Source organism: Diceros bicornis, chromosome 13, assembly GCF_020826845.1.
Source record: "Diceros bicornis minor isolate mBicDic1 chromosome 13, mDicBic1.mat.cur, whole genome shotgun sequence".
Lineage (NCBI taxonomy): Eukaryota > Metazoa > Chordata > Mammalia > Perissodactyla > Rhinocerotidae > Diceros > Diceros bicornis.
In genome coordinates this window covers 16,889,993-16,952,218 of record NC_080752.1, presented here as the reverse complement: position 1 = coordinate 16,952,218, position 62,226 = coordinate 16,889,993, and the positions used below count along the sequence as shown (strand labels likewise).

Here is a 62,226-nt window from a genome sequence, read left to right as displayed (position 1 = left end):
CCCTTACCCATTTGGCTTCTGGAGGGGGCATAAGAAAAAAAAAAAAGAGAGAAACCTCCTCTAGCTTGCATGCAAAGCCTGTGAATTCTGGCGTTGGCTCTCACAGGGGGCCCGTGTGCTTCCCGCTCACTGCTAAACTGATGATCCTACTTGTGTAGAGAAATGGTTAACCGAGCAGAGCAACCTGACAGAGAAGGCTCCGTCATTTCGCCAGTGGGGCCTCCATCCCTCAGCCCCTGGGAGTGTGGCCAGATGCTGGCAGCCTCTGTCATCCTTAGTTCTACAGACCAAAATCTGGCCCTTCACACACCTTACCCGGGACCTAGGGCTTGGAAGCGAAGGTCTTGGCATGGCACGAGCCTCAGGTTCATGTTCTGCTCTAGTGACATCTTGCCTGGAAAGGGGCAGTCTTCCGAGCATGGTGGGCCAAGTCACCAGCCTTTTCTTGTTGCCAGTCCCATCACTGTCCATCTATGTGGAGGTCTGGGTGGAGTTATACTTGACACTAGAGGGGTGCGGGGGCTGTGTGTGTGGAAAGTCAAAGAATAGGCCTCTCCCCTCCAGAGCCCCATTTCTTGGCCTTGTGAAGGTTTTCTGTAAACTCAGGATTGTAGCCAGTTTCTTTGGCTGGAAGGATGTATAATTTAATGGGATCTTACTGAAAGGGGGGGCGGAGGGGGTGGGGATGGGTGTGGCCATGTATGATGTGTGATTTTTATATTTTTTCTCGATCATGGGGACCAAGGAGAAAGGCATGAGTGTCCCCTAGCAGGGTCTTCCAGCTGCAGGCATGCCTACCGTCCAGAGCACTTTGTGTCCCTGCGGCTGTGTGGCCGCTGCTTCTGAAAATAAAAGTGTGACCTGGAAACTAGCCTTTGTCAGTTCTTGCTCTGGGGACCACGATGTGGTGTCAGACCTGGCTCTAGTGCAGTCTGTGCCGCTCACAGGCTCAGTTTCCCTCTGCGAACCTGCCCAGGGGACAGGCTGAGACAACATGCGGGAAGTGACGTATTTATTAGGGCAGTGGGGTTGTGGGTGATCCTCTTCCCCGTTTTCGGATTTGTCATTGTTACAAGGCGATGTGGTGTAGGTGTTAACAGGACCCCCCTATCTACAAGGTGGAGAACAGACTGCAGGGGAAGGTGGAAGCCAGGAGACCAGGGAGAAGAGTCCAGGCCAGAGGCGATGGTGGCTCAGATCAGGGTGGGGGCTGCCCTTTTTATGGCACCAGACCTGGTTGTCAGGGGCTGTGGGCTGCAGTCCCGGCTTCCTCACTTGGTTGTGACCTAACTAATACTGGCAAGTTAATTAATCCTGTTGAGACTATTTCTTCATCTACAAACTGGTGGAGACCACTAGCTGCCCACTAAAACCCATTCCTCCCCACTGCCGACCCCAGCACACTGCTGGACTACGTTTCCCAGCCTCCCTTGCAGTCAGGTGGGAGTTCTCCCGCAGGATGTGAACAGAAGTGATAAAACCCTCCCATGTGAGGTTCTCCTGGCTCTCCCCTTCTATTAGCTGGATGCGAATGACAACCAGGTCATAGGCTGTGGCAGAGTCACAAGTCGGAAGGAGCCTGGATCCCTGACTCGCTGGAGTGGGGCTGCCCAACCTGAACCCCGGCCTGGCTGTAAGGGAGCAGGAAATAAAACTTTTACTGAAGTCGAGTCACTACATATTTGAGACTATTCGTTAGAGCAGTTTAGCTCATCCTGGTTGTTACAGGGTTGCCAGGCTTAAATGGGCAGAGACGTAAGAGGCGTTTAGTGCAATCAGGTTTTATGTACATGCGTAGATATACATGGTGGACATTTTCCTATTGTGTGTGATGTGGGAGTCCCATCTTAGTTATCCGAGAGAAACCTTTTAGGAAATTCCTTTTCCTATTGCTCAGTTTCACAGATCTTGATTTCATGAATTCTTAAAGGAGGAGAAATCCTTAATGTTCCTCAAAACAGATTTTGTAGTTTAAGCATTAAAAATCACCTTACGTTTGAATAGCACATGACGTACAATATCTTATTTAATCCTCACAGTCCTGTAACAAAAGCAGGTTAGTTTTTATCCTCATTTTACAGAGGAGGAAAGTGAAGCTCAAGAAAGGTTAAGTGACTTTCCTGAAGGCACAGTGAGGCGATTCCTGTGTTAAGCAGGATGCAGACTCATCACCTAGTCTACAGCACTAACGTGCTTAAAGAACCTGGCCAGAGCCAGCAGAGACGTAGCTCCAGATCCAGAAAGAGTGAAACGAGCCCTGGTGGCTGAGTCCCACGTCGTGGGTTCCCTGCATGATCTCTGCTGAGAAGGGAGGCACTCGTGGTCAGCAGGAAGTTTCTGCTTTGACCCAGAGCAGCTCTTTTCTCTAGGAGCGCCTGTTGCCCAGCCAGACCCCCAGCCCACACCAGCAGTGTCCAGACACTAACATTCATGCCAGAGTTGCAACAATTGGTTTTCCAAACTTGGCTTATGTAAGAAAAATCAGACACACATACACACAGTACACAAGTTAAATGTAGATGTATTTCAAAAATACGCTTTCTGGGCCGGCCCCGTGACTTGCCGGTTAGGTGCGCGCGCTCCGCTGCTGGCGGCCCGCTGCTGGCGGCCCGGGTTCGGGTGTGCACCGACACACCACTTCTCCGGCCATGCTGAGGCCACGTCCCACATGCAGCAACTAGAAGGATGTGCAGCTATGACATACAACTATCTACTGGGGCTTTGGGGGGAAAAATATAAATAAAATTTTAAAAAAATATATGCTTTCTAGTCCTGGTGTTAAGATGACCTACAGGTTTCATCCTGCAGGACCACTCCAATCTAGGAGGTGGTGTTTTGATGATGCTACGGACTGAATTGAATATCTGTGTCCCCTCAAAATTCATATGTTGAAACCTAATCCCTAATGTGACGGCATTGGGAGGTGGGGCCTTTGGGAGATAATTAGGTCTTGAGGGTGGAGGCCCCATGATGGGATTAGTGTCCCTATAAGAGGAGACGCAAGAGAGCTGGCCCTCTCTCTCCACCATGTGAGGATATGAGAAGACTGCCATCTGCAAACGAGGAAGAGGGCTCTCATTAGACACCGTCTCTGCAGGCACCGTGATCTGGGACTTCTGAGCCTCCAGAACTGTGAGAAGTAAATTGTTTAAGCCACCCAGTCGATGGTAATTTATTATAGCAGCCTGAACTCTGAAGACAGATGGTGCAAAGATTGTTGAGCCAAGGGACCCAGAAATAGCTGAATCCTGTTCTGTCCATCACCCTTGCTCCCCATGGGGTTCTCCAGGGAGCAAATCCAAGGAATGATTTTTAAAAAAGGGGTGCTGTGAGATGATAGAAAATATATACATTGGTCTCTGTCCCCAGAGGACTGTCCCCAGGGGACTCTGTCTGCTGTCTCTTCCTGACACAGAGCTCCTAACACCTTCGTAATTCCTAAAAGATAAGAACACTAGGAGCACCTTTTGTTCCATTATTTGGTCTTTGACCCTGGTTCCTGAAATTCCTGACTGAGCTCCTAAATTCCTTGGAATTTCCTGAGTGATAGGAGTGTCTTTTGTTCTAATGAGGTGACTCTGGGTGGGCTCCTGGATGGCTCCTGGATGGGGCTGCTCACCATGATCATAAGCTTGGAATTTTCAGCCCTCCCCCTACCTCCTCTAGAGAGGGCAGAGGAGCTGGAAATGGAGTTAATGATTGATTGTGCTCATGTGAGGAGCCTCCATAAAAATCCAATTGTATGGGATTTGGAGACCTTCCAGGTAGGTGAACATGTCCATATACCAGGAGGGTGATGCACCCCAACTCCACGGCGACAGAAGCTCCTGCGCTCGGGACCCTCCCAAATCTCATCTCATTTATCTCTTCATCTGGCTGTTCATCTGTCTCCTTCGTCATATCCTCTAATAAACTGGGAAACAGAAGTAAGTGTTTCCCTGAGTTCCGTGAGCTGCTCCAGCTCACAATCGAATCCAAGGAGGGGAGGTCATGGGAACCTCCAATTTGTAGCCAAGACAGGAGCTGTGGGGAACCTGGCGACCTACTATTTTCAATTGGCAACTGCAGTGGGGGGGGGGCAGCCTTGTGAGGTCGAGCCCTTAACCTGTGGGTCTGACAGAATCTCCAGGACATCCAGCGGGTGTCACAGAGAATTGCTTGGTGGGGGAAGCCCGCCACACACAGCTGGTATCAGACGTGTTCTGAGTGTTCTGTGTGATAGTAAAGGAGACATACAGGAGGGAAGATTGGATTTTTCCAAACTGGACACTTACTGTCTGGGCTGGTGCCTGTGAGCTCTCACTAAGTTGGGGCTTGGGTTCTAGAACTGCGCAATCTACACTGCTGCTCCCTCCTCCAATTCCAAATCTGAATCTTAGAAGTAGCTGGCTCCTGAGCCCGAAGCCATGGGCCTGGCATGGAGACCTCAGAGAGAAAGCAAGAGAAAGCGCAGGGGGCCACCCATGGGGCCCTGGGTTGCCACACCAATGTGGTCATGCAGCAGGAGGGTGGAGAAAGGGTGCGAGAGAAGGTGAAACTGCCTCCAGGGCTAAGGGACTAGGGCCGGGCTTGCTCAGGCCCAGGGCAGGCAGCGAGGAGCCCACGATGACCAGGACCCAGGACTTGAGCTCCGAACAAGAGGGGTCTCCTAGAGCTCTCACTCACCCCTCCTGGCTGCTGTGCCTGGGGTCATTGTGGACTCATGATAGAAGGCGCCCTATAGGATTCATGATGGTCAAAACCATCACCCTCAGGTATTTATAAGAACCTAACACAGCCGAGAAAAGTCTCATTCTATTAACTATGTTAACTAAAGCAAAAATCCTGTGCAACCTAGGTAAATTTGTTCCTTCTCTGGGCCTCAGTTTCCTCTTATAAGATGAGCAGCTCTGCAGCAGTGCTCGATCCTGCCAAGGCGTTACAGGTGACCAACTACCCATGCCTGCCAGCTGGTCATCGAACCCGGTTGCCATAGGCCTGCCTACATGTGGCACCCACTCGCTGTTAGGTCGCCTGTGCTCCACGTTGCAAGGTGGCGCTGGAGGCATAGTTCTGGCGGCATGGCTTGCGAAAAGCAGTTTTTGCCCTCCTCAGGGCTTCCCACCACCTGGCAGGACCTCACATTGGACGAGAAGAAACTGCTACCCTCTTAAGCAAGCACAGAAATGCTAGAACCTGAGGTTACTTTTACAAGATTTATGTGCTGGAGTGCTCAACCCAGTCTTCTGCTGACTCCTGCAAGAGACTGAACTAGAATTGGTGGTGGTGAACTGCCCCCCGACCCCCGGAACTCTTTTTTTCCAAACAAAAGCTTCTAGGGAAAAGCCCAACATATAACAAACATGGAGTTATTGTGGTTCTAGCTGGGTGGGACCAGGAGCCCAGCCCTCACGGCCAGACCTCCTGACCTCCTTCCGCAAGGGTTGCCAGAGGCCTCAGCAGAGGCAAGTTAACAAAGCTCCATCTCCACGTCCTCTCATGGCCCTGCCCAGGCAAAAAGGCAAAGGTCACAACGAGCCGGATTTCAGCTCAACATCCAACGCACACTTTTACATTTCTGGCTGCCCTGTGCTGGAAGGGGCCGTCTTGGGGGTGTGCAAGGAGAGGCTGGACAGACAGATGGAGTTATTGTCGTGGAGTAGGACAGCGGTCTTCAAAGTGAGACGCCCAAACCAGCAGTACGGCAAGGGGATCCACGAGGATGCTGAAAAATCTATCAGCGCTTGTTTTGATTTGGGTTTCCCCAGAAGCAGACCCCGAGACCAGGATTTGAGGGCAAGTAGTTTATTTGGGAGGTGAAGAAAACACCACTGGGGGATGGAGGAGGGGTGACAGCCAATAAAGGGTGCGTTATCAACAGGTTACCACTCTGGGAAACTGGATCTAAGTGCACCAGGAAACTCTGAAAGCGGGTGCAGAAAACATACCTCAAAGTTATATCCCGCAAGGGGAGAGGGAGCGGGGTGTTTATACTCCGACTTCCCTCAGTCAAAGCCTGAGGGCAGCTCCTGAGGGGTGTTAATTCCGTGGCCCTTCCAACCTTCCATGAAGGAAGCCTTCCATGGCGGCCAGAGAACCCGTCACTCCATGGTAGCTGGATGTCCCTTCTTAGCACAAATGACTTTTGTAACACACAGAAGTTCATTGGTATCTCGCGGCAAAGTACTTAAAAGAATTGCCTCATTTAAAGTTGTTACATGGGTTTGTCTTACAAAAACGCCAGCATTCCAAATTTGCTCACCTTCTCTATGGTGACAGTGACTGTCAGAAATACCACAGCTAACAGATACACTGGAAAAAACGTACTTATTCTACAAGGTAAAGTAATCTTTTTTAAAAAGTTTTATTGCATGTATTTTTTAACTTTTTATTTTGAATTAATTTTAGACTTACAGAAAAGTTGCAATAATAGTACAGAGGGTTCCCTTATCCCCCCACCCAGCCTCCTCTACCATTAACATCTTCTATATAACCACAGTAAAATGATCAAAACCAAGAAATTAACATTGGCATAATATTATTAACTAAACTACAGGCTCTATTTGAATTTCACCAATTTTAACACTAACATACCTTTTCTTTCCAGAATCCTATCTAGGACCCTACACTGCATTTCGTTGTTATTCTTAGTGTCTTCCAAACTGTAACAGTTTACTGAGGTGCAATTAACATATAATAAACTACACATATTTAAAGTGTACAGTTTGGTTAGTCTCGACATTTATATGCATACGTCACAGTTGTTGATGTATTCACTTGGTGCTGGACATTTGGGTTGTTCCCAGTTTGGGGCTGTCACAGATAAAGGGGTGGGAACATTTGTGTGCAGTGTTTGTATGGACATATCCTTTTCTTTCTCTTGGGTAGACAGCTGGGAGTGGAATGGCCAGATCATACGGTAGATGTACAGTTAACTTTTTAATTTGCCTAACTGTTTTCCAAAGTGGTTGCACCACTTTACATTTCCACCAGCAGTGTAAGAGAGTTCCAGTTGCTTCACATGGTCACCAACATCGGGTATGGTCAGTCTTTCTAATTTTAGCCATCGGGTATGGTCAGTCTTTCTAATTTTAGCCATCCTAATAGGTGGGTAGTGGTATCTCATTGTAGTGTCAGTTGGAATTTCCTTAATAACTAATATATATATTCTGGATATAAGTCCTTTATCAGATAAATGATTTGCAAATATTTTCTCCCAGGCTGTGGCTTGTCTTTCCATTCTCTCTCTTTTTTTTTTTTTTAATTTTTATTTATTTATTTTTTTCCCCCCAAAGCCCCAGTAGATAGTTGTATGTCATAGCTGCACAGCCTTCTAGTTGCTGTATGTGGGACGTGGCCTCAGCATGGCCGGAGAAGTGGTGCGTCGGTGCGCGCCCGGGATCCGAACCCGGGCCGCCAGCAGTGGAGCACGCGCACTTAACCGCTAAGCCACGGGGCCGGCCCCTCCATTCCCTTAACAGTGTTTTTGAAAGAATAAAAATTTCTAATTTTAATTAAGTCCAATTTAATATTTGTTCATACCATACCAAAGAATGATCTATTAAAGAACAAATAGTTAAATTTATATCTAAGAAATTTTTGCCTAACCCAAAGTCCAAAGATTTTCTGTTTTCTTCTAGAAGTTTATAGTTTAGGTTTTATATTTAAGTCTATGATTCATTTTGAGTTAATTTTTGTATATGATATGAGTCATTGACCACAGTTCATTTTTTCTGCAAATTGATATTCAATAGTTCCAGCACCATCTGTTGGTTTTCCACTGAATTGTGCTTGCACCTTTATTGAAAACCAGTTTTCCATATATGTGTGGGTGTGTTTCTAGATTCTCTATTCTGTTCCTTTAATCTATCTTGACATCATTTCCACACGGTGGGATAATGTACTGTTAGTACTCCAGCTTTGTTCCTCTTTTTCAAAGTTCTTTGGGCTATTTTATATCTTTTGTATTTCCACCTAAGTTTTAGGACCAGCTTGTCAACTTAAAAAAAAATTACTGGGCCGGACCCGTGGCTTAGCGGTTAAGTGCACGCGCTCTGCTACTGGCGGCCCGGGTTCGGATCCTGGATGCGCACCGACGCACTGCTTCTCTGGCCACGCTGAGGCCGTGTCCCGCATACAGCAACTAGAAGGATGTGCAACTATGACATACAACTGTCTACTGGGGCTTTGGGGAAAAAAATGAGGAGGACTGGCAACAGATGTTAGCTCAGAGCTGGTCTTCCTCAGCAAAAAAAGAGGAGGATTAGCATGGATGTTAGCTCAGGGCTGATCTTCCTCACAAAAATAAAAAAAAATTACTGGGATTCTGATTGGTATTGCTTTGAATCCATAAGTCAATATGGGGGAAAGTGACATCTTAACAACATTGTGTCTTTTGATCCATGAACATGGTATATCTTTCCCTTTATTTAGGTCTTCTTTAATTTCTTTCAGCAATATTTTATAGTTTTCAGTGTATAGATCTCGTACATCTTTTGTCAAATTTATACCTAAGTGTTTCATAGTTTTGATGTATTATAAAAGGCATTTAAAATTTCCAATTTTTGATTGTTTATGGCTAGTTTATAGAAAGAATTGATTTTGGAACATTGATCTTATTTCCTAAAACCTTGCTTAAATCTAGTTTGCACCTACTTTGAGTCATCAGCTTTTCTGAGGATTCAGTAAGATTTCTTTTTTTACATAGACAACGTCTGTGAATAAAGACAGTTTTACTTATTCTGAAACAGTCACTTCAACTTGAGTGAGAAAGCAACTGCTTTCCGTAAGGCGCTCACACTCTGAAGAGTGTCTGAAGTGTTTTTATCATTATATGAGTTTTGTGACCGAGGCTGTGGTGTCCCAGTCTCCTTTTCTCCAGGGACAACACACTCCTGCCATCCCACCCAATCTCTCACTGACAAAAAAGAGTGAGAGAAGAAACTCAGGACATTGTGACCGCCCCCGTTTGGCCTAGACCATGTGCCCATGAGGCTGACTCAGGGGTGGAGCTGATTTTCTCAGGTGGAGCAGCCTCCTCACAGCATGAGGCCCTGCTGAGCTTCCAGAAGCATCTGAGATGGAGACAGAGTATTCCTGAAGGGGGCCTGCAGCTGCCTTATGACATACACTACACTCTCCCGCCCCTCTGTGGATTTTAATGAACAGGGAGTCAAGCACTTTGGCCTTAGAATAGAAGGGTTCCAAGAGTGTCGACCACAGTCCACCCGTTTAGTGCATGTGCTGTCTGGCCCCCGTGTTCACGTCACTGGCAGATTTGAATTCTCAAGATAACTGATCTCTCACCTGTCCCAGCCGACATGATGACCTCCAGGGAGATGGCTCCAGCAAAAGTGACTCCACACATCTATCCCCTCTCCCAGGCATTCCCATGTGTCCTTTCTCTCCAAGACCCCCCATTCCCAGTCCTACCCTCCCATCCCCAGATTTGTCTTCAGGCCTTTGGGCTCCCCGGTCACTGCATGCTGTCCTTCATATGCGGCTTTAAGGAGTAGGATCTGAATTGTGATCCACGACGGGTGGGCACTTCCCCTTAGTAAACGGTGTGATCCTTTCCCTTTAAAAAGACAGAGAGAAAGAGAAAATGGAACTGGTCCCTTGGAAGGGAGTGAGCCCCCCTCCCTGGAGGGGCGCCCACAAGGGATGAACAGGTACCTGTTGGTTGTGATTCCCAGGGGATCCTCCACTGGGTGAGGCCAAAATTGATGACCTCCAGAGCTTTTACAACAAAACAGACTGGTTCTAAGGAGGAGATTCCTCTACTTTGCACCCAGTTTGGCTCATCAGAGCCCCCAAGTTGGTTTGTAAGAACTTTACGTACAAAATCCCAGCACCTGAAAGATCGTGTAGCCCAATGCTGAGAGGGAGAATGAGGGCCAGAGGGAGGAGGGAACTTGTCCGAGGGCACCCTGGTGGCCAGAGTGAGGGCCAGAATTCCAGCCCAGAGCCCCTGACCTCAGTCTAGTGTCTCGCCATTGTTCTGATTCTTTCCTCAGAGTGGACCCCCTGAAGACTCTGGTTGCCATCCGGGAGCCATTGGAAGATGGCATTTCACTAAGAAGCCTTTGCTTTGTGTGTCAAACAGCATCTACCAGCCCTTATGTTACACACACTTATGTGTCTGTTGATTGTCTGTCTGCCCCACCGAGATGGAAACTCCATGAAGGCAGGACTTTGATTTCATTACCGCTATTTCCCTTCTGCCTCGACCATCACCTGGTGCTCGGTAGGTGCTCCATGAACATCTGTCCAAGGAAGGGAGGTGGGACGGAGGGAGGGCTCGCCAGGGTGAAAGAGGCCTTACTGCCAGCCGGCGGGTCTCCATGCCTCTGGCTCTTCACCCCTCGCCATCCACCGCCCCTGGCCTGACTCAGAGCCTCAGCTCTCATCCGACCATTGAGACGGCCTCCTTGTCTCCCTCCCCAGCCCACTCCCCACTCCACCATGCCACAGAGCACGTCTCTAAAACTCAAGAGTTCCTTCTCATTAAACCCTGCTGAATGTCTGGGAGAAAATATTTGCAAAACACGTATCTGATAAAGGATGTATGCCTAGAACATATTAAAAAACTCTCAAAACTGAATAGAATAAAATAAGCTACCATTTTTTTTAAAAGTGCAAAAAAAGAAGGTATATGGAGGAAGCACACGAAAAGATGCTCAACATCTTGTCACTGGAGAAATGCAAATTCAAGCCACAAGGAAATACACCTATTGGGATGGCTAAAATTAGAGAAAAAAAAACCGACAATACCAAATACTGACAAGGATATGTAGCAATTAGACCCTACATATATTGCTGGTGGGAATACAAAATACTACAGCCATTTCAGAAAATAGTTTGGCAGTTTCCTATAAAGTTATACTTACACTTGCCAAGTGACCCAGAAATTCTACTCTAGATATTTACCAAAGAGAAATGAAAACTTTTGTCTATACAAAGAGTCATACGTGACTATTTATAGCAGCTTTATTCAAAATTGCCCAAACTAGAAACAACTCAAATGTCCCTCACCTTGGAAATGGATAAACAAACAGTGGTACATCCATTCAATGGAATACAATTCAGCACTAAAAAGCAACAAACTACTGATACACATAATAACATGAATCTTGAGAGTGTTATGTAAAATGAAAGAAAAGACAAAATTCTACACACGGTATGATTTCATTTACATGACATTCTGGAAAAGGCAAAGCTATAGGGACAGTAATCATATCAGCAGTTGCCAGGGGCTGGGGGAGGAGAGGAGACTGACTTCAATGGCAGGAGGGAACTTCTGGGGGTGATGGCAGTATTCTGTATCTTGCTTATTTTGGTGATTACACGACCATATGCATTTGTCAAAACTCATAGAATTGTATTCCTAAAAAGGGTGAATTTTACTGTACGTAGTTACACTCTTATAAATCTGAGTTTGAAAAACATCCCTCTGTGGCATCTCACAGGCAGGATAAAGTCCAAGCAGCTCAGCTGTCATTCAAAGTCTGCAGGGACTGACCCAGCCAACCCTGCCTGCCTTACTCTCTGCTATTTATACACCCACATCATCCAAAATGAACCGTCTAGTGTTGTCCAGACATGTCCTGAGCTTTTTTCTCCCTTTCCTTTGCTCATGCTCTTCCCTCTGTCCTAAATTTTTTTCTCCTCCCTGGACGAAGTGAACCCTTGTGGACAGAACACAGCTTGGAGCCGCTGGACCAGATATGCAGTCCTGCTCTGCTGCTGCAGTAGACAAAGGGCAGAAATGGCCCGAGTCTCCACTTCTCCTGGTGTCTCTACCCTTTGCAATGTGACTCTGCAGCTTCTCCCACCAACAGGCAGAGGCTATGTCCCCTCCCCTTGAATCTGGGCTGGACTTGTAACTTGCTCTGGCCCACAGAACGTGGTAGAAATACTGATGCACCATGCTGAGCCTCAGCTGCAGAAGGCCTTGCACACTTCCTCTCTCAAACCCCTCCCTCTTCCACGAGAACAAGCCTGTGCTGGACTGCAGCAGGGTGAGAGGCCATGTGGAGGAGAGCCTGGTTGCCCCGCCCAAGACCATCCCAGACCAACCAGTGCCCAGACAACACACAAACTCATGAAGAATAAGAAACAGATACTGTTTCAAGCCACTGAGTTTGGGGGTGGTTTGTTACACTGCAATAGCTAACTGACACAGTCACTGTGGTCCTGAGCAAGTTACTCAGTGCCCTCATCTATATAATAAAGGTAATAGCAGAGACCTCACAGGGCTTCGTGAGGCCCATAGCAGATGACGCTTATATAGAGTTGAGGACAGAGCCTGGTACACGTCAACCTTTGATTATGGTTGTTATTGCCTTTTCAAGCCCAACTCTTATCCAACTTTTGAGAGCCAGCCCAAATGTCACTACTTCCAAGCAGCCCTCCCTTACTCTCCAAATGAAATATAATCTTTGCCTCCTCTGAACTTCCACAAGACTCTCTCTATCCTCCTCCGATGCACTATATCCTTCAACTGTAATGCTCTAGAAACACAGCCATGACCTTGAACATAGCTGTCCATCCAGTACTGATGTAGACTCAGAGTCAGAAAAAGATGAAATGATCTGTATAGACCTGGGACAAGAAATCTGTTTTCCTGTCTCCCAGGCCACCAGTACACACAACCTCCTTCTAGGGTAATCCCAGCATCCTTCCTCACACGTAGTTGGCACTCAATAAATGTATCCTACATTGAACTAGCAACAATGAAAATGTGCAGGAGAGTTTGGGGGCTGTCACAAAGACTGCAGGGCCACTACTGGCAACCAGTGGGCAGGTACAAGGGATGGATGTGACATATCTCACCATGGGCAGGAGAGTCTGGCTCTCTGAAGAAGTGCCCTCCCAAATGCCGACGGCATCCTGCTGAGAAATGCTGGGCTACGGAAAAGGAGAAGGTGAAAAGTCCTTCTTCTAAGCAGACCCCGTCCTTTGAGACAGACTCATTATCCCCATTCTACAGCTGAGAAAAGAAAGAGGCTTGCTTCGTAGCCCAGGGTCACCAGGTAGGAGATGGCAGAGCAGTTTAACCTGCATCTTATCCCGAAGCCCACAGACTTGTCAGAGGCTCAAACAGGTCACATCAGGTTGGGAAGCCAGGCTTCCCTGAATGAGGCCACTGTGCAGACCACACTGTATAGAGCAGAGTCTAGGCCACGCGCTGGGACGGGGCTGTCAAGGCTGAGGTCAACGGGGGAACGCACTGTGACTTGTCAAGGCACACAGCTCATAGGCACAGAACCCCAGTCACCTCCCCCGATCCAGGGCTCACTTTTTAGGGTCTCCTGTAAAGTCTTATAACCCGCTAAGGGTTTCCTGCCTGAACAACTGGTAATTCAGACACGAGGAGGCAAAGCCGAGTCCCACCCCGATGTTACGTCTTCCGCGCGGCCCTTTCCAAAGATCAGCTGCACGTTGAGGAAAGCTTGTTGGCTACTAGATTTGCAGGTATTTGTATGCAAAAAGGCCGAACTCCTAGATCAAGACTCTACGATCCGGCCCCGCCTGACGGTCTTGCTGCAACACTTGCCACGTCCTTTCCTGTGCCCCGTCCCCCCAGCCACTCAGCCACCCCCAAACAGCCAGGCTCGTTCACCCCTCAGTGCCCATGCTGGTAGCTCAGATACCCTCCACCTCTCTGTGCCACGGTCCCAGGTAGACCTGGGCACTTCCCTCTGCACTCCATGCTCCACAGCATTTTGCTGAGCCCTCTGTCGGATACCTGATTCTAAATCAATGCCTCCCTCTGCCCCACTTGCCCGTGACATTTTGAGCGAGGACCCCTGGCCCCTAGCAAACGTTAGCTCAGTTTAATTGAATCATCAACCTTTTTGTGTCCCCCACCCCCTGCCCTCATCCAAGGTCAATCTTTTTCTGTGCTGGATTGACCATCCCTCCAGCCCATGGAAGGAGCTGGCTCCACCAGCTCATAACTGAATCACTTGCTTCTTCCTTGCCCATCAGCCCGGAAATATGCTCAAGTCTCTATCCCCACCCACTCCCACCAGAAATAAAGGAAAGAAGACAGAAGAAAAGAAGGAAGGGAAGAGGGAAGGAAAGTAGGAAGGGAAAGCAAAAATACGGCCCTTCTCTCCACTCTGCTTCCCTTGGAGCTAAGGCCCCATCTTTCCCTGGCGCCATGTTGTCTCTAGGCAATCACCAGGCTTCTATGTTGCATAGTAAATGGGTGGGGGGGGGGGGTTAGAGGGGGAGGGGGGCAGGACTTCCTAAAAGTTCCCCTTTCTTGTCCAAACTTCCAAATCTCCCACCACAGCAGCATGCACAAAGGCCAGGAGGCAAGAGGAAAGTGGACAGGTGGGGGCAGGTGGGGTGAGGCCAGGGAGCCGGCCATGGCGAAGCTGTCTCTGCCTGAGCCTTTCTGGGTTCAGAGAGCGTCCCTCCTGGTCTCATTCTCCAGAAAGCTGTGCAGGAAGAGTGCAGAAAGCATTCTGGATGTAGAGAGAGAAGTACTGGGTCCCACCTGCCCTCATCCTTCTTCTCACGCTGTCCTCTAACTATAGAAAGGGGGTGAGTGCTTTCCCCATGAAGCCGGGAGCCCTCTGGGACAGAACTGCTGTCTGGTTCTCTGTGACAATGTCCCAGTAGCCAGGATGTGCTGGGCACGTCGCAAGTGCTCGCTCAGTGTTTGAAGCCTGCATACACAGACGCCACCGACCCGCAGCGACTTTAGGAAATCACTTTCTCTCTCTGAATTTCAACTATCTCAACTGAAAAACACTGAGAGTAATATTTACCTTTTAAACTTACTGTATACAGTAAATATATACAAAATCACTTTGTACATTATAAATATACTCCAAGAATATAAGAATTAATTATTATTACAAAGAATGAATATTTATGATTTCAATTTCAGATTTCTGGACAAGGAATTTAGATTAAATTCCTTTAGCTTTAGATTAAAATGCTAAAAAGGTAGTGTGCATGAAGTATTTAGGAGAAGTATATCGATGTCTGCCATTTACTTTGAAATGTATCAAATTATAAGATGAGTAATAGATGGATAGAAGGATGGATAGGTAGAAAGAAAGATATGTCACAAAGTAAGAAGAGTAGAACATTAATGATATCTAAGTGGTGGGTATACAGGTGTACACTTTCAATTTTTCTGTATGTTTGAAAATTTTCATAATAAAATGTCAGGCGAAAAACCTTAAAAGGAAAAATACACTTCTGCAAAATCAGACTGAAAGTTCCCCAGGTGTTCCTTCCATGGAATTATCCAGACCCTCAATTAATGCTCTGACTAGTCCTTTAGCAAATATTTACTGAGCTCTGTCTATGCATGCCAGCCACACACTGGAGCGAGAGAATAGAGGAGTTCTGTTTAGTAGGGACCAAAGGCATATGAATAAATAATCACAATATAATGGGAAAAGGGCTTCAACCTGGGAATGCACAAGAGACTGAGAATAAAGAGACACTGTCTGGAAAAATCAGGGAAGCCTTCATGTTTAAGCAGAGTTGTGGAGGCTGAATAGGAGTTTCCCAGACACAAACTAGGAGAAGGATGTTCCAAGAACAGATCACATGTGGCCAAAGGCACAATGGCCTGAAGAGCACGAGATTGGTGCAAAGTGTCGCCTGGCTGGAGCACAGAGTGCTCATGTCCACACGGTCACAAGGTGGGCCAGATGGAGTAAAAAGACCTGGCTGTAACAGCGAGAAAGGCAGCCAGATGGAAAACCTCGTCCATTGGTCAGTCAACCATATTTATGAAGCACCTACTGTATACACAGCTCCAAAGAATGAAAAAAAGGCTACCTTTCCTACACAGGAGGTAAGTCCCAGGCTGCCTGGCTGGAGGCCCAGAACCCTGCGGTTTGGCAGGAAGAAGCAAGTGAGGCTTGGGGGTGAAGGGTGAGAAAGATTAGCTGTAATTCCTGGAGGAGATTTCGCAACTCTCCCACACACGCCCTACCTCTCCTGGACCGAAGACAGCAACCTGTTCCAGGACATGCTGTGTTCTGCCACCCATGGCCTCCTCCAAGCCTGGCCAAGGAGGAGAGCCTGGAGCGCCGAGTCAGAGCTACGAGTCCTGGTCCCTGCCCTGCCTCTGTTCGGCTGTAGGACTCTGGGCCATTTGCATCACCCCAACTTCTCCAAGCCTCACTTGCTCACGCGCAAGAGGGGGAGGATAGCTTCCTACAGCAGCTCCGCAGTCTGGGCTTCCGGCACGCTCACGTCCCCAGGCACACTGGATTGTCACCACCACCCTGGAGCTGACGGCCGGGAGTGACAATAGCACGTCCACACTGAGGAGCTGTGACCATCCACTGAGCACACGTCCATCTTTCCAGCCTCCATTCATTTCTATGAATTCTTTACTCCTCCTTTTATTTTTATGTGTTTTGATTTTTTTAAACTTCTAAAGTCGAATGATTGCTTCTTTTGGTTTCAATCTTTCTTGTTCAATATTAAAAGTAATTAAAGCTATGAATTATGCTCCAACAGGCTTTGACAATATTACATACGTTTTGATAGAGTGTTTTTACCGTAATTAATTTCTAAACAATCTGTAATTTCAAATCTGATTTTCTCCTAGACCCAAGAGCTATTTAGAAGGGTGCTTTCCAACTTCCAAGTACCTGGTTTGGGGGGTTATCCTTTTATCGTTAACATCTTGTTTCATTGTACCATGTTTAGAAAAAGTGACCTAAAATTTTCTATGTAGGGATTTTTTAATTGAGACATTTTTAATGAGATTTTCTTAGAGGATCAACTTTTAGAAATGCTCCATGAGCATCTGAAAATGATGTGGAGTAAAATATACCTATTCAAATCCTCCAGATAATTGTCTATATATCCTTATCTGTCAAATTCTCAGATGGGTCTATTAAGAATTCCTATTATGATTCTGGGAGTTTGTCACCGCTATTTTCGGTGTTTAAAGGTTCACGGTTATATATAACTTCTTCGAGGATTTTAATGTTTATCATGATTAAATACTCATCTTTGTCCTGTTGAATATTTTTGCCTTGAATTCTCCTTTGCTTGGCATCTGTAAACCACTTTTTCTTTTTGTTGTTGGTTACGTTTATCTGGTATCTCATAGCCAGATATATTCTTACATATTATGTCTTCCCCCTTTCTTGAGCTCTCCATGCTAATTCATTTTTCATTTGATTGGAATATGTCCCCCAGTAATATTTTCAGAAAAGGTACAGTTGGTATACATCCTGAATCCTTGTGCATCTCTATTTGCCTTACACGTGAATGATAGTTAAGCTACACAGAGAATTCTACAGTCTCAAGGCCTCACTTGAGAATTCTACGAACAATGTTTTCTATCACTTATGTTTCAGAAGAGAAGCCCAAAACATGTCTGATTGTCTTGTATTTAGATTACAGGTTATTTGTCTTTTTAGATGTGATACTTGCAAGATTTTTGTTTTAGCTTTGAAGCTCAGAAATTTCACACACTTTTAGTGGATTGAATGCATACATTAACCTCTCTCCCTCTGGAAATCCTACTGAAACACGAGTAAAGGAATTAAAATTTAAAAGCATATGCCCACAAGGACCAAAAGAACAGAAGCAGCAGCAGCAAGAAAAAGTTTGGAAGTTGAAAAGCAGAAGGAAGAATGGTAACTAACTTAGCAGACCCAAGAAAGCTAGCCCTTAAGACAATAGAAGATAAAGCTAAGAATTCCCTCACTCCAAAAGGCTGAGGAATTGGCAGCACCAGATACTTCTGGAAATGGGAGGGAAGGCAGAACCGAAAACAGGGATATTGATTGAAAGTCTGTGTAGTATGTTTCCCTCCCCAATCTCTGCAGCCAGATGAGTGCCTTTCACGAATGATGATTGAAGAATTTCTTCTCTGGAGACAGAGAGGTTCTCTGTGCAGGATGACACCAGGCATAGTTGACATCATGAGTACCATATCTAAAACAGGGAAATCAATGGAAGTTCAGTCACAAAATATTGAGACCTCTAGGCTCTTCTCCTCCACTCAGAGCTCTGGCAGCCAGGTTTACATCTCCCAGAAGAGCTTTCTCTGGCTAAGGCCAAGAGGAAAGATCTAACAACACTGACATTGAAGCCCCCCAGTGAAAACCCCCAGCTTGATCGCTCTCTGCTGAAGTACAGGATCAACAAGTGCCCCAGGGTCTGCAGTAGGATGCTGAGTTGGACGTGAGTGCACAGCCAAGGATCACCCAACATCTGAGAAAAATCTCTGACATGGAAGATTGAGGCCAAAACAAACCTACAGAAAAAAAGGGACTTGAGAAAAAGAGACAATGTCAGGCAAACTTGTCTTAAAAAGACCTTCAAAGGATGAGAAAGCATTGTGTCCATGAAATAAGAGCACGTTGTTACTAAAAGGAACATTCAGAAACCAAAAAATAACTCTCAGAAATTAAAATATGAAATCAGAAATGAAAAACTCAGTGAGTGAACCAGAGAACATTTCTGGTCACCTGAAATCGGACAGAGCTCAGAAGTGCCCAGGACAGAACCAAGCAGAGAGCAGGTTTTTCAAATGTATCAATGAAAGAGCATCTAAGGGAATCCTTCTTCCCACCATGTGACTCACTTTCTGTGCCTTGTGGCACAGTCCTATCTAAGACCCCAAGTGGGTCAGGGCTTCACGAGCAATACCGAACCTGAGCCCCAGGGAGAATCACCCACCAGCCTGACAATCAGACACCCACAGGGACCTGCTGGTTGGCTTCCATTGAGTAGCTTTCATAAACTTTAATTAAGCCTGACCATGTCCCTCCAGGGTGTAAATTATTCTCCTTTTACAGATGGGAAAACTGAGGTCTGGAAGACAAAAGGTTACTCTTGGCTGGAGACAGGTCTAAAAGGAGAATCATAATTTGTGTAATCTTTCCCAAGAGCTCTTTCCGTTTTACTATTTGTGTTTTTTTCTGATTATAAAAATAATGTATGTTTATTTGGAAAAAATCAAATATTTCAGAAACAAAACAAATAAGGTAGAATGCAAAAGACCCTGGTAACCCTGCAGAGGCAACCATGGTCAACAGATTGGGGCCTAGTCCTCCATAGTGTGTTGTCTACGCATACAGCAACGCATGTTTTAATGGGATCATTCTTCTATTTTTAAATATTCATGTGAATATATGAAGTTTATAACAAATTTATAAGATGAAGTTTATAATAAATTTATTCAGTTCCCCCTACCAACCCCCTTAGAATTTGATAAAAACGGCATTAAATGTGTACATCAATGGGGAGAATAACTATTTTTCCAATATCCAGTCTTTTCATCCATGAACGTGGTATTCTCTCCAATTGTTCAGGCCTTCAACATCTCTTAGTAAAGGCTTATATTTTTCTTCATTTATGCCTTAAATATACCTTATTAAGTTTATCCCAATGCATTCTATTGCTTGTGTTACTAATAAGAATGGGATTCTTTTCTTTTTCTTGGTTTTCTATCAGTCGTGGCTGCGGTATCAAGTGAAATTCTTCATTTATACACTTTACTGCACTTGCCTCCTTAGCTTTACAGTTTTAAAATTAACTCTCTTGGTTTTTTTAGGTTAACACATATCATTAGAAATTGTGATGATTTTGCTCTTCCTTACCAATATTTATATTTCTTACTTATTTTTCTTGTCTTACTGCATTTGCTAGAACCTCCAGAACAACGCTGAGCAATGCCGGTGATACAAGCATTCCAATCCTGTTCTTGACTTCATGAGAAGCCTTTAGTGTTTTACTGTCACAGTTCATGTTTTTGGGCTCCTCTTTCAAAGTCCCCTCCCTCTGCTCCCTCCCCCCTAGGACTCAAACACCCCCCTATTTCTCCCCCTGCCTCTGTCAAATCTCCATCTTAATAGAGGCTTTTCCTTGGGTCTTTGACAACAGACGGTCAGTTAAGCCACTGTAGTTTCTGTCCCCGGATGATGTGCATTTTAAGCCTCTGTAAAGAACTTACCCCTTATATTAATAAGACACAGAAATCTGCCAAGGCATAGCAGCTGCTAAGGGACAAGGATGTACCCACAAAACAGCATCCACAGGGCAGAGCACATTTACACGTGTAATCTCCTTTAGTCCTCAAAGCAGACTCTACAAGGTGGTTATTTTGTTTACTCTCATTTTTCAGATGAAAGTCTGTCTCCAAGTAACTTGTCCCAGGTCACACAGCTAAGTGGTGACACAGAATTCTAAGCCAGGTTACAGGGAAATCCTATAACTCTCGCAGGGCTGAGTGCTGGGTGTGATAACAGCAGTGAAAGAGAAGTCTGGACCCGAGGGGGAGGCAGATGCTCACTGGGAGAAAGCTGAGGGTCCAGTGGGGATGGGGCATCGTTTCCTCCCCGAGAGCCCTTTGCTGAGCACACAGCACGTAGGACGGGGCTTTGCTGATAGGGAGGCTGGGGAGGGCTGGCCCTGCAGGAGTCAGGCATGGCACTCTTCCTAGCACCCCCAAATCCTCACATGGGCATTGGCTGCGGAAAGGGCCTTGCCCTGGGAAGGGAAGGACTGCATTCTAGTCCCAGCTCCATCACTCACGAGCTGCGTGACTTTGGGCAAGTTTCTCCCCATTCTGGTCTTGGTTGAACACCTGTAAAATAAGGCTAACCACCTTGACTAGAGAGGGGAAGAAAATGCACACTAAACGTGTTCCATATGACTTTCAATTAAACAAGGCAGATGAATACACGCAGTTATCTCCACTCCTTCTATCCCCTCCTGCAATCCACTAAAAGAACTATAAAGGAATTTTTTAAAAATAGACAAGAAAGCGAGAAGGGGTATCAGGGGACAAGGGGTGTTAACACATTTTTTGGAAACAGAAAGTGCAGGGAGGCATTAGCAGAGCTGAGAGGGCCCAAGAGCCAGCCGCCTGCAGAGGGGGAGCCAATCAGCTTGCCAACTCCTGCCACAAACCCCAGGGAGGCTCAGGAATTGGAGGCACCAGTATCTCAAAAAGCAGGCGCAAGACCAATAGCTGAAAACAAGGGGAAAGTTAGACACGCTCTCCCCTAACTCCTCACCCCCCAGAAGGAGCCTGGAGGTTGACTATGTGGAGAGGCTCCGGAGAGGGGAGGCCGGCACAGTGGAAGGTAGACACAGGCACCAGTGTGGGAACAGAGGGAGTAGGTGGGTCCACGTACTGATTGAGACCCCCAGCCTCCTTCCGTAAAGGCCAGCAACCAGACTTGCCCCCCCAGGATGCACGATCCTTTTCTGGAGAAGCTGAATGGTCCCAGAGAAAAACCCCGACACACTGACACTGAGGGTAGAACGACCAGACCCCCATCCAATCACTCCCAGCACAGGCAGTCGGCAAGTCCCCCCCGCAAGACTCACAGCATTTTCAGTGCTTTCCTTTTATAAATATGAACCAGACAAGTGAGAGAAGAAAAGGACCTTGGAAGAGGTGGGGCCACGCAGGGAGTGCCAGGAAACCGAAGGAAAACCGTCATTGCTATCTTTAGACAAAAGAACATACCGCGCACACGACGCAGATCTGGGTGCTAATGAAAAAGCACCTACAACACGGAGGGCTCTCGGAAAGCAGAAAAGACGAGAGCCAACAGTTAAAAAGGGAATAGTAGCCTTCGAAGGTGAGGACAAGGAGAATTTACCAGAGAGGAGGACAGAAAAGGCAGAGATGGGAAATAAGAGAAAAAGATAAAACTAGAGCATCAAATCAGGACATCTAACATGCATCTGAAAGAGAGGAGAGAGAAAACAGAGGAAATCACCAAAGACAAAGATGCAAAAATTTTCCCAGAATAGAAGGTCCTGAGTCTGCAGATGGAAGGAACCCACTAAGTACCCAAAACCATGGGTGACAACTGACTCACTCTAAGATGCATCGTCATGAAGTTTCAGAACACAAGGGACAGAGAGAAGCTCCTGAAAGCTTCCAGAGGGGAAGGCGCAGGTTGCATACAGAGGACAGAACACCGGAATGGCACTGGAATTCTCCACAACCATGCTTGAAGCTCAAAGGCAGTGGAGCAAAGCCTTCAAAATTCTGAGGGAAAATTATTTCCAAGCTGAAATTTTATTTCCAACCAAACTGTCGATCAGTTGTGCAGTAGGAAAAATAAAATTTTTTTTCAGGCATGCAGTCTATCAAAAATGTTACCTCCCATTACCTTTTGCAAGGAAGCCATCAAAACAGGGAGTAAGTCAAGAAGGAGGAAGACTACCTGGCTACTTGGACTACTTGGACAACAAGAGGCATTTAAAAGTTGGTTTTCCCTGAGCAATCTGGTCCCCAGAACCTGGTCCTCACGCCCTCACCAGACTTTCCAATAACAATATGATCAACTCTAAAGTTGATGTTTCTTCACATTTTAACGTTTCTGAAGTTAGATTACATTGCAACTGATGGCCTCCTAGGTCAATAAAATACGGCAGTGGCTAACATCTGTGAGCTGTTTTACCGTTAGCCACGGTATTTCATGCACCTTTTTCCTTCGGCTTCACAACGATGTCCTGAAACGAGCTTTACCCACCCCATTATGAACACTAAGAAACTGGTGTTCTTGGTGTGGAGAAGTCCCCCAAGGCAACACCTCGACTGTGCGGGTCGTGAGGAGGAGTTAGCGTTGACCGAGTTCCTTTTACCTCACGGGGAGCTCTAGATAGAGCATCTCATTCGGGTCTCCACAGTCCTCTGCTCATTTGACCGCTGAAGAAAATGAGGCTCAGAGAGGTTAAGTGATGCACCCCACCTCGCACAGCCAGAAAGCAGCAGAGCCAGGATCTGAACTCTCTCCACTGCCATGGCTGTTTGGCTGGCACTAGGAGCAACACTTGTGTTCCCACGGGAACCAAGCACAAGGGGGGAGCCCCCAGCCCACCCCAGAGTAAGCCCTGCCGTGCCCTTGCCCCTCTGCTGGAGCTCCAGCAGCACTCACTGCATGAGCCTGTCCCAGGCCGGGTCGGAGGGATAGCGCTTGGATCCGCCCAGGAACAGGGACCGATATCGCTGCCGCCGGTCCTTTGTCTCCATCAGCCAGGGGTTGAGGTAGCGGCCCACACCTACAGGGTTCTGCACCAGGGAGAGGACGGCAGGACATTAGCAAGCCAGAGGCCTGGCCTAGAGATGTGATCTCAGGTCCCCTCCCCTCTCTAGACTCCTCCCTAATCCATCTGTTATGGGTTGAATTGTGTCCCCCAAAAGATACATGGAAGTCCTAACTGCCAGTACCTCAGAGTACGATCTTATTTGGAAATAATTGCAACTATAATTAGTTAAGATGAGGTCATACTGGAGTAGGACGGGCCCTTAATCCAATGTGACTGGTGTCCTTAGAAGAAGAGACACACGGGGGAAGACAGCCATATGATGGAGGCAGAGATTGGAGTGATGTGTTTACAAGCCAAGGAATTCCAAGGACTGACGGCCAACACAGAAGCTACAGAGAAGACGGGAAGGATCCTCCCCTACAGGTTTCAGAGGGCACACGGCCCTGCCAACACCCAGATTCCAGACTTCCGGCCTCCAGAACTGTGAGACGATAAATTTCTGTTGTTTCAAACCACCTACTTTGTGGTACTTAGTTACGGCAGCTTTAGGAAATCAATACACCATCCCACCCAGCAACCTGGGTCGTAGATACAAGAGGCGCCAGCAGACGGATTCAGCACAGAGACGCCGCCTGCACAGGGTGACTGGTGAGCGCAGGAGCACGTAGGACAGACACCCGCCTTCTGCCGAGAAGCGGTGCAAAGGTGGGCTGGGCAATGTTAGGAACCAGACACCAGTCCAAGGTGAAGCTAGACTTGCCTCAGACCAGGGAAAGGCCCGCCTCGGGAGGGGGGGCAGGCTCCCGGGCAGGGGGTGCAGGCAGAGGGGCTTCCCGTCCCGCGGCAGGGCGAGCTCAGCCCCTGGAACCTCGACCTCACACCGGCCCTTCCCACCGTGGGGTGGCCGGCCCTGTGGGAACAGCATGGCCATTTAGCTCTTGTCTAAACATCTTATTTGAGGTCCCCGAGTGAAGACCCTCTTCCCTGCAGGCAGTGCAGTCTGCAGGTGAGAAAAAGAAGGATGCGGGAGTCTGAGCAGCTGGTCCTCACGAGGATCGTGAGGGGTGTGAGCACACTGGGACCAAGCCATCACCGGGGAAGGTGAGGAGAGGGGTGCAGGAGGGAGAGCGTGGGTGTGGGCTGCAGGATAGGGCAGTAGGAGCATAATGGGAAGGCAGATAAGTTACAAGCAAGACGTTCCCAAGGAAACCAGGAGAAAACTGCATAAAAACGTGCAGCTGTTCATAACCAGGAAGAAGTAACCTGTGCTACTGGACGCCAGGACAAGAGCTACCTGACGGGGGGGGGGGGGGGACGGTCCTGGGCTGCGGGAAACGTCCTCTTCCACACTCTGCGGGGTGGTTACGTGGGTGAGTCCATTTTGTGACAATTCATGGAGCTGTTCACTTAGGATTCATGCACCTTTCTGTAGGATTATTAGACCCCAATAAAAACTGCACTTAAGGGGCTGGCCCGGTGGCATAGTGGTTAAGTTCTCGCGCTCCGCTTCAGCGGCCCGGGGTTCGCAGGTTCGAGTCCCGGGCGCAGACTGATGCACCGCTCATCAAGCCATGCTGTGACGGCATCCCACATACAAAATAGAGGAAGATGGGCACAGACGTTAGCTCAGAGCCAATCTTCCTCAGCAAAAAGAGGAAGATGGGCAACAGATGTTAGCTCAGGGCCAATCTTCCTCACCAAAAAAAAAAAAAGTGCACTGAAAAACTGAAGGGTAGGAGTAAGAAATAGAAGGAGATTGATGCCCAGTGCCATTTGTATAAATTAAGAAGGCATGCACACAAAACCCAAGAACACAAACAAACTAAAGGTTCCATCACACACACACACACACGTGGGGATGGCAGCCTCTCGGGAGGGGGACAGTGACAGAGGAGTCCTAGTTCAACCAGGGATGAGAAATGGGCCAACGGCACCGGCTGCCCCTGAGGTCCCAAGACACATGCAGAGAGAATGGAGGGAACATTCCCTGGGGAAAATAAGAGAGTAGGATGGCTCTGGGGTGACGCCACTTCACGCAGTGGTTCTCAAAGTGTGGTCCCTGGAACAGCAGCATTTGCATCACCTGGGAACTTGTTAGAAATGCAAATTCCCAGGCCTGTAACGATAGGAGAGGGTGCCCTCCCCATCACCACATACCCCCCACCTAGACCCACTCACCCAGCTTCCCAAAAGCGTCTGGTAGGCCTTCATGCCTATCCTCTTGGAGGACAGCAGGAACGGTGGCTGGCTGACACGTTTGCATTTCTTCTCTGGAGGAAGCCACATCCCGGGACCAGATGTGGCCTAGGGGTAAGAAATGAAGGCTGAAAGCTGGAGAGGTCTGGTGGTGGTCGGCCTGGGGCCAGGGCAAGTGGGGCTCCTGGAGCTGACCTCACTCACCTGGCAGCCCTGGGCCCTGAGCCAAGCATGGTGGGAGGTACCCAGCCACCTCCCAGCTCACCAGGAGCCCATCCCCGGGGGTGAAGGGACCCTGTGGTGCTTCATGACCCATGCCACCCACGCTAACCTCTCCCATCAGCCTGACACCTCTCTCCAGGTTCCCAAGGGCCCTCGTGGCCTGGCAGGGTCCATAGAGACACTCCGAACCCCAGCCTGGGCAGCGAAGCCACACAGACTTTGGAGCTAGATGAGCTGGGTTCCAATCCCAGCTCCTTCTCGCCCTCGCTGGGGAAGCCTAGGCAAATCCCTTCCTATTTCTGGGCCTCAGTTTCCTTTTGTGAAATGCAAATGACAATCCTTCCCCAGGGGTAGTGGGAGGTTGGCAGGTGCCTGGCCCAGAGCAGGCATTCGGGAAATGTTAGCACCCTTTTCCCTTCCTCTGGACCCCAGTCCTTCCCAAGCCCCTAGCAATTCTCTCCCCGTTAGGGGGCAGACCCTGTTTACGGGACCCCGGCTAAAGTCTGGGCCTACTCAGACCACTGGTTGCCACATCCCCAGAGAGAGGCCCACCTCTCCCTCGGACAGAGCAGGTATGCAGTCCCTCTGTTGGGGCAGACCCCTTATTCACACTCTGCCCTGCCCAGTTGTCTCCCCTGTTCCCTCTCCAGGTTGGGGAGGGGCAGGGTGGAGATCACAGCTCCACACTGTGGGCTCTAGTCTGTAGCCTCCTGCAATTCTCACAGCCGCCTGGTTATGCTCATAGGACGGGCATGTGAGGCCCAGAGAGTGAGGAGACTTACCCCACGTGACTGGTAAGTGCAAGACCAGGGTCGGAACCAGGCGAGCCTGATACCAAGGCTGAGCTTTCCCCCTAAAACAGCCACCCACCCTACCCCGACCCCCGCAGGAGAGCCACCTTCCGAGAAAGGAAGAAAGGACGGCAGGCCACAGGGGTACACTGACTAGTTTTCGGGGGCACTGGCTGAGGGTGGACCAGTAAATCCTCTCAGGAGGGGTTTCTGGGTTGCGGGAAACTTTTGAAAAAACCCCACGCTTCTTATTGTGACGTGAGTTAAGTTCTTCCACAAAACTCTTGAAAGTCATCAGTTCCCTGGGGGGTTTTTCCTGAGAAATAGAGAAGAAAAAAAAGATATGCGTTATGCCAGGAAACTCAAGAGCCATCTTTCTGGACCCTCACCAGAATCAGAGAAAAGCAGGTGGCCATACAACGTGGCATCACACTCCACCCCGCCTGCCCACGTCCCGAGGCCAGGTCAGCCCCAAGGCCCGCCCTGACCGGGGCAGGCGGAGACACAGCTCCCCAGACAGGCCGGGGGTTGGTCTGACTCTAGCACCCCCAAAAGTCAACTATTTTTTAGGTAATAAAACTACTACTATTATGTGGCCTGGGCACGGGTGGATCTGGATGGGCGTTGGCTGCAGGCTCTGGGGAGGGTCCCGAGGCCCCGCTGTGCTGGGCAGGACCACCTTAGTCGCTGGTCATGGGGAGGTCTGGGGGTCCCGGGGAGGAGCCAGGTTGGAGGGCACATTCAGTGGCTACTTACCAACTGGTGCAAAAGTATCTCAACATTTCACCACCACCCCCCTTCCTAGCGCTCTTAATTCCCTTGACTGTGCGCTCACCACCCGCTGACACTCTATGTGGTTCTTTACTCATGATTATGCAGACCAAATAAACAGGTAATTAGACAAATATGTAAGTCCAATTGCTATAGGCATGAAGAAAGCAAAGTGCAGCACGCTGTGGATCACACAACAGGAGCTTGACGGGTGCAGGAAAGGGAGGGGGCAAGCTAAAATTCTGCTTCAGTGTCTCCTCCCGTCCATGCAGTTCTCTGCTTCGTTAACAGCGCCGCCACTAACCCAGCCAGCTTAGGCGAGTCTGTGACGCCTGGGAAGTGTTTCCAAAACAGCAGGACCCCCAGCCCTTCGCTGTCGAGGCCCCCGCAGGCCTGTGGCATTGTGGCCCTCCGCACCTCTCCTGCAGCTCACGCCGGTGCAGAGGAGAGACAGCTGGCGGTGAAATCAGACAGACGTCTGGGGTTCACGGCCCAGCTCCACCCCTTACCAGCTGCGTGGCCAGCCTCAGTCTCCTCATTTGACACGGGGAGCCCTATCCCGCCCTCGCTGTGAGGGTGAGGTGAGCGGGGTGCAGGAAGGGCCCCGTGCAGTGCCTGGCACACAGGGTGGTGTCCTGGTGTCGGTAAGCAAGTGGGGAATGCACTCCCACACCCCACCCGGCTACACACCTGCACAGAGTAATGTCCGTAAGGCTGGGGCTTGCTCCGGTCACCAGAGAAAGTGTCATAGAAGCCACGAGTGCCCATGGATTTTGCCAGGCATGCTTCGATGCCACTTTTGATGGAGTAGGTGCCTGGTGCCAGACCACTCCCCTAGAACAGAGCACAGGTCACAATCCCGCAGGAGAGCTGCTGAAGCAAGCCCACGGCCCCCTCAGTGTCTCGGTTTCCCCATCTGCTCTGGGAGTCTCCCCTGGGACTGAGCAGGAAGGTGGGCAAGGCCCCCCAGGTGAGAGGAAGACCTGATGGGCCAACGGGGGCGGCTTGTTGGTCATCCTGCACATGAGGCCCTCAGAATGCGACCGGTTCCAGGAGCTCTGCTCCAGCTTCGTGTACGGGTTGCCCTTCTCCCCGTAATTTCCAGGGCCTGGACAGTAGTTCTGTGGGGGAGGGGGGACAAAAAGCCTATCAGTCCCCCTCCTTGTGCTGAGTGCGTCTGAGGAAGACACACTCCCAGGAAGCAACGGATTTTCAGGGCCCCTGCGCGTTAACGGCCCCCCAGCGCACAACACCGTCGGCCTGGGAGCCTCCACCGCTGCTCGAACCTTCTGTTCCAAATTCAGACTCTTCACCAGACCCCGCTGACCTGTCCAACTCATCCCTTACCATTCCCTTCCTACATCCCACACTTCTGCCAACGTGGGCTCCTTGCTGGTCCCCAAACACACGCCATTCTGCCACCCTCCTTGCCTTTGCTTGTGCTATTACCGCCACCCGAGATGCCCTACCTGCCTTCTTTGCCTTGGAAAATTCTACCAACCCTGCAAAGCCAGCTCACAGATCTTCTCTCTCAAGAATGAAGCCTTCCTCCCCCCCCGGCACCCCACACAGCTGCTTGCTTTGGTGGTTTAGAAAATCCCGCCCACTACACCCCTGTGTCATAGTCCTGTATTTGCACGAGTGGATTTCTCACTGTGCTGTGACTTGGAAGGATCTGGAGTCTTGGGTTCAAATCCTGGCTCTGCTGCTCCCTAGATAAGTGACCTTGGGCACATCACTAATCCTTCGGAGCCACGTGGTTCACATTTGTAACATGGGGATAGGAAGACGTTTTTCCAGGGTAACGAGGATGAAACTAAATAATGTCTATAAAGCTGCCTGCGGTAAGCACCCACACGTGATAAGTCAGGGTGGGGTGGCTGTCTTGCAGGGGCAGGAGGAGGTAGCAGAGGCTGAGAATCATGGCTGGAAGGAGCATCTGGGGCCTCGACTGCCAGGGTTGAAGGTATGGTCTTTGTCGGTGGAGTGAGGAGAGCCACGCTGCAGTGAAGGTGGGTAGGTGGGTGGCTGGGGGTCCTTGGGTCGAGACCTGGCAGGATGCTTGCTGCTGCTCTGCATCTTTCAGCCACGTGGGGTCACTGCTGCTCCGTGGATGGCTCTGCCCTGCCCCTCTCTGGCCCCTGGAACTGGCCCTGGGGAGGCAGCCCAGAACCGGTGGGCAGGGCGGAGGAGGCAGGGAGCTCTGCTGAGGGAGTCAGGTCACTGCGGGCATCAACGTGTTTGCTCTCAGAGGAACAGGGCTACACATTGCCTCCTTCCAGGGCCCTGGGGTTCCAGGTGTGTTCAGGAGGAAAGCCCCCAGGTAGTGGTTGGGTTCCTGCATGGTGAGTTAGGTGCTTCACAAGCCTTAACATCATGGTCCTGGAGGAGATCAAATCAGTGCCATCCGCAAGTAACAGATGGGGAAACTGAGTCTCAGAGAGGCGAACCTCACGTCCAAGGTCCCACCTCCAGAAAGGGGCTGCGCTAGTGCTCCAGCACCGAAATCCACCATCTTTCTGAGCCTCTGCTGTTTGCCGGGCACTACGGTGGGCACTAGGGTGGGCAGGCAATGAGGTCTGTGATGTCCCCGGGCCTCAGCAGTGTGGGTCATGACCAGGAGTGAGGGTGGGCAGCTCCTGAGCTCAGGACCACGCCGAGCCCAGGCTGGGTGCTCTATCAGCAGAGCCTCATCTCCTCCCTGAAACGTTCAGGTTCAGATGTGTACAACACACTAGGGCTGATGTGAAAGCTTATGAGTTTATCTAGAATGTTGTGTTGTCAAAGTTTTTGGGACCCAGGCAGAAGTGATCAGTCCTGGGGTGGAAAGGGGGTGTGAGAATGGAGGAATTGTCACTTAAGTTTTTTTAGCTGGACCTTGAAGAAGGAGAAGGATCCCAGAAGATGGTGGGGGAGAAGGCAGTTCCCCCAAGCAGCAGGGCAAAGGCAGGGAGGCTAGAATAACCTCCCTGAGGCCAGTTGAGAGAGGTTTGCTGGGGAGAGGGTGGGAAGGGCCCTGAAGGCCGTGCCGAGGTGTTGAGACCAGATTCTGAGGCATGAGGCGCTTAGGAAGGTGACTCTGGCCATGGTGGGAGACCAGGGAATCAGTGGAGAGGCCACCTGCCCATGGGTGCAGTGGGGTGGTGGCCTGGGCCAGGCGGAGACAGTGGGGACAGGAGGAAGACAGGAGGCACAGCACAGACCCCAGTGACCGTGGGGAACCAGGTGCCACTGCTGGGTTTCCAGCTCTGGCAGCTGGGTGGTACCATTCCTCTAGAAGAGATGCTGAGATGCTGGGGGCGGGGGGCGCAGAGTTTGAGGTGCCTGGAGGACCCCAGGGTGGGGATCTGGAGCCTGGCTGGCTGAGGGAGACCACCCCAAAGAGGGAGGTGCAGAGGGCGGGGGCTGGGAAAGAGGAGCCGTGGAGGAAGGCTGGCAGAGGAACTCCAGGGCTGCAGAGCGCAGTGTCCCAAAACCAAGAAGGGGGAGGGTGCGCGGAGGGACAGGGTGGTGGGTCTCACCCACTGCCGGTGGCGGATGGGGTTGGGAAACCAGAGGAGAAGGCATCGCCTTTGCGGGAGCTGTGGTCTGACGGCCCCCACTCTCTGGGGAAGGATTCATGGGCAGGCACCGAAGCTCTGGCATCAGCACTGGAGAAGGCCCCCACGGAGAGGTCAGCACCCTGCACAGGTGGCATTTGTAGACCTGCAGTGGTGGGGGACAACTGGAGGGACCAGAGACTGACAGAGGCCATCAGGGTCCCAGCCCAGGCCTCACAGTGAGATGACGATGGAGAAAAGCAGGCCCTGGACATGAGCCCCCCAGGGACTGCCTTCTGCACCCACCAGGGCAGCGCCACCTCCTTGAACTTACTGTGCAGCCCTGAGCCCAGGAGAAATCCTGCAGGGACCAGTCGAGGTTCCTGCAGGAGCAGATATGGGGATCGGGGGGAGAAGAGGCAGCCGGAAGGGAGGGACAGGCCATGGCCCCTTTACCCTGCCAGACAGCACTCACAGACGCCCCGGTGCTGGGGGCTGGGGACACAGGACAGAAACAGACAGCCTCGGATTTGCTCCCCTACTCCTCTGCCTCCAGCTGGCTGGGCTCTGACATTAGACCCTGGGCTCCACAGACAGTCAAGGAACAAAATCCCAGCGAGCCAAGCCTACAGGGAAAGTGCAGGGTGACGCGTGGACACCTGCCTCTGCCACTTGGGAGCTCTGGGACCTGGCGCTCTGCTCTGCCAGAGCCTACTTCACAGCAGTAGTGCCTACTTCCCAGGCTGTTGTGAGGATGAAACTGATTGGTACACGCAGGGGCTCAGCACAGTGCCTGGCCCACAGTAAGCGCTGTGTTCAATGTCAGCTGTTATTACTCTAGATTTGAAGGTAGGGACTCATTTTTAAATGCCTCCGGGCGTCCCCTCTCCCTACGTTGCAGTTACAGCTTCTACACTTGAAGATGCACGTGCCCGTCCTCTGATCATGGCAGAGCAACTTCCAGGCTTCGAGGAGGCTTCACAGTGGTAAGGTGTGGGGGACGGCCCTGGCTCCGGGGGTGGACATGCCCGCGTTTGGATCCCAGCTTCCTCACTTGCAGCTGTGCAGCCTGGGGCAAGCTGCTTACTCTCTTTGAGCCTCCAGGGCCTCATCAGGAATGACTGTAAAACATTAGAATGTTTTGGAGCTCCTGGTACTTAGCAGGCACACATGCACTTATTCAGTCCACAAATACTTATTGCGTGCCTATTATGTGCCAGGCACTGCTGGGACCTAGGAATTCTGCAATGAACGAACTAGGTAGATGTGGTCCACCCTCAGGCGCGGATGTCCAGTGGGGGAGAGACACCAAACACACGATCACAACAGGGACTCCTAGGAAAGGGAGATGTCACCTAGTGGGGGTCAGGTCAGACCTTGGAGCTGAGAGCTGAGGGGTGAGGGGCCAATGAGGAGGAAGGGCATTGCTGGCAGAGGGACCAGCGGGAGCAAAGCCCTAGCTGAAAGAGCATGGCTCATTTGAGGAGCTGGCAGAGGACAAGAGTGTCCAGCGCAGTCGGCACAGAGGCCGGGCAGGCAGGGCGCTCAATGAACTGCAGCGCTGGCTCAGTATGGTGCAATTCCCGCCTTCTCCCTCACGACCTTACTGAGCTCGAACCCCACCCAGTGTCCTCCCCACAGGGGTGTCACCCCATCCACACCGAGGCCACTCAGCCTTCCTGCCACCCCACCTCCCACGGCCATCACCACCCATCTGGATGCCCCGCCTCCAACCCTCACCCCATGAGCAGGGTATGCCTCCTTCCCCCATCAAAACCCCCCACTCTCCCCCAACAGCACTTCAAATCAGACCTGAAGTCCCCACTTGCTGCAAGGTCCTCACGGCCCGGCCCCCATTCCTCTGCTCTCTCACCTCCTCCCGCCTTCGCCCACTCCCTCCGGCCACACTGGCCTCCTGCCTGCTGGCCTAAATCATCAAGCATGTCCCTCCCCCAGAGCCTCAGCCTTTGCTGTTCCTGCTGCCCGGAAGGGTCTTCCATAGATACTGTGAGTCTCCGTTGCTCACGTCCTGCAGGTTTTGTTCAAATGTCACCTCCTCCCAGAGGTCTTCCCTGACCACCCTGTAAATTGCACCTCCATCACTCTGTCCCTTCCCTGTCTCATTTCTCCTCACAGGCTAGATCATGTATGATTTGCTTCTTTGCACAGTTGTTTCTACTACTAGGACCCCAGCGCCATGAGGGCAGGGACCTTGTCTTCATCACTGCTGGGTCCCCAGGGCCTAGAACAGTGCATGGCACTTAGTGGTTCTCAATCATTATTTGCTGGGTGGCTGGATGGATATCTAGATGCGTGAGTTTGCTGAGCACCTAACGTAGGCTGGGATCTGTACCGGGGACTCAGAGATGAACCAGACCATCCCTGCCAGCAGGGAAATCCCGGTCTGGTGCGGGAGACAGATGCAGGAATGAATGTACAACAGCCAGTGGGCTCAAGGCTGTGCCACTGGAAAGCAGAGGGGCTCTGGGGACCCAAAGGAGAGGCTGGCCCAGCCTGGGGAGGCGACACATGGGAGGAAGGGCGCGCCCAGCACCACCCAGTCTGCACGCCCTGCAGACAGGGAGCGGAGCGGGGAGGAGGGCTCCACTCCGTACACGAGGACACCTACCCCGATGAGTCCTCGGAAGCGAATCTCCCCAGAGCTGAGCAGCCCCCGGGTGCTGCACGGTTTCTGCTGCAGCTGTTCTAAGAAGTCTTTGAAGTTGTAGGAGCCGGGCCCCAGCTTTTCGTTCTGCCCCAAGAGGAGAGAGCCGAAGGGAAAACTTGAAACTTGGGAATGTCCACAAAGGAAGGAGCCCAGGGAGATAACGGTGTTCTCTAAAGGATGAGCTCTCCCCCGGCCTGGGAGGACACCGAGGCCACCCCTGGAGAGGGGAGGGGCGTGGTCCCAGGGCCTCACCTGCAGCTGCTTCTCTCTCATGATGGCCCGGTACTGGAAGTGGGGCAGCCGGGTCAGCCGGGTGGCTTCCTGGGCCTTGGCCCAGCCTGTGCCCGCCTCCTTCCTCAGCTTCTTCCTGCTGAAGCAGGTCTCCTTGCAGCCGTAGGTCCCAGGTCCCATGTGGGACTGAGTCAGAGCGCAGTCAGAGCCAGGCCAGCCACACTCACCTAGTCCACCCACAGAGCAAGTCCTCACCAAGCCACCACCCTGACCTAGGGGTGGACAGGCAATGTCCCTCTGCGGCCCCCACCCCCCGAATGGAGCCCAGTACAGGGCCGGGGGGTGGGGTGTGGGCTGTGGCACTCAAGGTGCCATCATTACATTGGCCCCTTTCACTTTGGGAGGTACAGGAACTTGTTCAAGAGCCCACAGCCAGTCAGTGCAACAGCTGGGAATGGAGCCCAGGTCTCTGTGACCCCAACCCCTGCTGTTTCCACTGCAAGCTTGAGTTTATCAAACACGTCTGAGGCCCCGGCTCTGAGCCAAGCTCTGTGCTGAGGACCGAGGGCAGGGAGAGGTGTAAGGCACAGCCTCACACAGCTCAGCTCATCCACTCTGGTGTAGGACTCGGAGTGGCAGCCACCAGACCATGCGGGAGAGTCAGTGAAACTGCACAAACTCACCATGTCCACGGAATAAAACCTGGAGTATGGGGCCTCCGTGAAGGTGCTCAACTTCTTCTGTTTGGGATAAACAGCGGAGACGTCAAACCTAGGGAAGGACAGAGGCCCAGTGAGAGCCCAGTGCCTGGCACCCAACCCTGGTATGGGCAGTTCTGGGGGGCGGGGGAGTTGGCCTCCCAAGGGAGGCTTTTTTGGGGCTGGCCTATGAAGGATGAGCAGGGCTGCTCCCACTTCGGGGTCTTCCTCCTTCTTGGTCCGCTCTCCCTGGATACCACCCTTGCCTGGTTCCCTCTCCCCTGCTGGGGACCTTTACTCAAAAGTCACCTTCTCAGTGCAAGCCCCACCTCACTCCTCAGCACTTGCCAGCTCTTCCTCCCAGCTTCCTTTTTCTCCACAGCCCTTATCACTATCCAACATTTTACACATTTTTCTTGTTTATTATCCACTCCAGCCACCCCTCCCCAACAAGAATGCAAACTCCTTGAGTGCCGGGTTTTGCTATTTGTTCACCGCTGTCTCCCCAGATGCTAGAACTGTGCCTGGCCCATAGGAGGTGACAGATACCACAGGTGACATATATATATATGATACATATGTCTATATCATACGTATGTATGAATGAAAAAGACATCTGGGCTATCCTCAGCACAACTTTCTTTTCTTTTCTGCTGGGAAAGATTTGCTCTGAGCTAACATCTGTTGCCAATCTTCCTCTTTTTTTTTCTCTCCCAAAGCCCCAGTACATAGCTGTATATTCTAGTTGTAAGTCCTTCTAGTTCTTCTATGTGAGCTGGGCCACAGCATGGCTGCTGCTGGTGGCGACGCAGAGGGAGCCGAACTTGAACCACTAGGCCATCAGAGCTGGCTCCTGCCCATGACTTTTGAGCTGAGTGACCTACTATGGGCCAAGTCACTTGGCCTCTCAGACCCCGGCACATAGTAGGTGCTCTTGAAATGGTTCTAAATGACTTAACAACGATGGTGAAAGGACTCTGGGCAGGGAAGTGCAGCAGGTATGGGGGGGAGAGAAAGTCGGGCCCCCACCCCTCACTCCAGTCCCCCTCCTCTGCTCCCCCTCCCCCAGGCTCCAGCCTCGAACCCAGGACCCCCTCTCCCCCCAGGCCGAGATCGCCCCAGCCTCACCCCACCCCACCTGTGGCTCTGCACCCCGAAGGGCGCCCCAGTGAACCACTTGGTGGCCATGGCGCTGGCCCACCCCGCCGTGTGAGGTCCTCCAGGACCCCTGCTGCGGGACCCCTGTCGCGGGCCTCCTCTGCGCGCTGGTCCCACCGCCGCTGCCACGGCAACCGGGCCTTGTGATTCGTGCTCCAGCCGAGGACTGCGCGCGCGTCTTTGCCACGTGGTGCCCGCGCCCGGACTCCTTTCTGCTCTGCGCGTTTTCACCGCTCCTTGTCAGAGACCCTTCTCTGAGCCCTGCAGATTGATTGCCCCCTTCCCCGCCCCCCAGTAGTTAATCTGGATGCCATTTGGTCGGGTTTCGAGTCATTTGTGAGGAACTTGTTCTGATTTCCTGCTTTATCCCAGCGCCCGGCCCCGGCACCGAGCCTGGTGGAGCGAGGCTCAGGAAATGCTCTTAATGTTTGCCATGTGCTCATGGGACACTGAGGTGCGCAGAGACGCCTGACTTGGCCAAAGAGGGCGTCTCTGTGCCTTCTCCACTTTGGGGAGGGAAGGAGAAGAAAGGGCAAACCGGCGAGGGGGGCCAGAGCATGGAGGGCAGGAGGAGGGCTGCAGAGAGGGAGGGAGGGTTGCAGGGATGGAGTCAGGACTCATGGTGCCCAGACCCCTGACACCCGCTCTGGGCAGATTCTGTGCAGGGTGCCAGGGAGCCAGATGTGGTCTCTGCCCCAAGAGTTTAGTGGGGGAAACAGTGACCACACACTGTGGCCAGGACTATGAGAGAGGGAGGCCTCTGCCACAGCTTGTGGGGGGGTAGGTCAGGGAAGGCTTCCTGGAGGAGGAAAATTCCAAACTCAACATTGAAGTGTGTGTATGACCTGCTAGCTAGGTAAAGAAAGGAGTTAAGGGTATGTGCCCCAACAGGGCATGGTCAGCTCTCTTCCCTCCACCTCCCTTATGCCCCACCAGCGCCCTGTGGTCAGCTACGAGATAGTCTAATATCATCTCCCGTGATCACCTTTGATCCTCCCGAGGGCCTTAGACTAAGGCAGGGCAAAGAGCCACATTCCATTTGGTGATGACAAGACTGAAGCCAGAGAGAAACAGGACTTTCCTGGGGTCCTGCATCCAGCCCAGGGTGGAGTTGGCCTAACAGTACAGTGGGTTTCCTTCCAGGCCCCACCCAAAGCCCTTTTAACATCCCACTATAACATTCAAATAGGAGGTCCAGACCCTCAGCACAGCCGTGAATGGACTTTCAGGCCCCAGGCTGGGCAGGCACATGGCCAGGGCTGGCAGAGCTTCCACCTGCGCTGCCCAGCTGGTGGTCAGAGGCATCAGGCATCAGGAGCACACAGGGAACAGACACCCTGGGTCACGCCAGGACAGGCTCTGCCCCTCCCCAGCTGTGCAACCTCAGGTAATTCACTTCCTTTTCTGATTCTCGACTCTTTTGCCTGTAACATGAGGCTAATAATCTCTGTCTCACCAGATGGCTGTGAGGACTAAATGAGCTACTATAGGTGTGCTCCTGGCACAAAGCAGAAGCTCAGTAAGAGGTCGTTCCCAGCCCTTAGAAAGGGACCTTACAGAAAGGTCCAGGTGGAGACTGTCGCATTCCCTCCTGGGGCCCTACCTGGCCCACAGTAAATGCTCAGGCAGTACTTGTTGAATGACGAGGGAACAGGTAAATGAGTCTAGTTCAGTTCCTGGTAATGCATAAATCCTCAAAGAGACTCACATTTGAATCCTGGCCCTGTTGCTCCTAGCTGGGGCCTTGGGCAAGCTACCCTGGCCAAGCTTCAATTTCCTTGTCTGTGACGTGGACTTCTGACATGTAGGAGGAACAGCTGTTTTGAGGTGCCAGTGCCGTGTGGGTGTGAACAATACCGAGGCCTGTGCCCTGGGGAGGCCCCACAACCAGCCCTGGGTCTGCTCCAGTGTTCTCGGATTGGCCCAGGCCTGCCTGGGGCTGCTTTGCTGCTTCTCTCCAGCCTGAGCCCATTGGCTCTATGACTTATGGAGGCGTGACCATGGGATATAGGCCAAGGTCCACTGGGCTGGGAGTCCTGGCTGCCAGGCAGGCCAGAGCAGGCCCAATGAGTCAGGTGTCTGCAGCAAGGCAGCCTGCCCTAGTCAGCCCGAAGCCTGCCCATCACAGCAACTCACTGATCACAGCAACGGAGTCACTCTCCCTTGTACATACTGTTGCAACTCCTCCCACCCCCATTGTACAGAAAAGGAAACTAAGGCTCAGACAGGGAGAGTAACTTGCCCTGGGCACATCTAGTGAGGTGTAGGGTCACCCAGCAGATACGGGACTCATAACTAGGTTTGGGAGCTCCCTGGCTGCAAGAGTTTCTAACCCATCCAGACTCCGGAGTCATCTGTTGTGTCAATGGAGTCAAGTTAAGCTTCTCAGCCAGGATTCAGGCCTCTGTGATAAGGTTGTGGCTGCTGCCTTCAATCCTCATCCCCTGCCGTCTCTTCCCCATGCTCTGGAAGCTTCAGCCACATGGGGCTGCTCTAGGCACACCCTGCACTGCCAACCTCTGGCCTTTTCATATGCCTCTCCTGCTGCTGAAACGCACCCAGAACCTACCCTCCCCATCCAACTCCTACTCATCTTCTCAGAGTCACATCAAAAGCGAAGCCCACCCATTAGGATGGTCATTATAAAAACAAAACAAAACAGAAAAGAACAGGTGTTGGGGGAAGATGTGAAAAACTGGCACCTTTGTGCATTGTTGGTGGGAATGTAAAATGGTGCAGCTCCTGTGGAAAACAGTTATAGCAGTTCTTCAAAAAATTAAACAGAATTACCAGATGACCCAGCAATTCCACTTCTGGATATATACCCAAAAGAATCGACAGCAGGGACTCAAAGAGATATTTGTACACCCATGTTAATAGCAGCATTGTTCCCGGTAGCCAAAAGGTGGAAACAACCCAAATATCCATTGATGGATGAATGGACAAACAAAATGCGGTATCTACATACAATGGAATATTATTCAGCCTTAAAAAGGAAGGAAATGTTGACACAAGTTACAACATGGATGAATCTTGACAACATTATGCTAAGTGAAATAAGCCAGACACAGAAGGATAAATATTGTATTATTTCACTCATATGAAGTACCTAAAGCAGTTAAGTTCATAAAGACAGAAAGTAGAATGGTGGTTACCAGAGGCTGGAGGGTAGAGAGAATGGGGGTATTGTTTAATGAATACAGAGTTTCCATTTGGGAAGATGAAAAAGTTTTGGAGATGGATGGTGGTGATGGCTGCACAACAATGGGAATATACTTAACACTACTGAACCGTACACTTAGAAATGGTTAAAATGATAAATTTTATGTTAAGTATATGTTACCACAATAAAAAGAAGAAAAAAAAAAAAGCCAAACACTCTGGGAATCCATCCCTGACCCTCCCGAGCAGGTCAGAGCCCAAGTCACATCTCATGATCACTAGCAATTCATAGTAACAATTATTTATTAAAAATTATTAAAATTTACGTTTAAAATTACAGGTGAAAAAGAGTACCAGAATGTTGTTTTAATTTACCTTTTTATTGCTCAAGTCAAATATTTTTTCCAGGTTTACTAATTGGCTCTATTTGGAAAATGCTGGTCTATTTTTCAAGAAGATACAGCAGCAGGGTCCCAGGAGCCCAGGCTAGGGGGAACGAGGGGCAGGAGGGACTGGGAAATGCAGGCCTGCTACAAAAGCCAGGCCCTGGAGGGCCAGCAGCCCTGCAGCAGAGAGCACAGCCCAGCCTTCTAGAGGGTAGGGGACCCCCCCAGACTGACAAGAACAAGAAAATGAGGCCTCCGGTGGAGTGCAGGATGGTGTGGGAACCAAGTGGGAGGAGTGGGAGCTGACAGTTACCCAGAGTGATGTAAGTAACCAGGCTTATCCACAATATCTACCCTGCCCCTGGGGGAGGGAATGTCACCCTCGTGTCACAGATGAGAAAAGTATGAAGAATGAAATTATGAAGGGACTCATTCAAGGGCATACATTATTAGGGATGGAGCCCCACAGTCTTTCCACGGGGGCCCACTGCAGGGCAGAGAGGAGGCAGAGAAATCCCAGATGGGGAAGCCTGATAAATAATGGCTAAGGAAAGGTGGAGAGAGGTGGTAGGCTCCGTTCAGAGGAGAACACTGAGGAGGCGTGGAGAGGATGGGACAGCAGCGGGAGCGAGGGTGGCTTCTGTATGCAGCTGGAAGGGCCAGTCCTGACTCTCCCAGTCAGCGAGCTCACGCAGAGCGGGCGGAGCAGTGCCCACGGAGGAAGGGCCTGACTGGGGTTCAGCAAACTGGGTTCCAGGCCTGCTTGGGCACAGGCCAGTTCTGTGACCTGGGCAAGTCCTTTCCCTCCCTTGAGCCTCAGTTTCCTCCTCTGTTGAGCAGAGAGAGTAAAAACACGCCTTTTGCCAGGCACCGGGGCTTGCGCACCCCGCATTCGGCAATGCACCTGTTTTTCTGGCATACCTGGTTGTGCAATGCAGGAGTCTAAAGGCCTCTGAGCAGCGAAAGCAGAAACACCCACTGGGCGCTCCCCGAGCAGACGCTCGGACCCACCCACCGGCGGGAGGCGCCCTGGGACTGGGACCGGGAGGTGGCCGCGCCCTGGGCCTCCGCGCGCTCACTCTCGCCTCCTGCGCCGGGCTGGCTCTGGGGCGCCCCCCTCCACTGCCCTCCGCAGCCTCCGGGGCAACGGCGAGGCCCGGGGAGCAGCGGGGCAGCAATGGCGGAGCCGGAGGCCGCGGCCGAGGACCTGGACGCCCTCATCGACGACCTGGACTACCTCCCCGGCCACTTCCACCTGGAGATGCAGCTGAACTTCGAGCCGCGCTCGCCGGCCTCGCTCCGCGCCCGGGATCTGAAGCTGCAGCGGGACGGCCTGCGGCAGGAGCTCGAGCTGGCGGCCGCCCCGCAGCGCCCCGCCGTGCGCCACCTCCTGGGCGCCTTCGCCTTCTACCTGGAGGAGCTGGACGAGGCCCGCGAGCGCTTCCTCGAGGTGGCCCGTGAGGACCCGGGCAACCTCAACGCCTGGGCCAACCTGGCACACGTGTACGGACGGCTGGGGCAGGAAGAAGAGGAGGAGGCGTGCGCCGGGCGGCTGGCCGGCCTCATGGGTCTGGCAGCCGACCCGGAGACCACAGAGGTCCCCCAGCTCCGCGCCGCGCGCTGCCTGGCGGAGCAGGGCTACGCGCACGGCTTCGACGTGGGCTGCGCCAGCCCCGAGGAGCGCGCGCGGGTGCTGGCCGCCGGCATCGCGCTCTACGACAAGGCGCTGGGCTACGCGCAGCAGGTGGGTGACCGCTCCCCAGAATGGGAGGGCAGGGGTCGTAGCCCCTAAGGTCTTCAGGGATGCCCCTGCACCCCAGAGTCTCCCCAAATCCTGGCCCTTTGGCTTTCAGAATACCTTTCCAGTGTGCTCTGCTCTCCAGCATCCTCCTCTTGGGGCCTAGACCAGGCTTGCACCTTTTCTCTGCTGGGCTGGGAGGGGGACCTGCTTCCTAGCGGGTCACCTGCCTGGGTTTCTTTTCTGGCAACGTGCAAACTCAGCACGGCAGCTCATCCCTCCCACCTTACTCCTCCCAGCAGGTACCTGTCCAGGCCCCTGTGTGCACCCACCTAGGTAAAAGACACAACCTGACATCCGGCCAGAAACTTGGCAGCGTTCTTACCTCCTCTCTCCCCTCACCATCCCCATCCACTCAGACCCCAAATCCTGTCCCTTCTGCCTCCTTGCATCTCTAAGGTCTGTCCACTCCTCTCTGGCCTCCTTCGCCAGCGCGGCCTCATTTCCTGCCTGGACCAGTGTGGTTGCCATCATCCTGCCTTGGTTCCTGCCCTCCGGTTTGGCCCTTCTGCCTTGTCCTCCACCCTGCTGCCAGGGTCACACTGCTCCATCTTGCTGGCCATGTCCCTCAGCTGCCTACACCCCCCTCCCTCCGTGACTCCCCAGTCCTGGCAGATAAGTCCAAGGCTCCCGGTGAGCATCTGAGACCCTCTGTGGTCTTCCTTTCTGCCCTCCCTCTGCCATGCTCCCCCTTCCAGGCAGGCTTTTGCCACTGTCTCCTTCTCCTTGTTCCCCTGGGGGCCACGTCTCCTTACAGCCCACCTTGCCACTCTCTCAGCCTCTTTCTGAGGTGCCCTTTGCTCTACCTTTGCCTGGAAGGTTCTGCTCAATCTTAGGTTTGTCTCAGACATCCCCTCCCCTAGCAAGGCTCCACTGACTTCTCCAGGCTGGTCAGGTGCCTCCCCTGGGCTCCCACAGCACTGCTCACACTGTCCGTTTAAAGTCTGTCTCCCCAACTCAACCTTGAGGTCTTTGAGAGTGGGGACAACATCTCTCTGGTTTTCCACTGTAAACCCAATACCTGGCACAGTGCCTGGCACACAGTGGCACTCAATAAATGTATCTTGAATGATACATATGCTGCTGTGTGTGCAGCACGGGGCCTGGCACTAAACAGACAAATACTAGGCATATTGGTTACCTCTGGCCACATAACAAACACCCGTCAGAACTTAGCAGCTAAAAACAACAAGCATTTATTATCTCAGAGTTTTTGTGGGTCCAGAATCTAGGCGTGCTTGGCTGAGTGCCTCTGGGCTGTGGTCTCATCTGAAGGCTTGCTCAGCTCAGGGAGGATCTGCTTCCGAACTCACTCACATGGCTGTTGGCAGGATTCGGTTCCTCACTGGCTGTGGGCCAGAGGCCTCCCTCAGGTCCTTGCCACATGGACCTCCCATCACTTTTCCTGCTTTCTTTCATTAGAAGCAAGCCACTAGGTCTAGCCCACGTGCAAAGGTAGGGGATTACACAAGGGCACGAATTCCAGGAGATCACTGGCCGTCTCAAAGGCTACCTGCATTGGCTGACAGATGGATGATATAGAGGGCATTGTTCTCCTGTTATAGAGGAGGAAACCACAGCTCAGAGAGGTACCATGACTTTGCCATGAAGGCACAGCACAGGCCACGCTGAGCTGATAATGATGACATTTTATAACGGTTTAGATTATAAATGGTTTAAACCATTTAAACAACAAGGTTTCACACGTAGATAGCACATGGGTAGCCCATTCACAAAGCCTCTGCACACCCCCTTGGAGCCTTTTCCACCAAAGCTTATGGCTTCCGTAAGAGGAAATGAGGAGTCAAGACCTCAGGGAGTGCGGGTGGAGGGCACGGACTTGCCTTCAGAGGAGCAGTGCGGGGTAGAGGTTGAGACAGCTGACTCTGAGTCAGCCAGTCCAGGTCCACATCCCAACTCCCTCATGCTCTGTCACCTCCAGTCCATCCTTAGCATCACTGGGCTTCCATTTCCCTCTCTGTAAAATGGGCACCATAATGTCCTTCCTCCCCGTAAAACAGGGACGTCCTCATTTGGTTGATGTCATAACTAAGGGCTGATATGTGAACAACACCTAGATTGGAGCCTGCACAGAGACGCAGGATCACAGGCGACCCCTGCCTCTCCCGGCCTGGGAGAGCGGCCTCCGCGTCCACACTGGGTGTAGCTGTGGCTGTTACATGGGGTCAACAGGGACCCAGGTCTCCTGTTTTAAAGCCTGAGCTGAGGCCCCGAATGCCCACTGCCCTCAGTGGAAGGCATGGCCGGCACTGTGTGTATCCAGTGTGGTTGTGGCAGCAGAGCAGGACCTAAAGAGCCCTGGGCCAGGAGCCGGGAGCCCTGCTGTGGGCCTCCTCCCGTCTGGGCTGTGGTTTCCCCATCTGTGAGAGAGGGTGGGGAGGGGGGCTGGATGGTCTCCAAGGTCCCTTCCTGCTCTCGGGGGGCTTACTGGGGACAGCTTCCTGGAGGCAGTGAGCAGGGGCGTCAGAGGTTCGGGTGTAGGGAGGGAATGGAGGCCCACTCCTCCCTCCCTGCCCCGGTCAGCCCAGCTGCAGTGGGGGCCGCCCACCCCGTGAGTGACTGCCCAGAGGACTGTGTCAGGCACAGCTCTGCCCGGTGCTCCAGGAGGGGAGCTGATGGCTGGGTGGAAGGTGGCCGCCAGGCTCTGGGCTGCATCCTTGGGCCTGGCCCGGTGGCTGCTCCCCATGTTTGCACAGCATCCTCCAAATCCCAGAAGAAAGTTGGGGATTTGGAGCCCCCCGTTTTGTCCTCAGGATTAGAAGAGCTCATGCTTCTAAAGTACCCAGCACAGAGTAGGTGCTCCAGAAATAGCTTCAGTCAAGACGACAGCAATGATTTCGTATAGTTAGAGCCAAGGCTTGGGTCCCAGCACTCGGCTCTTTTATTCTTTTGCTGGGTGGCTTTGGACAAGTCACTTTTCGTCTCTGGCCTCGGTGTCTGCTTCATAAACACTGAACAATAGTGATCTCTGCCTCAGTTTCTTGTGATTATCCAATCAAATCATGGGGTGAGAGTGCCCATAAACTGGTACATTCTGGGCATGTCTGAGAGGCATCCGCTCAGCATCTTAACATTTATTGAGCACCTACTGTGAGCCCTGTCTGTAAGAAGTTCTGCCTTTAAGGAGCCCGGGGACAAAGGGAGGACCAAACACCAGTTGCTTCATTAACTAGTCTTGCCTGAGCCCCTCCTCTGGCAGCGGGAGCCAGAGGGGCAAGTCAGAGATGTGCCTACGACTGGCTGAGGTCACAGGCAGTCATTGCATGGCCTGTGCCATGTGATGTCCCCTCTGAGTGCCGTACACCAGAGAACATACACTCTGAACTGAAAACAGTCCCCCGGAGGCTGACAATGGAAGTGCACTTTGGGGACATCAGGACCAGATGGAATCAGCACTGACCTGGCGAGTCCAGGTCCTGGAGATAGCGTGGCAGTGAGTGAGATTCAGAAAAGGAACACTCCCTTTCAGCACAGGTGACTAAGGGAAGCTTCTGGAAGAGGCAGGAGTAGACTGGCAGGAATGAGCTGAGGGCACTCCCAGCAGGGGTGTGGAGAGTGCAAAGGTCCTGGAGTGGGGGCTTGCAGAGCCTGAGGGCTTTAGTGACGGCTAAACTGGAGCGGGGATGAGGCCTGAGGGAGGGCAGCCAGAAGCTTCACAGGGATGGCCCTGAAGAACCACTGACGTGGTCTCTGCCACTTGGGTCCTGCCCTCCTCCTTAGCCACATTCCCTCTTACTGCCCAGCAGTCCTAAACCACTTGTACTTCTCCAAACACGCTGTGCTGTTTCTTACCTCCCTATGCAGGTACTATTCCCTCTGCCTAGAAAGCAAACTCCATCCATCAAAACCCGGCTCAAATGTCACCTCCCCCTTGAAGCCTTCCTTCGTACAACACACAACTTTCCATGATAATATTCACGAACGTCTTCTCTGGGTACCTTCCAGACTTTGTCTTAGAGAGTCCTCACAGGATCCCTCTGATCCCATTTTATAGATGTGGGGACTGAGGCAGAGCAGGGCTAAGTCGCTTGCCCAAGGTCACAGAGCTAGTAAGTAGCAGTTGAATCCACTCGTCTGCCTGACTTCAGAGCCTTTGCTCTTTCAGGAGAGGTCAGAGAAGTGGGGGTGTGATGAGTGTAGTGCAGATGGCTGGCGGGGTGGGGAGGGGCGACCCCTCAAGGGCCGCCTTCTGGCCGTCTACGGTGGAAGAATTGTTGAGAGAAAGGAGTGGGGAGAGGGCTGCTGTGTACTGGGGGGGGCGGGAAGGATGAGGGCAGAGAGGGAGTCAGAGTTGGGGCCGGGGGAGGAGGGGTGGGACAGCGGAGCAGCGGCTGTGAGCCTCCACTGAGCGGGTCGCCCCCACAGTCGCACAGCCGGGGGTCTGACCCTCCCCGTGCTGCAGCTCCACAAGCTTTTCCACGCTGAGGGGGCTGGGGCTGTCCCAGGCCGGGAGGAGCCTGGGGCTCAAAGGATAAAGAGCAGCTGCAGAACCAATGAACGCCGCTCATCTGCCAACTAAATTACAAGAGAAAACATGATAAAAGTTAATAATTCAGCCCCTAATCCAACAATAAGCAGAGTGTGCGTGTGAGTGGGTGAGCCTTGGTGACTCCCTTTCGCGGCTCTTCATTCCCTCCTGTCTTCCCTTCTCAAGTTACAAAAATATCACCCGGCAGATGGCCTATATCTGTCCTTCCCCCTCCTCCCGTCACGCCCCACACACACACTCACACCCACACACACACACTCTCAGATGTGACAAATCTCAAGGCTGAGTGGGTATTAGGAGCATATGCCTTGGGCATACCAGGTTGGACAGACCAGGTTAAAATTCTGCCTCCCGCACACGTGGCTACAGGCAGGACACTTCCCTTCTCTGAGCCTCCGTTTCCTCATCTGCAAAATAGGGTTCTACCGTCTATGCCCCAGGGTTGCTGTGAGGATGAAGGGAGAGCGTGAAAGGCTCCAGGCAGGTGCCGATCACATTAGGGCCCAGCCCTGCTCCCTGCCCGCCCTCTGCCCTTTCACAAGCCTCTGGCTTATCTCCTGGTGATTTCTGTCCTCCTCCCTCTCTCCTGGGCCTCTTCTAACCCCACCACCACCCAGTGTCCAGCACTGGACACTCAAAAGGAGTTTGTAACTGTTGTTAAACTTAATTTAGTTGAATACCTAGATTTTAAGTCTTAAAATCCCTATTATTTTTAAAAAATAAGATAACTTGAACCTATATTTCTCTGAAAAAAAAATCCCTGTCCCAAGCTAACCTAGTTATTTGAGTTTCTTTCCTTTTCCCAGAATATTGGTGGCTTAACACACACATGCATACATACATACAGGTCCACTTGCACACGTGCACACATGCAGGTCCTACGCCCGGGCTCACAGCCCGGGCAAGCCCTGGGGGGTACCAGGAACCCCCACCACGGTGGGTCCTCTGGTCCCAGCCTGCCCAGGCCCTGAGCTCAGCACTTTCCGCTCATTAGTCATCTGATTTTTATTCACCCTCACAGACACACTGCCAGTTGGGTACTGTGACTCCCCATGGCACCAGGGACAGGACAGGCTCGGAGGGAAGTGGCTTGCGCAGGGTGACCAGTGTACCATGGGCCATCTAGATTTCACCCAGCCAGCTGGGGCAGGCGGGGAGGGAGGAGGTGCTGGCAGGCTGGGCAGACAGCCTCACAAACAAAGGTGTGGACATTCCAATCATTCGCCACACCTAGCAGGGTGGGGACCTGGCAAGAAGGGCCGAGAGGGCACGCTGGTCAGCGACCCCAGGGTCCCTGGTGCATGCACAAATCTGAGTGGTTTGATTTGGTTCAGCCAGAAAAGGAGATGGATGATGCTAGATGGTGCACTCAGTACCGTGCACTTGTGTGCTTCTCATAGACTATCTCACTTGATCCTCACAGAAACGCCGGGAAAGCAGAACTGGTATTAACCCCATTCTACAGATGAGCAAACTGAGGCTCAGAGAGGTATAGTGACTTGCCTGTGGGCACACAGTCATGAATGGCTGGCAGAAACTGAACTCAGGTCTCTCAGACATAAAGCCCAGGCTGAGGGACAGCTTTCCTGGCCCCAGCTTTCTGATGGCCTTGGTACCACACACACTTGTATATCAGCGCCTTCTGCGTTTGCTGCTGGCTTCTCTCCCTGCTTACCTAGCAAGTCTGGGAACTCAGTCTTCCCTCCTCTTTGATACAGGACCCCAGAGCCAAAGCCGCCTTTAGCATCATCTGGCCCAACTGCCTCTTTAACAGGAGAAAAGATCAAGCATGTTAAGGGCGCACACAGCATGGACCCCTGGGAGGAGCTGAGAAGATTGAGACAGCACCGTTATTCCTACAGAGGGCAGGAGACTTCTCAGACCCACCCAGCCCCACCCGTGCTGGAGGTGGGTTTTGGACCCAGGCCTAGACAGGAGATGGCCCTTTTTCTCTAGGGACAGTGGAATAGAGAAGTGGCTCAACGCAGTGCTGCAAGTTTGGGGAACCGGGGCAAAGCAAAGGTGACCCCCAGACCCTGCATCTGCATGAGACCTAGGACCAGAGAGGGGGTGCAGCGGGGAGCTGCAGTCAATCTGCTCAAAGCTTAAGACCATGCAGAACTGTCCAGGGCACCCAGGACAGGGACACATGGGTGACTTACTTCCATGACATTGCACCCATCCCCCCAAATCCCCTCCACCCAGTGGCATTGACCATCCCTGCCAACACACCTGTGACACAGGCAGGCCTCGTGGGCTCATCCTCGTTTGTAGATGCAGAAGCTGAGGCCCAGGCTGGGCCAGCAGCCTTTCCAGGATCCCCAGGGAGGTCGAGGCAGGGGTGGGCCTCCAATATCATCCCTCTGTTTACTCCCCACCCCACAGAGGCAGGATCTGGGTGGGAGGGAGAGACCCCTGCCCTGGCCCCTCTGTGCCTGCCCCACAGGTGGCAGGGCCTGGCCAGGCTGGGTGGGAGCAGGGCTCGGGGTGCAGAGCAGGGAGGATGCTCTGTGTCATCACAGAGGACATTCCAGTTGTGCAGGAAGAGCATATTCCTGAGGCCTGCTGCCTTGTGACTTTTGTTTCTGCAGCGTCAGCCTGCACGGGGTCGGCATGGTGAGGTGGAAAGAACAGGGCGTTGGCGGGAGGCAGATCTGAACTTGAATCCTGGTGCTTCCGCCCTGGGCTGCGGGGCTAGGCTGGTGGCTTTTTTCTTAGCCTCTGTTTCCTCCTCCGTAGAAGGAGGAGGATGCATTACACCTTTTTAGGCTGCTGTGAGGGTTTAGTGCCACGAGGCCCTACACTGCCTGGTGGAGAGTCGATGCTCGAGAAATGTTCCTTCTCGTTCCTCCTCCTCATTCCTCCTCCCCTGAAAGAGAATTAGTCAGCTCTCAGGAACGGATTCATCTCTCAGGAAATGTAGCATACAGCGTCATCACGGACAAAGTTCAAACTGCAAAGCAAATATTTTCCTTAAGAACCAACAAGGTCTCTGTGTAGCCTATTCAGATGCATAAACCAGTGGAATATTCAAAGATCTTCTATTGACATCCTTTAAAATAGCCAAGCCCCTCAACATTTCCTTCTTTCTGGGGGCACCTTTTGAAGTAAATGGAATGGCTAGGGTCCATCCTCGTACTTGCCGAGCCAACACAAACCTACCCTGTAATGGCTTATCCTCATCCTACTGTTCTCTGCTCCTTCTGCCAGACCACCCACCTTTGTCGCTGACCCACCCAGCTGTACAAGCTTGGGTCTCCAGGCTTCCCTGAGGATCACAATGTCTGATCCTTTTGCTCATTTAAAAAGACACCCACGGGCCAGCCTGTGTTCCCTCAGCTCTCTGCGTGCCGCACAGCGGGAGCCTAGTGCAGGGCTTCTCCAACTTCAGCATCAGCAGGGGGCCTGTTAAAACACAGGTTGCTGGGCCCCACCCCCACAGTTTTTGATTCAGAGTCAAGAATTTGCATTTCTATCCAATTCCCAGGTGATGCTGATGCTACTGGTCTGGGGACCACAGTTTGAGAACCACTGTGTAGTGAGGGGCAGGGTCTTTGGAGCTCAGCTGCTGGGCTCCCACCTCTGCTCCCTTCCAGCTGTCCTGCTTGAGCCACAGATGCCTCATCTGCAAAATCGGGACAATCATAGTCCCTCCCTCCTAGGTAACCCCGGAGAGGGTCAAATGGGTTAACACAGGCAAACTGTGTGCCTGGCGCATGGCAAGTACTCCGTGAAATTTACTACCACTTCCTGGTCCAGTCCAGGCTCTCACACGGGCCATGTGACTTTGAGGACATCATCTCCCCTCAGTTTTCCTGTCTGTACTAAGGGGGTAATGATAACCCCCTTTACACTCCACACAGGGTGCTCTGAGGGCCACGTGGACTGTGTGGGTGCACTCTGTAAATGGCAAGCGCTGTGGAGCAAGGGGTACAGCGGGTGTGAGTACCTGCAGCGGGGCGTTGTGGGAAGAACGTGAACTTGGAGTCAGAGACACCTGCCCTGAAATAGCAGGCTGAGTAGGCAAGTCTGCCTCTTTGAGCCTCGGTTTCCCCATCTCTAACATGAGGAAATAATAGTGAAGACCCTTGCCTGAGGCCCGTGCTTCACTCCCCGCTTCAGCAAGTCCCGGGCTCTTAGGATTTCACTCTGGGGTCAGCGCTGGTGCCTGGGTCTCGCCCCGTCCCCTCCCGCAGATCTGCACGGAGCCGCAGCCTAATTTGAGACCCCCCAGCTTGAAGCCTGGGCTGACTCACGTGCTGGCCAGCCCCCTCTCGCAGACCTCGGAACCCCCGCTCACGGGGTCGTGAGGAGGATTAAGCGAGAGAAAGGGTGGGCGTCCTGCCCGGAGCCCGCGTGGGGCAGGCCCTCAGCCAACATTCCTCCTCTGGTGGAGTCCTTTCAGCCCCTCCCAGGCTGCTCCAAACGAGCCTCTGGGAGCCATCAAGTCTAGAAGCGAATTCCTTACAGCCATAAGAGGTTTCACAGCAACTTTCTTCTCCGGGAGAGAGTGGAAGAGCCCTCCCTTCTCCAGAGGGGAGGGGCCATCAGAGGCCTGTTTAATTTAGTTTAACGCACTGTGGCTCGCCAGGTTGCCCCTGGTAACAGCTTCAGCTGCTGCTTCAGTTACAACCTGAAGGATTTTTAAAGAAACAGCCCACTTTAGGGCCAGAACTGCACAGCAAAGTGAGTGACCTCCACCACCTTCATCACTGGATGAAGGATTAACGCTGAGGCACAGCAAGGCCTCCGACCAGAGCTGTCTCTATACCATCAACTCCATTCCATCTCTGCAACCATAAGCCCTCCTGCAAATGTCACTCTTAAGCGGGATCTGAAGAGGGACTATGTTTGGGATTTGTCATACAGATGTCACACAGCTAGCTAGTTATCTGAAAATCCATTTTAGTGTTCAAGTGGAAGGGGAAGGAGGAGAGTTACCTCTTAGCTCCTGCAATTCAAGCATACTGCCACCAAGTGGCACTATCGCTTGCTTGGTGCAAACCATAACCAGGCTCTTGAATCACCTAAGACTATCAGAGGGGCCGGCTGGTGGCTTAGTGGTTAAGTTTGAGCATTCCACTGCAGTGGCCCGGGGTTCACAGGTTCAGATCCCGGGCAAGGACATACACACCATTTATCAAGCCATGCTGTGGCAGGCGTCCCACATACAAAGTAGAGGAATATACGCACGGATGTTAGCCCAGGGCCAATCTTCCTCAGCCAACAGGAGGATTGGCAGCAGATGTTAGCTCAGGGCTAATCTTCCTCCCCCACAAAAAAAAAAGAATATCAGAGTGGTGGGAAACCACTGGGTTTTAAGCCCTGCTACTAACTAGTGTGTGAACATGGGTAAGTTGCTTCACCTCTGTAGTTTTAGTATCCTCAGAGATATAATAAGGAGATTGATCAAGATAACTGAGTATTGGGACAGACTTGGGGCAGGACTGTGAAGGCATGAGCTTACATCCCAGCTGTCATGCACTAACTGTGTGGTTTGGGCACATAATTTAATTTCTTGCAGTCTGAATACCAACAAGAGAGTGGCTATGACCCAGGGAGAACCTTGAGGACACCACCTTACTCTCTAGCACCAGGGACCCCACAGGGGATCTGAGGCCCTAGGAGCACCACAGTGGGGCAGGGAGGGGGTGAGCAGGATGCCTCTGGACTCCAGGGCCTGAGACCTCATTGCCCCACAAGAAACTGAAATAGGTCGCAGTGGACAGAGCAGCCTCCTGCATACCCCTAACCCCACTCAGTGCTAACCCCAACCAGGAGAAGGGAGCAAACGTCTACGGAGCATGCACTCCGGGCCTAAAAGTGTACATGGGGCCAGAGGTCAGGAGATCACACCTACTAGCAGCCGTGGAGCCCGAGGCACACGTGCCTTCCATCTTTCCACGCTGACCTGATGTCCAGTCTTTGGCCGGCTTGGCCCACAGAAGTTGTCCCATGAATCCGAGGCCCCTCCCACGTCTCAGGTGCTGTGTAGGTAGAGCAGGTGAGGTTACCCAGCAGCCCATCCCAGCCTTTTGCTTTGGCCAGTGTCCCCACTGAGCTCTTGCAGGTGTTCTTTTACCCTTGGGACCTGCCACTCTCCCCTCCAGACAGCGCTGTTCCCAGCTGAAGCCCCCATACACATATTCCCATCTAAGTAACAGGATTACTCTCCAAGGTGGTGTGAATGTAAAAACACAATGCATCTTGGCACTCCCCAGCTCTAATCTCTGCTATAACTCCCCACTGCCCTGCACATGAGCCCCAGGTCCTGAGCCCGGCACTCAGGGGTCCCTCCTGATGTTCATCCCCTGTTGGCTCATCCTCCATCCCTTACAACTGGGGTCCAGCCACTCAGGCTGCATGCAGCCCCCAGCACACCGTGCTCACTCATCTCTGCGCTTTTGCTCACAATATCCCCTCCGTCTGATGCCTTCTCTCATGGTATCCACTGGGGGCTCCTCTTTGGCCTTGAGAACCCTGCTCCGGCTCATCCTCCTCTGGACGCCTGGGGCATACTCCTGGACTGTGTAGGATGCCTCTTCCCACAGCCCATGGGGCTTCCTCTCGGTGGTCTGGCTCAGGCCCAGGTTCAAGACCCTGCCCCGACAGGCATCACACCACTCAGTGGGGTCTGACTCAGCAGTCCCTTCCTCTCCTCCTCGCTCTAAGCTCATCCAAGGCCTCCCCAGAGCAGCCGCAGCCCCATTCACACACACCGTGCTCCACGCTCACCAGGCTGCCCACACATCTCCATGCTGAGCCCTCCATCTGGAATGCCCTTGTCCCTCATCCACCCTCTGGATTACCGCTGCTATTCAGGATACCCCTTAAAGCCCATCCTCGGTGAGACCTTCTCAGGGTCTTCTGGTGGAGAGTGGCCTCTCCATCCTGCTGCGTGTGTCTGCATCCCTTTCATGGCCTTGACCAAACTTGGCCTTGTACTATAGTTGTTGGCAACCTGGTGTGGTGAGGGGAGCATGAGCTTTGCAGCCTAACAAAGGGGGTTTGAATCCCAGCTCTGACACTCACACGCTGTGTGATCTTAGGCAAGTCACTTTACCTTTCTGAGCCTCAATGTGTTCCTCTGTAAAATGGGGATGACACCTACCCCATAGGTTGCTGTGAGATTGAGATGATGGGTGTCAGGATGCTGGCACAGGCAGGCACTCAGTCGAGCCCTATTATTTATGTCTGAATCTGTTTCCCCAGCCAGGTTGTCAGCCCACTGGGCAGGGTGCAGGTCCCATTCAGTGCCACATGCCCATTGCACCCAACAACAGAGCCTCACAGCACAGATGCCCAGAAATGCCGGCTGGACTAAATGGGTTCACCCTGGCTGGGGTGGGGGTAGGGGGATAATGGGGGTCCTGAGCTGAGGAGGCCGCGGTGGGGGGCAGGGGCGGTGAGTGCAAAATTGAGCCTGGAAATCAACACAGGAGATGAACGTGGAGGGCGGGGCTGGGGCCTGAAGCAGAGCTCTGATATGCACTAGGGGTTTTATTGGTTTTCATTAAAATTCCTTCCCGAGGCAGGAGCAGCTACTCCCATAAATAACGGCATAAATATTTTATCTGGTGCCCAAGTCGGTATAAATGCACAGCAAGGCTGGCAAGAATAACAATGGGAAAACAGTTCAGGGGGGTCCTGGGCTGCAGCCGAACTCACTCAACATGCCCAAAGGGGCTTTCTCAGGAAGGTGGCAGCTGAGGGACGGTGCCAAAGGGGAGACGGTGGCCAGTGGAGTGTGGGCCTCGGGGCGGGGGCAGATCCGGAGCCCAGGTGGGGCTCCAGGGGGAGGGGAGATTAGCTTGGGAAGCCAGCCGGAGGGGAAGAAATGCATCCCACACCAGCTCCGTGATGGGCACCTGACTTGGGGCATTCATACAGGTTATCTCGTCCAATCCTCTGTGGTCAGAGAAGTGAAGTGACTTGCCCAAGGTCACCCAGCCAGCCTGTGGCAGAACCAGAACTATGATCAAGAGTGTACTTGTTACTTCTTGGGGTTCAGAGAAAGCATGGGAATCTATGAACAATGGCCTGAGTACCTCAATAACAGCAGCACCGGCCCTTCTCTGCTTCCCTAGATCCCGATGGAGGAGAAAAGGGGCTGGTATTTCACCATGGCAACGCTCTTCATCAGGTCAGGCTGGGGGGTGGGACGGGACGGTGGGGAGGGACAGAGGGAGAGGTGTGGTCTGGAACCCTTGGGACCGAGAGGTGGCTGAGACCATCTCCGAGGCAAGGGCTCCCCAAGTTCCCCTCCCTGCCAGTGGCCAGGGGATGACTCATAGCACGCTGCGCGGGATGGGGGGGTGCCAACCGGCTGCATCCCCTTCTTGGCCACAGGCTAGATGGCATCTTCCTCGAGCTGGGCAGCGAGGAGCAAAAGAGGCTGCCCGCCTTCAACCGCACGCTGGCCCTGCTCCGGCAAGTCCTCAAGTCCTCGGACCCCCACCACCAAGGTAGGCGCCCGCGGGGAAGGGCAGGAGAGCAGCCTCTGCCTGGTTTCCCCTGCACCTGTCACTAGCACTGCCTGTCTTTGTCATTGTCCCCAGCTCTAGCACCGTCTCCCTTTTTTGGACCCCGTTTCTCTCTCCCCCACACCCTCTGTCCCATATATTCATTTCTTCATCTCCAGGAGCTCACACACCCTGCACAGGTGAATACGCCAATTGCAAATCACCACAATTGCATGTATCCAGGTGTGTGTCCCATGGCCTAGAGGGTAAGAGACAGTTCTCCCCTCTTTCAGCCTCTTATCCCCATCTTATGGTTGGCAGATGAAGGCTCTGCTGAAGAGGACTTGAGTCCTATTTTCACAGGGCCACATGGCCAAGACAGGGGCTAGAGCTCCAGAGCTGCTGGGAGTGGAGTCAGCAGAGAGCTCTGCCCCTTCGGTGAGGTCCTCTGAGTGACAGAGTAAACACAGAACAAGTGCTGAAATGTGTCCACCCATTCACTCACATGTCCCCTCTCCCCACCTTTGTTTCTCTCGGTCCCTGGGTGGCCCTCAGTGATTTCATGCCACTGGCCCTCCCCGTCTTCCTGGGGGCTGACACCATGAGTGGAGCTGCCACTCTCCCTCCTCGTGGATCCCCTCCCTCTCTCCCCTGCCCTGCTTCCTGAAGACCCCTCTCCCATGCTTCACCCCCAGCTCTGGGCTGGTGCTACCTTGGGATGCTGCTGGAGAGGAAGGACACCTTCTCCACCACACCCATGGGCATCCACGACTGCGGGTACTCGGGGACCGACCCCCTGGACTGCTTTGGCAAGGTACGTGCCCCCAGCCACACCCACTCTCCAACTGGGCCGGAGCCTGAAGGCCCAGCCTCCTCTCCTGGAAGCTGCTCATCCCCCTCCTCCATCCCCTACTCTGTGGTCCACTGGGGAAGTGCCCTTTCCAGATCTTTCTCTCCATCCCCTCTCCATTCAAAACAAAAGTGCTCCTTGTCATCCGTCCTCTTTGCCTAAGAACCAGACCCTCCCACGCCCAGTCTGGCCCAAGCGCATTTCTCCAGCCTCGTCTTCTAAGCTAGTCACCATTTCCCAGACATACGCTCAGGCTTGTCCCCTTCAGGCCTTGGTTCTCACTGTCCCTCCTCAGCCCCAGCGGCCTAGGAGAAAGAAGGTGGGTTTACCTGGGGTCTCAATGCCAGCTCTGCCCACAGGCTGTATGACCATAAGGCAAGTCACTTCCCTCTCTGAGCCTCCTCATCTGTTAATTATGTGATCTGTCTACCTTCTAGGTTATTGAGAGACTCAAAGGAGGTTATCAGACAAAACTGTTCATTGTAAAGTATTCTTCAAGCCTTATTCTTGGCACCTCACTTATGTGGCAGTATCCACACTTGGCTCAGTTCTGAGTCATTCCTGGAGGCTGGGGCCCGGTGATATTCATTCCCCTGTGCATTCCGCACAGGGCCCTGCGCGAGGCTCACCCTGCATGTTTGCTGGTGGGTAGATTAATGAGCAATGTCTTGATGAGAGCTCTTAGGACACAGCAGAGCATAAACACTGCTTCATGAGTGTTCTGAGAGTTGGGTCCAATTTAACAAACGCACCTCCTTCACCTCTCCTCAAGCACCTACTCTGTGCTGGGGCACAGAGGTGAACAGACACGGGGCCCCTGCCCTGCAGGAGGTCACCATCTCAGAGGTAGCAACAAACCCAGGACAGGCAGCATCCGTAACAGTATAGGGGGTGAGTGCTGTGGCTCAGACAGAAACACTGCACTGTGTAAGTACCAGAGAGGTGGAAGCGGGTTCTGGCCCCTCCTCCCACCTGCCCCAGGGGAATGGGGGAACACTCACTGGATGTGTCTGAGGAGGAGGGGTCTGCCCAGGTTCTGGAGGGATTCACTGGACATGACCCATGAACGTGGCAGGGAGCATGGCAGTAAGTTGGGCTCTCGGGAGTTGAGTGCCAGTGAGTTGTACCTGGAGTGTTGGGCTCCATGATATGACTGAACTTACTGGCAGGTGGAGGTGGGGAATAAGAGCATTGTGGGGACATGGCTCTATCAGAGACGGGGTTCCTGTAGGTTAGGCACCATGCAGCCAGTTCTGGCAAACAACTAGACCAATGGTTTGCTCTTACCCTCCTCCCTTACCCAGGCCATCGAGATTGCCAAAGGCCAAGCCTCCATCCTGAATCGCCTGGCCAAAATCTTCCACTTCCTAGGAAAGCAGGATATGGCCATTGGCACCTGCAACATGGCCCTGGATGTCCTACGAGATCCGGAGCTCAACTGGCAGGCGTACTGCACAAGGGCCAAGGTGAGTCAGCTCCACCCGTCCTGCCATTGGGAATCAGAGGACAGGACCAGGGGCCAAAGGCCATGGCGCCTTCATGCACACAGATTGTGTTCTGTAAGGTTGTTGAGTGAAAGAAGGAAGGAGCCTCCCACCCGCAGCAGCATCCCTTCTACAATGACCTAGCGATAATCAGACCTACCAGGGTTGAAATCTGGCTCTCCACTTATCCCTGTGGGACTTGGGGCAAGCCACTTACCCCTCCAAACCTCCGTCCCCAGATCTGGAAGATCTGGATGATAATACTATCTTAAAAGGGTGTCAGGAGACTAAGTGAAGTAGCAGCTGAGACACCAGGCCTGGAGCATGGGAGGTGCTCGTGAAGGGCAGTTAGGGTATGTGAGAGGGGTCTGAGGCAGAGTTGGAGCCCTGGCCTCCGTTCAAGTCCCACATCACCACTTATGTGCTGTGGGGCCGCAGACAAGATGGTCTTGCCCAAACCCTGAGCCTCAGTCTCTTCGTCTATAGACTGCAGACAATGGTACCTACCTCACTGAGTTGTTACGAGAGTTAAATGAGAGTCTATGTGTAGGACGCAGCCCTCAGCCCATCGTGAGAGCTCACAGTGTGTTATATTAGGTGACTTTTAACTGATTCCCTGTCTCTTCAGGTGTCCACAGCGTCCTTCAGCTCTGCAAGTCACAAATGTAGCTGAGGGCTGCCTCCCTCTGGGTTCCCCCACTGGTCGCAGATCTGCCCTCTGCTTGGGGACAGAGACCTGGGCTCTCCATCTTCCTTGCTCCAGACTAAACAGGCTAACCACCACCCCCCTCCTTCACAACCTTTCACAGGACATGATGGCCAATCTGTTCCCCTGGTCTTGGTCTCGATGACATGATCATTTTGTCAGCGGGTTCTAGGCAGGAAATTCTTTCATTGTAGTTGATGTGGTTGTTATCAATAGTAATGACATTAATAACAAAACATCCTGTAACACTCTGCATTTCACCCAGCACTTTTACGTTCGTGGTCTGATTTACTGCTCACAGGATCCTGTGAGAGAGGCTGCTCGTGTGTCATTCTACAAATAAGGCGAGAGGCAGCGAACTCCCCCAGGGTTCTGCCTTCAGTCAGTGGAACCCCAACCCTTCCTCTCCTCACCCCATCATCTTATGTCTTGTGTCTTATGCTCCTGCCTCCCTGTAGCTGCACAGGTCACACTTAGGACTCAGATGACCAGCCTAGCACCAGGATGCGGAGGGGAGAGGAGGAGGACGGAACAGAGGGAAGGGAACTCACGTTATCCGTGTGAAAGCCTCAGTCGGTCCTGCTGTGACCCAGGAGGCCCCACCTGGCCCATTCCCTCCAGCCACCTCCCTCTGCCCACCCCTGGCTCAGCTCCCTTCCTCCCAGCCACACTGGTCTCCGCTGTTCCTGAGGCACATCTTGCCTCAGGAATCTGCCCAGAACGCTCTTCTCCCAGGTAGCTATCTGATTGGCTTCCTCCCTCACCTCTGGAAGGTCTAGATGAACAGGCAGCTTCTAGCACCATGGCACTGAAAATGCCAACCTCTCGCCAACATTGCACGTCCTCCTTGCTTGGTTACTTTTTCTTCTTAGCCCTTACCACTCCCTATTTATCATGTTTATTGTCTCTCCCGACACTACAACACAAGCTCCACGAGGGCAGGGGTCTCGTCGCTTTGCTCTCCACTGCATCCTCAGTGCCTGGCACAGCCCCTGGTACAGCAGGCTCCTGAGGAGTATCTGCTGAACGAATGAACGAACTGAGCACCTACCATATGCTAGGTCCTGGTGAGAATATGTTCTCCTAATCGTCATGGTAACTCTCCAAGGAAGATATTAGTGTACTAATTTTTTGTATGTGGAAAATGAGGCTCACGGAGGTTGAAACCTCCCCCAGCTCATGTGCTAATGAGGGGGGAGGGGCTGGATTCAGCCAAGTCCAACTGGCTCCAAAGCCAGAGCTGCCCACCCCCCTCCCCCACTTCATGATGCTGTCTTAGAACCAGAGCCCCCAAATGGCTATAAAGTATTAATACTCTCAACAACAATGACCCTCTTTTTCTTACTTCCTCCTCCTCACCCCTCCCCCACCCCTCCTGAACCTCTGGATTTTCTAAATGATCCAAGTGTGGGGAAACAGGAGGACGTGGGGATGAAAGCAAGAGGCTGGAATTATTTGTGATTTGATGCTTGTAAACTGGGGCCACCTGCCATTCTTCCCCAACTGCTTGCTTACACAGACTCTCAAAACAGGTGCTGCCGTCCCATCTAGAACAGCCCCTCCCCCAGGCCCCTCTATCCCGTCCCCCTGATTATGTTTCATAGCACTTAACACTACTTGAAATGGTGCTGTTGACTTGTTGTTTATGACGTCTCCCTACTAGAATGTTCATTTCCACCAGGTCAGGGACCTCATCTGTCTTGTCACCCCTGCACCCCCAGTACCTAGCACAGGGCCTGGCATATGGTGGGCACTCAATACATATTTGTTGAATGAATAAGTGAATGAAAGAGGGGCTCTTACTTCATCTAACTCCCTCATTGTACAACAGGGAAACTAAGGCAGAAAGGGGAGCCAAGGTTGGCACAGGACTCAGACCTAGGACTCTCAGGTCCCTGTCTCAGGGCCTTTCTGCTGTACCACAGAACCTCCCTGAGTTGCTGCTAAGCAAAAGGCTGGCTTCATTTAGGGCAGAAAGGAGGGCAGGGGTCGTTGCTTGGAGCATCTTCCCTGAGCTGACTCTCTGGGCAGATCCACATCAGAGCCTACCTGCACGACCTGGAGCGAGGCAAGATGGGGCTCGGGGGCATGCCTGACAGGAACCACCTGGCCTGCGCCAAGGCCGACCTCGAGGAAGTAGTCAAGGTGTGCCCAGGCCTCAGGACCTACCTGGACATCGGCCAGGTAAGGCAGCCTCTTGGCTTGGGTAGCCAATGGCTTACTCTGCCCGGCCAGGCCTGGGTATGAGGAACACAGGGCAGCCCTCTGTGTGATGACAGTACCCACCTCCTACAGCCATGGTGAGGATGAAATGAGATGATCCATGATCGCGTGATCTAGCTCTAAACTCATCAGTATGGACCATCATCCTTTTTCAGGAGTGCCTTCTGTGCACAGGAAATGATTGCCAACAGGCGACAGTATCATAATTTTACATGAGAAAACTGAGGCCCAGAGATTGCCTCGCTCAAGATTACGTGGCCAAGAACGGTGGGGTCGGAAGTGGACTCGGAGTCCTGTCTCTCCTTTTCCAGGGGCATGGCACCAAAATTTGCGATGAATAATTGCTGAAGGAGGGAGGGTGGGAACGAATGAATGGAATTTTTTAAAAAGCAAGTGTGGGAGCGGAACGAGAGGGACAGGGGAGAGAGGCTCACCCTGCCGCCCCCGCCCTCCGCCCTCCCAGGTCTACTACTACATGGGCGTGGACGCGGTGCAGGAGCTGCTGGCGGTGGACGAGGCGGCGCTCAACCAGGCGCTGGTCTTCCTGGCCAAGGCCGGCGAGTCGGAGCTGGGCGCCACGCTGCCCGAGCTGCAGCTGCTGCGCGGCAAGTGCCTGCGCATCAAGGGCGAGGAGGCCAACGCGGCGGCCTGCTTCAAGCGCGCCGTGGAGCTGGACGACGCGGGCTCCAGCCACACCGAGGGCTTCGGCTGCCCGCTCGAGGCGCTGCTGGCGCAGTGGAGCCAGGCGCAGCTCAGCGACGGCGAGCTGGGCCGCGAGGTGGACGCGTGGCTGCGCCGCGCCCAGGGCAAGTACCCGGCGGCGCGCCTGCGCCAGGAGCTGCAGCGCGTGTGGCGCGGCCACACGGGCGAGGTGCTGGGGCTGGCCCGGGCCTTGGTGGCCCAGGGGCGCCCGGCGCTAGTGCGCCTGCTCTTCGAGACCATGGAGCGCGAGCGCGTGGGCGCGCCGCGGGGACGCCGCGCCTGCTCCGTCTGAGGGTCGTCGAGGCCCCGCCCCGTCCACAGCTGACTGGACCAGGTCGGGGCGCTGGAAATGGACCCGCCCTGCTATAGGCTGGCGGTGGAGCGGGGCCAATTAGATCCTCTGTCGGGAACCGCAAGCGGGGCGTGGAGGCGCCAGCGCAGTTAGACGTGCCCGCCAGGCAGAAAGGCTTGGTTAAGGAGAGCAGGGGAGGCTGGGGCCAGACTCGAGAGGCCACCGGGAAGCTGCCAAATGAAGGACAGAATTGTGCAAATATGCAGAAAAAATGAGATGGCCGAGAGTCTCCAAAGAGAAACAGAAGATAATCGCCTCCATTTGGGAGGCTGTCTAGTCCCCGTGCGCAGCCCCTGAGGCCTGACCGCCTGTCCTTGCATTCCCGTGAGCCACACTCTGTTCTCGTAATAAAGCCCTGTTGACTTAAGTTGGCCGGAGTGGGTCTTGGGTCCTGCAGCCAGGAAAGCCGGAGCTAGAGCAGAGGGCAAAGAAATCTGCACAGTGAGCGGGTAAGGGGCCGGCGGAGTCTACGCCTGTGCTCAGGGCTCTTTCCACCCGTCTAGCAGTCTTCCAGCCGGCCTCACCCTTGGTCAGCTTGGTCTGGAAGGCCCGGATACTCCCTGAAATAAAGCCATCAAGAGAACCTCTGCTTGACTTCCCTGTTCTTGGGGGGAACCTACGGGCCCCACCCATGAAGAAGTACCACCTGTGCCCAATCTTGAACCTTTTACAAGAGAGTGAAGAAAATCTTGGAATTTTACACTGTTGGAATCGTAGTCACAGAATCTTAGATGTGGAATTTTATTGTCAAAGGCTTAGACTCTGCTGCCAAATCTTAGACTGGCCAAGCTGGATTCTTGTGGCCCCACCTACAAGAGCTAACTTAATCTAAAATTCCAGATTAAGTTCTTGCCAGACTCCAGGAATGCTGGTTGGACATAACTGCAATGGCAAGACGCCTATGATGGTTTGTGATTTATTTTGCATTTTCCCCTTTCTTTAAAGACTTATACTCACTGCTTTGCTGATCTCCCTGATCCTCAGACTGTACCAGGGACAGGCCAGCAGCCCTGCACTGCTTCTCATGTCTCCAGCGACAGATGGAGAACAGACTGAGAAGTGCAGTCCTCAGAGGTCACACACTGCCATCCTCTCATTGCACAGATGGCAAGATTGAGAGCCCTAGAAGAGAAGGGGCTTGCCCAAAGTCATACTTCCTAGCCTCTCCACCCCTGTACTCAGACTTACTTCTAGCACTTTTCAGGTTTGTAAAAATACTAATAAACTGATTAACACTGAAGCATTAATTTTTTTTGCTTTAAGGGTTTGTGTATCACCTGTCACATGTGGCACTCTGATATCCATTGGGATAATGCTCTAACATTAATGGTGACATTCCAGGTACCTGTGAAATCTGGGCGGCAAGGCCACCCTAAGGCCCCTGAATTCCACTTCATGGCTCACCATGGCTCATCACTTTGGGTTATGACTTCTCTCCCTCCTTCCTTTCTCCATTGCAGCAGAGTGGAGGTGACTCAACAGCAGGCAGCACACACAGCCCTGTCCACTTCTCCACCCATGACTGTCTCAACTTAAAAAGCAAATTTGCCTGTTAGTAACTCAGCAGTGACGTGGCTACCTCAGTAACAAACAGGTGACTCCATCACCAGGTCCATGAGGGCTGAAGTGGGGCCAGGTCTACAGCCGAAGGACATTGGAGGCCTAGAGCTCAACCAGGAAGCCTGGGCTTTCTTTCCATCTTCCATCTCCTCTTAGGTCAATTCCCCGATTCTGCAATTGGGAAACTGGGGCCCAGATTGGGAAACTGAGGCGAGAGAGCAGGACGGGACCAAGGTTAAGCAATGAATTGATGAGGGATACTCAAACCCCACTTCCAGACTCGCAGGCCTGCGTTCTCTGCCCCTTCGGGGCTGCCGCCTCTGCTAAGTTTACTTCTGTCAAGTGCAGGAGGGCCACAGGCTTTCCATTCAGTCACTCAGCAGATGCTGACTGAGCACTGGCCGAGAGCCAAGCACAGTGCCGTGCCCTGGGCTACCGTGGAGAACAAAACAGACCCTACCTTTGCCTTCCAGGAGCTCACAGGCTAGATGACACAGGGCAGGTTATAGGGGCCCTGTGGGCCACAGTGGGGACTCTGGAAGACCAGTGGGAAGCTAGCAAAGGTTTCAGCTGGCAGGGCTGGCTCCCCCTACCCCTCCACACCAGTCACACGCATCCCGTATTAGTGGCCTCCCAGCAGTGGGGAGGAGAGGATAGCTGCCCCTGGGGCTCGTGACCTGGCCCTTGGCCGCCCCCCTTCAGCAAACCACTGCAAGGGCCAGGCTGGGCAGTCCCCTGGGACTGTGGTTCTAGCTGGTT

At 52.6% G+C, this 62,226-nt stretch overlaps 2 protein-coding genes across 2 annotated transcripts; one reads left to right on the top strand and one right to left on the bottom strand.

The window, feature by feature from the left end:
- Positions 1-9,406: 9,406 nt before the first annotated feature.
- CIMAP2 (ciliary microtubule associated protein 2) lies at positions 9,407-35,302 on the bottom strand. Its single transcript, XM_058551993.1, has 10 exons — positions 35,253-35,302; positions 34,100-34,187; positions 33,438-33,602; positions 33,147-33,269; positions 27,962-28,099; positions 27,669-27,812; positions 26,362-26,523; positions 25,177-25,302; positions 22,887-23,020; positions 9,407-9,556 (listed from the first exon to the last, which is right to left on the bottom strand). The coding sequence occupies exons 1-10, from the start codon at positions 35,300-35,302 to the stop codon at positions 9,484-9,486; spliced, it is 1,203 nt and encodes a 400-aa protein (XP_058407976.1). The 3' UTR covers positions 9,407-9,483.
- A 4,665-nt stretch (positions 35,303-39,967) lies between these two features.
- On the top strand, positions 39,968-61,184 carry TTC22 (tetratricopeptide repeat domain 22). The gene is made up of 7 exons (XM_058552513.1): positions 39,968-40,564; positions 53,216-53,271; positions 53,478-53,593; positions 54,286-54,404; positions 55,745-55,906; positions 58,662-58,814; positions 59,317-61,184. The coding sequence occupies exons 1-7, from the start codon at positions 39,998-40,000 to the stop codon at positions 59,845-59,847; spliced, it is 1,704 nt and encodes a 567-aa protein (XP_058408496.1). The 5' UTR covers positions 39,968-39,997; the 3' UTR covers positions 59,848-61,184.
- Positions 61,185-62,226: the final 1,042 nt, after the last annotated feature.

Coding starts and splice junctions, on each gene's coding strand:
- CIMAP2 (XM_058551993.1), bottom strand. CDS start 35,302: ATGGCCACCAAGTGGTTCACTGGGGCGCCCTTCGGGGTGCAGAGCCAC. Junction 33,603..34,099: donor GGTTTTATTCCGTGGACATG/GTGAGTTTGTGC, acceptor GCTCTGACTCAG/TCCCACATGGGACCTGGGAC. Junction 25,303..26,361: donor GCCAGTGCCCCCGAAAACTA/GTCAGTGTACCC, acceptor TCTTACCCCTAG/GCCACATCTGGTCCCGGGAT.
- TTC22 (XM_058552513.1), top strand. CDS start 39,998: ATGGCGGAGCCGGAGGCCGCGGCCGAGGACCTGGACGCCCTCATCGAC. Junction 40,565..53,215: donor CGCTGGGCTACGCGCAGCAG/GTGGGTGACCGC, acceptor CTGCTTCCCTAG/ATCCCGATGGAGGAGAAAAG. Junction 53,594..54,285: donor CTCGGACCCCCACCACCAAG/GTAGGCGCCCGC, acceptor CTTCACCCCCAG/CTCTGGGCTGGTGCTACCTT.